We start from the raw sequence: 60,948 nt of genomic DNA, 5'->3' as shown, positions 1-60,948 counted from the left end.
ACCCATACCAACACATGCCATACAGCTTGAAGATTTTTAAATTTTCTTTTTTATTATTATATTTATTATTATTATATTATATTATTATATTATATATTATATTATATTATTATATTATATTATTATTATAAACTTGACACATATAAAGCATGAGCATTTTCATATACAAAGAGGCTTATACATGAAACTCAGGTTATTATGTATAGCTTTTTATTATTATATTACATATAGCTTTTAAAAGTATATATTTATTTTTTAAACTTTCCTTTTTTATTTTTATGAACTTGACAAGTATCAGCAACATAAATATTTTCCTATATAAAGAACAGAGAAAGAGGACTGCGAATGAAACCATGAATCTCTACTGTGTACAACTTGAGGGTTTTTGTACATTTCAAATTTAGTACATTACTTCTAACACTGCCCTGTTCTCAGTCTCTCCTTCTGAACTTCCTTCTGTTCTTCTTTTTTATTTTTAATGATTCACTGACATTCTTTTCTTCTTTTTTTCCTCCATTATCATTCCCTCCCTTCCTTGTAACAAATAACTATAGTTAAGTGTAGCTCAGGTGGGTAGTCGGAGAATGGTTACTTGCTCTATTTCCTCTCAGGGACCTAGGGATACCTTTGAGAGTTTGCTGGTATCTTTTTTTTTCTTTCTTTTTAGAAAAAATAAATTTGTACTGACATGTTTTTTTTTACATCATCAAAATTTCTCCAGCATCTTTCCCTCTCTCCCTCTCCCAAAAAGTCAGCCTGTATAACAAATAATATTTTTTAAGGAAAAAATAAAAAGGACAAGAAGAGAAAAATCTTAGCAAAATTGATCAATACAACAAAAGAGTGTGAAAACGGATACAATGCACCACACCCATGGACCTTTTCACCTCTGGAACAGAGTGGGGTTGGTGACATCTTTTCATGTTTCTTCATTGAAACTATTCCTCTTTATAATTTTGTAACATTCACTTTTGATTGTTTTGTGGTTATTCTTTCCATTTATAATACTGTCATCATTTTATTTTCTTGGCTCTGTTTACTTCATTCCACATAGATAGTGTAAATCTTTCTCTGCTTCTCTGTATTCATCATATTCATTGTTACTTTATTATTTTATTATTTTTAATTTTTGAAGTTTTTGCTTTTGTTTTTGTTTTTTTGGCTAGGCAATGGGGTTAAGTGACTTGCCCAGGGTCACACAGCTAGAAGTCTTATGTGTCTGAGATCGGATTTGAACTCAAGTCCTCTTGACTCCAGGGCCCATGCTCTATCCACTGAGCCACCTAACTGTCCCTATATTCATTGTTTCTTACAACAGAATCTAATTTCATTATAGTCATGTACCACAACTTGCCATGCCATTCAGTACATATATATTAAGTATTGATATTAATTCATTGCCTATGGTACCTTTCAGGATAATGTAGTCTCCCAGTTCATCTCTTCATCAAATCTATTTTTGCTATTGCCTTTTCTGATACCATGATTGCTGCCCTTGCTTATTTTTTTTTTAACTTCAACTGAAGCATCATAGATTTTGCTCTGGCCCCTTATTTTAACTTTATCTGGATTTTTATGTTTCAAGTACGTTTCTTGTAAATAACATATTGTTAGATTTTGCTTTTTCATCTGTTCTGCTGTCCTCTTTCATTTTGCGAGTGAGTTTATCCCATCCACATTCATATTTACAAACGTAGTTATGAGTTATGATTGTTAATTATGTATTTCCTTCCATCCTATTCTGTAACACTCCCCTCCACCTTTATTTCCTGCTTTTGCTTTATAAAGAAGAGAGTGGTGAATGATAACGTGCTTGTACCAGTGCTCTATGCCTGATGTCATCTGTGTCTGCTCCCCTTCCTCATTTTCTTTTCCTCACGTAGACCCCAGTCACAAGTTCTTATCCTTTTTCTCTTTCCTTTTAAACCCTTCTTTGTGATCCACTCTCCAGCTTGTTTTGCTTATGCTGAATCTCTCCCTCTTAATCCTTCTTCCTCCCCTTTCTCTATTCCCCTGTTTTTTCTGTTGAATAAAATTTATTTCAGCACCCAACTTTGTATTTTTACACCCAACTTTTGTTCTAAGAGCCTTCTTCAGTCAGTTCAAATAAAGGTGAAGTTCACGTGCTATAGGGAGCGAAGAGCAGAGAATGCCTGTTCCCCCAGTCCTTCCTCCTTGTTTACATAATCTTCTACTTGAACATGCAGATTAGTTGAGATAATTTTTCCACTCTTCCTTTCCCCCTCCCCCCACTTTTCCCTTAGTGTATTGCTTTTCCTTTCCTTGTCTTTTCTTCTTTAAAATCATCAAAATATAATGGTGGCCCTTCTATCTTATTTAATTCCCTCTATGGCCACATGTTACTAAGATCCTGAGACACTTGTATCATTTCTCCCTATTCAGATGTAAACCCTGCATCTTTCATTAGTCCTTTCTGATTGCTTGCTCATATAGCCTTGTTTAGTTCCTTCAGGTTGCTTACTCACTATCTTTTTATGTTTCTCTTAAATCCTATGTTTAGAGTTCAAAATTTCTATTTCATTATGGTCTTTTCAGGTCCATTTCCCCCCAGTAGGATTATACTTAGTTTTATTTGTTAAATTATTCTTGGTTGTAAGCCAAAGTCTTTTGTTTTAATATTTCTTATCTCATGGAGTCATTATCTTCTATCAGGTATATTTTAATTTTCTTTTTTTTTCTTTTTTTGTGAGGCAATTGGGGCTAAGTGACTTGCCCAGGGTCACACAGCTAGTAAGTGTCATGTGTCTGTGGCCGTATTTTAATTTTCAAAGAGTTTTTTCTCTTTGGATAATGTTTTGTATCTCTTGTTCCAACTTTATTTTTTCCCCATATCTTTCTTTCTTTTTTTGCACTTAATAGTATTTTATTTTTTCCAATTACATGTAAAGATGGCTTTCAATATTCATTTTTGTAAAATTTTGAATTCCAAATTTTTCTCCCTCCTTTCCTTCCTTCCCAAGACAGCAAGCACATAGGTTATACATATACAATCATGTTAAACATATTTCTACATTAGTAATGTTGTGAAAGAAAAATCAGAACAAGAGAAAAACTATGAGAAAGAAAAAATAAACCAAAAATAAAATGAAAAGAATATGCTTTGATTTGTATTCAGACGCCATAGTTCTTCCTCCAGATATAGATAGCATTTTCCATCATCAGTCTTTTGGAATTGTCTTGGATCATTGTATTGCTGAGAAGAACTAAGTCTTTCATAGTTGATCATTGCACAATGTCACTGTTACTGTGTACAATGTTCTCCTGGTTCTGCTCACTTCACTCAGCATCAGTTCATGTGAGTCTTTCTAGGTTTTTCTGAAATCTGCCTGCTTATCATTTCTTATAGCACAACAGTATTCCATTACATTCATATACTGCAACTTGTTCAGCCATTCCCCAATTGAAGGACATTCCCTCAATTTCCAGTTCTTTGCTATCACAAGAAGAGCTGCTATAAACATTTTTGTATACGTAGATCTTTTCCTCTTCTTTATGATCTCTTAGGGATACAGACCTGGTATCCCATCTGCTTTTAAAGTTAAACCCTTTAACTATAACCTAGATCCCAGCTTGCATTCCAATTCCTGTGTGGGGTACCTGGCTTCATACTTTTTCCTTCCTTCTCTAGTATCCATTCTCTACTTTTCCCCCTTCTTACAAATGTGCTCTTTTAAAGGTCACCACTGACTTGCTTCTGGTGAAAACCAATGGCTTAATCTTAATCTTTATGCTCCTTTACCTCTCTGACTCAATATACGTAGGTATACACACATACATATACATATACATGCATACATATGTACATATGTGTGTATTTACCATATCTTATTCTCAGAACCCTTTTCTGAGGTCTCATTCTTACCTGGAGGTTGCCCTGGGTTCTAGAAGGATATGCCAAAGGATTGTAAGGAAGGAAGGAAGGAAGGAAGAAAAAGAAAGTGAAAAAAAATGCTTCAGTTTGCACTCTGATTCCATTAGCTTCCTATCTGGAGGTAGATAACATGCTTCATCATGAGTTCTGTGAAGTTATGTCTGGTTGTTGTGTTGATCAGAGTTACTTTCAAAGTTGATTATTTTTACAATATTGTGGTTAGTGTCCAAGTGGTTCTCCTTTTGGTTTCTGGTCCTTTCTATTCTCTTCCATCTTATGGGTGAGTTCATCTCATACACATTCACAGTTATGGCTGCTGCTGTGTATTTCCCTCCATCTTATCTGTTATCCTTATCTTTCTCTTTTTTTCTCATGCTCCCTCTTCATGATTCTGTTTTGCTTCTGACTATTGTCTCCCTTAATCTACCCCCCCATTTATTCTCCCCTTTTTCCTTAACCCCTTTCCCACATAGTTCCCTGTTAGGTAAGATTTCTCTACCCAACTGTGTGTTTGTATATTCTTCCCTCCATAAACCAGTTCATATGAAAGTAAGGTTCAAATGTCATCTGCTTTCCCCCACAACTGCTCCCTCCTTGTTGTATAAGTTCCTCTTTGATCTCCCCTTTCATGTGAAGTAATTTTCCCACTTCTTCCTCCCCTTCCCCCTGACTCTCAGTGCATTCCTCTTCTCCACTCTTTCCATTTTTCCTTTGAGATCATCCAAACATAACAGAATCACAACCAGGACCTTGGTCTAATTAGACTCCTTTTATGACCCCTGCTGATGATAAGTTCTGAGTACATGTGGTATTATCTCCCCATATAAGAATGTGTACATTTTTACCTTGCGAAATCTCTTGTGATTCTTCGCTCACACTTGGCTTTTTATAACAATAATAGCTAACATTGATGTAATGCTTACAATGTACCAGGCACTGTTCTAAACATTTTACAATTATTATCTCATTTGATCCTTACAACAATCCTGGGAGGCAGGTGCTATTATTATTCCCATTTTACAGATGAGAAAACCTAGGCAAACAGGAGTTAAGTGACTCTCCCAGGATCATGCAGCTAGTAAGTGTCTGGATTTTAAATTGTCTTCCTGACTCTGGGCCTGGCATTCTATCCACTGCACTACTTAGCTGCCTTTTTGTGCTTTTCTTGTCTCTTATGTTAGGGTGTCAGCTTTTCTACTCAGCTTTGGTCTTTTCACCAAGAATGCTTGAAAGTCCTCTATTTTATTAGAGTTTTATTTTCCCCCATAGATTTATAGTTAGTTTTGCTAGGCAGGTTATTCTTGGTTGTAAGCCTACATCTTTTGTCTTTTGAAACATAATATTCTAAAATTTCTGTTCCTTTATAATGGTGGCTGCTAAGTCTTACGTGATACTGACTGTGGCTTCTTAGTACTTGATTTCTCTCTGGCTGATTATAATATTTTTCCTTGACCTAAGAACTTTGGATTTTGGCTATAATATTCCTAGGAATTTTAATTTTAGGGTTTCTTTCAGGAGATGACTGGTGGATTCTTTCCATTTTTACATATATGGACAGTTTCCTTTTTTTATTTCTTGAAATATTATGTCTAGGCTCTTTTTTTTGTTGATGGCTTTCAGGAAGCCCAGTAATTCTTAAATTGTCTCTCCTCAATCTGTCTTTCAGGTCATTTGTTTTTCTTTGAGATACTTTATATTTTCTCCTATTTTTTTTTTGGCCTTTTGACTTTGTTTATGATTTCTCAATATCTCATGGAGTCATTAGCTTCCATTTTGGCCAATTCTAATTTTCAATAAGGTTTTGTACCTCTTTTTCCAAGTTATTAATTCTCTTTCATATCTTTCTTCCCTGGCCCTTACTTTTTTTCCCCCAATTTTCTTCTCCTACTGCTCTTGTTTCTTTTTTTTTTTCTTTTTGGTGAAGCAATTGGGGTTAAGTGACTTGCCTAGGGTCACACAGCTAATAAGTGTCAAGTGTCCGAGACTGGATTTGAATTCAGGTCCTCCTGACTCCAAGGCCAGAGCTCTATCCACTTCGCCACCTAGCTGCCCCTATCATTTAGTTTTTTTTTAAATTTAACTATTGATTTAACTCTTCTAGGAATTTGTGTTGGACTTGTGGCCAAGCTACAATTTTTCTTTGAGGCTTTGCTTATAGACTCTTTGGAATCATTCTCTTCTTCTGTGCTTGTCTGTCACCTTAATGGATTTTTATGGTCAGGTTCTTTTTTTGTTTGCTCATTCTTCCAGTCTACTGGACTTTAGACTTTATATTAGTTTGGGGCTCTGCACACTTTTGGGGAAGGGGAAATGTCTGGCCTGAGCTTCCATCCTTTTACATCCTTCTGCTGCTTTCACAAGCTCCAGCTGGGTGCCTGCAAGCTTTCAGTGCTCCTTAGGATGGGGGGGGGGGGTCTGTTCACTGCCCTCATGGTCTGAACTCTGTAAGTTCCTGACCCAGGTTTTCTTTCTGATTTGAAGCTTCAGTCAACTGCTGCTGCACTTAGCCACTGTTAGCCTCCTTAGAGGTTCTGCAGGTTTAGAATGACTGAGCTCCTAGCTCCACTTTGGTCTGTGCTCTGCTGCAGGGATCAGAGCCACACAGATACTGGTTGCTTCCCAGAACTCATTCCTCAATCAGTACATAGCTACAGCCAATGCTTATGATTATTCTTCTCTGCCCTGCATCTGTGACCCAGAACTGGCTATTGGACAAGTAATGAGCCAGATGGCACCCATTCCTGTATCCAATACTTGTTAAGGGATCCTCTGGGATCTCTTTCTGCCCTGGTGCCTGTCATGGACCTCTCTCCATACCATCCATGCTCTTGACTAGACCCAGTCCCTGGTGCTTGGACATCTAATCTGTCCTGGGCTATGAAAAAAAAAGACTCACTGTGACTTTTTCTTCACTTTTCCTATCAATATTGTCTGGTGCATTTTCTAGATTTTTATCAAGCTGGTGTAGTGGGCAAGCTAGCCTCTAATGCTTTCTCTTAGTCTGCCACCTTGACTCTTCTTCCCATGAATTTTCATTAGCTGTCTTCATGCCCAGAATGCTCTCTCTTTCTGTCTCTGCTTTCTGGCTTCCCTGGCTTCTTTCAAGTCTCGGCCAAAGTCTTACCTTTTGCAATAAGCCTTTCCAAGTCCTTAATGTTGGTGCCTTCCCTCTGAGATTACCTCCAACCGATCCTGTATACACAATTGTACATGGTTGTATGTGTGTCATCTCCCCCTTTAGGTTTTAAAACTAGTTGATGCTTACGAGCTGTGTGACCCTGGGCAAGTCACTTAACCCCAACTGCCTTAAAAAAAATCTACTTGATGGAAGGTGCTGTTTTTACCTTTCTTTATATCCCAGTCAATAAACATTTATTTAGCCCCTACTATGTACTAAGTGCTGGGCATACAAAAAGATAGCCTCTGCTTTCAAAGAACTCACACATTGCACAAACAAGCTATATAAAGGATATATAGGAAATTATAGAAGGAAAGTACTAGAATTAAAATGAGTTGGGAAAGGTTTCCTGCAGAAGATGGGATTTTAGGAAGTAAGGGAAGCCAGGCATAGGGGACAGCCAGGGAAAATGACTGGAACTGAGAGACAGAGGGCCTTGTTGGAGGAACAGTAGGGAAGCAAGTGAATTGGACTGAACAGGACATGGAGGGAAGTAAGGTGTAAGAAGGCTGGAAAGGCAGAGGAGTGGATTGGTTATGAATGACTTTGAATGCCAGAGGATTTTGTATTTGATCCTGGGGGCAACAGGAAACAACTGGAGTTTGCTAAGTAGGGTAATATGGTCCAACTTGCACTTCAGGAAAATCACTTTGTTGGCTGAATAGGGGAAGGTAATGGGGAGGTTGGGGGCAGGGGAGGTTTTAGAGGGAAAGATGAGTTCAGTTTTAGACCCTGATTTTAAGATTTTTACTGGATATCCAGTTTGAGATGTCTGAAAGGCAGTTGGAGATATGAAACTAGAGGTGAGCCAGACGTTAGGGCAGGATAAGTAGATTTGAGAATCATCAGTATAGAGATAATAATTAAATCCATGAGAGCTGATGAGATCACCAAGTGTAGTAGGAGAGGGAGAAAAAGAAGAGGGCCTAGGAACAGAACCATGTATGATACCTACAGTCAGGGCATGACTTAGATGTGGATCCAGCAAAGGAGACCGAGAAAGAATGGTCTGATAGATAAAAACTTAGAGAGAAGAGAATATCAAGGAGAAGGTGATCAGCAGTACCAAAGGCTGCAGAGAGGTCAAGAAGGATGAGGATTGAGAAAAGGCCATTGGATTGCTAAAATCAAGATTTCATTGGTAACTTCAGAGAAAGCAGTTTCAGTGGAATGATGAGGTCAGAAGCCAGATTGTAAGGGGTTAAGGAGTAAAAGGAGAGAAGAGAAGGTACATATTGTGCCAGATTGGCTCATTCCAGAAGTTTGGCCATGAAGGGCAAAAGAGATATAGCAAAATAGTTAGCGGGGATGGAAGGACCATGTGAGAATTTTTGAGGATAGAGATCTGGATATGTTTCTAGGTAATAGGAAAGGAGAATGGGATTGAACATAAGTGACACAATGGGGAATACTGAGGAGGCAATCTGTTGGAGAAGATGAAATGGAATAGGATCAATGGTATAGGTGGAGGGGTGGGGCCTTAGTAAGGAATAAGCCCACCTCTTTGTGTGAGACAGGGATGAAGAAAAAGAAAGTGGCAGAAGGCATCTGAGTGACATGAGAAGAGGAAGAGGGGAGAAGAGGGAGTTTACTGAAAATGGCCTCAATTTTTTCTGTAAAATCTGAGGTTAGGTTATCAACTGAGAGTGTGGGGGAAGAGGAAATGAGAGGTTTGAGGAGGAAAGAAAAAATTTGGAAGAGCTGCTGTGGATAGTAAGTTGACAAGGAAGGTGTAGAAGGATTGTCCAGCAAGATGAGCATACAGTTGAGGTTGTGTAACATAAATCTGCAGTGGACCCAGTCAGAACACTTGTGTGATTTTCTCTACCTCCAGGAGCAAAGGTGGCAGATGGTGGGAGTCATCCAAGGCTGAGGCTTGGCAGAGTACAAATGGCATTACTAGAAGGGGGCCAAGGACGATGTAGAATTAAACTGATTCACGGTGTCAAGATGGAGAAAATAGAATGAATGGCTAGAAAGGGGAGATGGCACAGGAGATAAGTGTGGGGGGGTCCCCAGTGCTTGTTAACTTGGATGAAAGATTTTTTGACCATTATTTTGTATTGTGTGATTTATTTATTTTGTGTTGTTGTTTTTTGTGAGGTGGGTTTGTTCGTTGTTGTTGTTTTGTTTGTTTTTGTAGAATAGGTTTTTTGGTAGCCGGGCTGTTTCCTTGGCCAGAAGTCTAGGATATTATTCCTACCAGTCACAATCCGCAAAATTAGAGGGGATATTTGTGATCCACTGAAGTAGCTAAGTCCCTTCCTGCAAAAAATACCCTGCCTGGTCCTCTTTGAATCTCTTCCTGTTTCTTTTTGTGGTTTGCCTTCTTCCTCTTGTTCCTTAACTGAGGTGCTTTCCAAGACTCAGACTCTGACCCTCTCATTCAGAGAGCTCCTGAATTCTCACAGTTTTAACTCTCTCCTAGGCTGACAACTTCTAAACCACCTGTTCTCTCCTCCAGGTTCTATTCCTTCATATCTATCTTCCAGATGGAATTTCCGTATGAAGGTCTTGCTGGCACTTGAAGCTCAACCTATCTGAAACTAAAGTCAGCCCATGAAAACTTTTTTAATAAGGTATAAAGGTTGGGGATCTGCCACGGAGGAAGTGTCTACACCAATAAAACCACAGCTCTTTTGAAGTTGTTTTAAGATTGACAAAGAATTTTCTTCAAAAATCTTGGGAGGTAAGTAGTATTATTATCCCTATTTTACAGATTAGCAAACTGAGGCTGGGAAGGGTTAAGTAATTTGCCCTGGATCATACCAGTGCCAGGGCCGGAATTCTTATCCAATTATTTTTCTGACTCCAAGTACAGTGTTATTTCCATTCTAATATGTCACTGATTGTGCCTTATTTTATCTTTGTATTTGTAATGCCTAGCACAGAACCATAAAGAATCACAGAATTTTAGAATCAGAAGGAACCTCAGTAGCTATCAAGCTGGATCCATTCCTGAAAGGACCCCCAGTAATGACATACTCAAATGGTTATCCAGCCTCTGCTTGAAGACTTCCAGAGAAGCCCATTACACTTTTGGACAGCTCTAATTATCAGGAAGCTTTTCCTAAATTGTAAGCCAAAGCCTCTTTGTAACCTCTACCTGTTCTGGTTCTTCCTTCTTAGCACACTGTAGGCCATCTAATCCTTCTTCAGAATGACAAGGCTTCAAGTCGTTGAACACACAGATATCATGTCTCCCTTTCCTCACCCCACTCCCAGTCTTCTCTACTCCAAGCTAAACATCTCCAATTCCTTCAATTGATCCACCTAATAACATGGTCTCAAGGTACTTAATAAATTGTTAAATTGAATATTCCTCCTCCAACTTGCCTCCCTTTCACTCTCCCTGTGTGTCAATGACATAACCATTGTCCCAGCCTTTCAGCACCAACACCTTGGAGTGATTCTTTATTCATTCCTTTCCTGTATGCCTCATCATTTAGCAAATCCTATCTATTTTTTTCCTTCAGAGCAATCCAACTTTATTTCTTATTGCTGCCCAATATCCCCACTCAGGTCAGGCTGATCTTCCTGCTGCCTTCCAAAGATGACAAGCTCGCTCCTGCCCCAGTGCCCTGATCTCCTTCCTTAGAAATGCCTCTATGCTATGGTTGGTTCCCTGGTAGTCTCTCCAGTTTCCCACTTAGTCTCTCCTTCCCCCAGTAAATGGCATAAAACTGAAGATTTGATTAAAGGAAACATCTTATACATCCAGTCGACCTTCCCTAAGCTGCTGGTCTACACTGCCTCTTCCCTCTGCCTTTTCACATCCTTTAACACCTACATTTTAAAAAAGTTTTCCCTTCCTGCTTCACCAAGTTCCTTGTCCTTGAAACTCCTACACCATTTTTATGCATTTGTTCTCCCTCCCCATTGAGGGTGGAGACCATGTCTTATATAAACTTCTTTAGAGCAGGGACTACACCTTATATTTTTTTTTCTGTGCCCCTCTATCTATGCTGGACATTATCACGTACTACTTACTGGGGAGACTGTAAGAGAAGATCATGTTCAGTTCAGCCTTGGACTAGATGAGCTTTGAGTTCTCTTCAACTCAGTCTGTGATCTTTGACTCTTACAATTGTATACTTTTAGTCATCTATATAGGAGTCTTAGAAGTAGCATGATATAGTAGAGAGCAGGCCTCCAAGCTGGGAAGACCTGGGTTCACACCCTCTGCCACATACTGGCTTTATGACCCTGGACAAGTTATTTAACTTGTTAGTACCCCTGGGCCAACTCTAAAACTACAAGTCACAGTGACATTTGCTTTGGAAAAGGAAATTCCTTAATAGAGCTCCTTACCTTACAATGATGAAATCACAGTTCTGATTTAAAAAAAAAAAGAAAGCATGTGCCTTATTCTATTAAGTTATAAAGAGCCATGGGATGAGGAACCGTGTTTAGCACACTGTAGACATTTAATAAATAAATGTTCGATGAATTAAATTACTTTTGAGTAGGAGGCATTCTATCTACTTCATTGATTGTCTTGGCTCAGATCTCAGTGGGGTCCCAAGTCTCCTCTCTCCCAAGCTCCATCTTTCCTTTTGACTTTCCATAGGTTCATCCCTGTACCAGTTAAAGGCAAAGATGGAGAGCAACAGAAACAGTCTAAGATGTAGACTAAGGGTGCCATTAAATATATGAGGCCAGTTCTAGGATCATTATTCTTTTAATATATTATTCTGGAACAAAATGAATAATAATTTTAAAAAAGCTCCTGGTAGTTCTTGTTTTCTCTTTATAATTTAAATAAATACCACCCCCACCCCCACCCCCCTTACAATTTCCCTCCATTCCCACCATTCTTCCCTCCCTGGTCCCAGCCCTTAACCTTGGAGATTTCAGAGCAGGCCACTTTCAATACCAAATTTCACATTTTCCTAGCCTGTCTCCCACCCCCTATTCCTGACTCTACCTCAAGCCAGAAATACTCACAGCTATGGGAGAGATTTGAGTGGTGAGATATTTAGGGACTTGGGAGAAAGAAAGCATCTTTGATTCCCTTAGTACCTCATTTCCCCATCCCCTTCTCAACAGAGGGACAGGAAGGGTGTAAATTTCCCCCTCTAGATTAAAAAATAAATAAATAAAATAAATAGCCCCCCCTCCCTTTCCCCACTTCTCTATAAAGTAGTTCCTTTCTCTTCCCCTCTGGAACTTATATGCCCCACCTCCCTCTTTCTTTACCAGCCCTTTCCCTCCCTCCCAGTTTTAACCATCTAACCTTGTTGGGTGAGGAATCCATAGCTCTGACAAGAGGGGAACAGCTAAAGGCCCCCACTTCCAGCCCCAGTATTGCCTTCCTTCCCCAAAGTCCAGCAAAGGGGCAGAAGGTGGGCATTGTTGGAGGGAGCTGCCACTCCCTAACCCTCTTCCATTCCACCTAGCCTCCAGGGTCTTGGTGGTTGAGGGGGAGGTTGAATTGTTCTTACTGTCTTTCAGTTCTTACTGACTCTCTCTTTCAGGGGAGACCAAGCTTCTCTCTCCCAAGGCAGGATCCTAAAGGGAGATGACCACTTGGCCTCCTTTAAATGGTGGTATCCTAGGGGGAGGCTGGGCATTGGTTTACCCCTTGGTCCTCCTCTGGATCTGCCCCCCAATCCTGCCCCTTTCAGATAGCTGTATCCCACAAGACTGTTTGCTGCCGGCGGCATGGAGGGGTGCCAGTTTTTCGGGGTTCTGGCCCCCGTCTCCAACTGGGAAGGATGGGCATGCTCTCCTGCTTGCAGAGCCCCCGGTCCGGCCGGTGCCTCGCCTTAATCTCCTTGCAGACGCAGCGTTTTCTCTCGATCACCTCCAGCAACTTGCCATCCCTCTCTGGGGCTGGCTGTGGGGGAAGAGGCAGCAGCAGTGCAGGATGGGTCTGTGGCACCCCACCCCCACCCCCATCACCAAGTATGGGTTGGGGGGGGCAGGGGGGAGGAAAAAACAAAAAGGGCTTGTCAAGGATCACAGAATTGCTGGCACCAAAAAAAAAAGATACCTGTTTTTTCAACTCTTTTCTTTAATCTCCACCCAAACACATGTCCACATACACACACCCTGGGCCTCAGAGATCATACAGATCAACGACCATATTTCACAAATGAGGAAGCTGAGGTGTATATAGCAAATTTACAACTCCTTTCCAATCCTTTAGAAAAGCTGTTATTACTGCAATTTGGAATTATGCTGAGAGGGACTAAAATGTCTTTGACCCAGAGACCCCAAAGAAGCCAATGATAAAGAAAGGTCCCAGATACACTAAAGAATTTATAGCAGCACTTTTTATAGTGACAAAGAACTAGAAACAAAATGGATGCATGTTTTTCTAGGACTATGGTCGGATCCATTCTGAAACTGTAGAATCCAGAACTGGCTGCAAGGATTCTAGTTCAGATATTAAGGCTGCTCTCCTACTTCTATTTGCGGTCTTACTTTGGGCCACTAGCTTCCCCTCCTTGGCTCTCAGTTTCCTCATTTACAAAGTGAGGGGTTGAATTAGATGATCATTAAGGTCCCTGACAGCTCTGAGCTCCTGGATTATGTTCCTCTTCTTCTCTAAAGCCTTGTATTCTTACTTTTTTCCCTGTCTCTAAATCCTCTCCCCAGCCATACCCTCCTATCTGCCTTCAACACCTGCCACCGCGGCTCCTGTTTTCTATTCCGACAAGACTGCTCAACTCTGCCAGCCATGCCCTGGACTCGAGCATTGTTGTTCAGTTATTTCAGTTGTGTTGACTCTTCCTGACCCCATTTGGGGTTTTCTTGGCAAAGATACTGCACTGGTTTGCTAGTTCCTGCTCCAGCTCATTTTACAGATGAGGAACTTAGGCAAACAGGGTTAAGTGACTTGCCCAAGATCACACAGCAGCTAGGTGTCGGAGGCTGAATTTGAATTCAGGTCTTCCTGACTCCAGGTTCACTACTCCACCCACTGCCCTTTCTATATCTCTAGCCTTCACACCCAGTTGCCTGTACCCATATTTTTTCCCCCCTAAATAAAAAGACCACCAAACCGTGTCCTCACCTGGCTGAGGATTTCCCTGGGCTGGCTGCAGGGTCGTGGGGTATGGGCAGCAGCATGTCGAACTCCAGAGGTAGAGGCTGAGCGCCCTAGGCGGTAACCTCCAGTGAAGTCTTTGGGAGGAGAAAGAGAAATAAGGGAGGAAATAGACTCCTCTAGGGCATCCTTTTATCCTTTAGCCCTTTCTATCTTCCCATTCTTTTCCCCCATACTGCTCTCTGGATCATCAAGGGTGTGGGGGATGGAAACTGGGGGGTGAGGCACAGAATAAAAATGAAAGGCTTGCAAATGTGGGCAACTATGTTTCCAGAAATAATCATTAGTGCCATTCCATTGAGCTGGATGGTTCTGCCTCTAATCCCCTCCCCTGCGGCCCCCCCCCCCCCCCCCCCGCCTTGCCAGGGCGAGCCCCTCCCCCAGTCAGTGAGTAAGCAGCTGTTTTAGAGGGTGGAGGGTACATGTGTGACTGGGAAAAAAGTAAGGGAATCTCACCTCCATTGCGGTGGCAGGCAGGGAAAGTTTGGCAGGGCATGGTTAGTCCTGTTCGGCTTCCTCCTCCTCCTCCAGCCTGGTCCCCGCTGTGATGGGCCCTGGCCAGCAGGCCCTCTGCCCCTTGGCTTCGCACAGGGATGCCTGATGGGAGGAGTCCCTTCTCCTCCTTCTCCGCCTTGCCTGGAACTTCTCTACTACCATTCCAGGCCCGGACACCTTCCACAGCCTCTGCTGGGGGAAATTAGGAGATATCAGCTCCCCTGCACACATATCCCGGGGCCCATGGAGATAAAGCCCAGGATAGAGTGGGAGTGTGAAGGGAAGGGTTACGTCTGGGAAAGGAAAAGCAGGAATTATTTCTCTTTTCCCTTTCCTTCCCTTTCCACATCTCTTCTTTTATTCAGAATCACACAAGAATTGTTCCTTTTATTTGCAGTTTTTAAGCCCGCCTCTTCATGTGTCAGAAAGGCCTCCCAGGACCCTCTGGGAAGGAAACAGGATGCCTTCCTTCCAACCCCCAGCGTCCTTAACTTCCCCACCCACATTAAGCTAAATATCCTATTTCTCAACCTCCTCTGTGTCGTCTTTTGCCCCTCTCAGATAAGCTCTCTGGGTCAAAGGACTAAGGACTGGGGGTACTATGAGCACAGGAAGGGGTGGGTAAATCCTAGGTCAGGGGGTGCAGGAGCAAGCTTGAATCCAAGTTCCCAGAAGTAGGCCTGGTGGAGGATTGGGTTGCTAGGTAACAGCAGGGGCCTACCTCTCCTCTCCCTCCTGTCTGGGCAGGTTGTCATGGTAACAGCTGGGAGGCAGCTGTGTTTGGCTCAGAATCCACGCGCACACACAGGGTCCCTTCCCCCTTACATCTCCCAGAAGGCAAGTGGAGTGTCTGGGGTTGGAGGGGGGGGGAGGTTGCCCCAAAATGACAACATTAAGCTCACTCTAGCTCTAAATTCTCCCTTTGGTTCTCCTGGCTCCCTCGACCCCCATCCCCTCCTCTCTGATCCAGTGACCTTCTCTGTCCTTAGTTCAATGCTCTGATGCTTGGGATAGCTGTTCCACTCTGGGTATTTCCCTCTTGAATTCAGAGGGAGTGGAGAGTAGCTTCCAACTGACCCTCCTCAAACTCAACCCCTCTATATCCACCTCCCAACCTGGGAACCTCCCTTCCCTCCCTCCTCCCCGCCTCCCAACTCACTCTCCAAGTCTTTTGCTTTCCTCCCTCTGTACAGGACTTTTCTTTGCAGGGCCCAGCCCGCCCCAAATGTCGTTCCCACCTCCTCCTCCTCCTCCTGCTCTTCCTCCTCTGGTGTCCCTGAACTGGCAATGACATGGGCACAGGAGATGCTAGCAAATGCACCCCCACTGGTACCCTGGTCCTGCAGCTGGATCTTGACCATGGGGGCGGGAGCCCCAACCCCACAGCCCTTGGATAGCAAACCCCCTGCCTTTAGGCTCTCATAGGCTGGGGGTCTCTTGAACCCAGCTGTGGCTGGATAAGTCCAAAGGGGGCAAAGGGGGCTGGCTGTAGGGTCAGGAAGGTTGTGAGGAGAAGCCAGGCAGCTCCGGTGGTGAAGTACTCCAGGCCCAGTGGTGGGGGCAGCTTTCCCAGGAGGTACTGGCCTGGAACTAGCACAGAGCATCCCATGAAGGACTGAGATTTCCTTCTCTGTCTTCGGCTCCCCACCCCCCAGAGATGGGCCAGTTGGTAGGACAGAGTGCGTGGTCACCTTGACTGCTGAGTATACCATGGTATAAGACACAGCTTTGTCCTTGGGGGGTCCTGGGAGCAACATGGCTGGGGCAACGGAAGATGCTGGTGCTCCTGCTGCCTTGGTACAGATCATACTATGGGAATTGGGAATCTCCCTCTCCTTCTCCCCTCGAGGCTGACCAGAGCCCTGAGGGGGCAGTGGTGTTGAATGGCTCCGTGCCCGACCGGAGGGCCCTAGTAGCAGCAAATTGGCAGCAGGAGGCGGAGGTGGGGGTGTCTCTTGATCCCGTCCAGGCACTTGGAGAGCTGGGACCGTGACAGCCGGCTCCTTGGTGTGACAGAGGACTGGCAACCTAGAGACCCCGTCCCCAGGGGTCCGGGTAGCAGGCTTGGTTTGGGGAAAGGCAAGAAGTGGGGGGCGGTGCTGGAGAAGGTTGGGAAAAGGTGGTGGGATTTCGCAAGGGGAAGTCTTAGTAGGAGCCCCATTCTGCCTGCTCTGGAGGGCAGAGGCTGGACGTCGGTGCGAGTGATGAGAATGAGGGTGATGCAAAGGAGAGACAGTAGCTGGTGGGGGCACTCCATTGGCCCTGCCTTCTGCTACTTCTTCAGGGAGTGGGTATTTCATTTCTTCGTATATGGCCTCACTCTCCTCAGAGTCCGAGTCTGGGCCAGCTGGGGGGCCTGTTCCCCCTCCTCCAACAGAGGTACCCGCCGGGCCTCCACTACTTCTTCCACCACTCCCTCCGCTACCCTGGAAGACGTCTCCCACCATTTCGATGTAGACAGGTTCTTCATCCTGTGAGCTCAAATCATGTTCACCTACCCCCCTCCCCCCTCGGCTATATCGCTGCAGGGGCAGGGCCCCAACCCGAGAAGTGGGAGCCATTGAGCAGGACTCATCAAAGGAGACGGACAGCTGGGTGTTGGGACTGCGCTTTGGCTTCTGAGGAGGGATTTTCCGGCTAGACTCACGGCCTTCAGGAGCTGGCTTCTGAGAACCTGAGGAAGTCCCAGAAAGAAAAGGCAGAGGCTGAAATAAGACTGGCATAGAAGAATCATTAAGACATTCTGAAGGCATCTCCTTTCAAGGGCATATTGCCCCTTTCTCTCCCTCCCGTCTCCCCTAACCCAAAGCTCTAGTCAATCAGTTTTCTGTCAGTCAAACTTGTATCTTGTTTATGAACACCAGAAAGCCTGCAGTTTTAGATCCACTCCCACAATTCATCCCCCAACCCTTAAAATTGACTTCTAGGATAGATTCTCCTGTCCATAGAAATAGCTCATATCCACTCAATAAAAAGAGCTATGTCCTTGGAGTCAGAGGATATACATTCAAATCCAACCTCTAATACTTATTGTTTGTATGACTTTGGGCAAGTGACTTAAGTACCCTGGACCTCAGTTTCCTCATCTGTAAAGTCAGGACATTGTACCAGATAGCCTCTGAGGTTCCTATAATCTAAGACCCTACAACCACCGAGAACGGAGTCTCTTGTTCATTTTAAAAATGAAACCTTCTACTTTCCCCTGGTGCCAAAACAGATCCTCCCAAATCCAAAATGGACCCTTTTTTTTTTCCTGCCAGAAATCCCTGCTGGATTAAGAAGGGAGTATCATGAGTGGAAAGAGGGTCTTACCTGCTTTCTTGCTGGGAGGTGCTTCAGCCCCACTTGCAGCCATGCTGAGTTTGGTGCTGGGGTGTCTCCGGGGTTTCACAGGTGGCCTCCGGGCTCCAACATCTCCCCCAACTGCACTGCTCCCTTCCCCACCAGCAGTACCCCCACTACTCTCCATGCTTCCCACCGAATGGCAGGAGAGGGAGCGGGGAGCCATGGCACTACGGCAAGGGTGAGGGGCATGCTCCTGGGAAGCAGGCATGGTCATGAAGCCCATCCTGAGAGAGCGTCGAAGTGAAGAGACGTCTCGCGCACGAACCCCGGGCCCGGGCCCTGAAGGAACTGCGGGTCCCACTTCCTTACTTGCACTGAGGGAAGGGATGGGTAAAAGAAAGAGAAGGCAGGAGAGAAGCAGAGAAAAATGAGAGGGGCAAAGGCAGTCATCAGGTCAGGCGGGGCTTCCCCTAAAGCTACCTCTTCACCTCCTGGTGTGTTATGATATGGTGTGGGTGTGGGTGTGCTGCAGGCAGAAGGTGAGGAATGAGGATTAATACAGAGATCCATGGAAAAGGACACTAAAAATAAAGCACAAAGCGCTAAAGGTCAGAAGGAGAGGCTTCAAGGCCTCTGTCTTGAGGATTAAAAAGGAAGACAAAAGAATAGGATAAAGGGATGAGGGTTTGAGGGGTACAAGGTACAAGGACAATCATCCCCTAGGTCTGCTTGGGCCCCCATATTTCAAACAGCATCTGCATGAAATGCTTCCTGCATATTTGGAGAACTGCAAAAAATCTGATGTCAAGCGCATTCCTCGTAGAGAAAAGCATGAGTGACACACACAGATGCAGGCTCAGCCCCTAAGGTTTCATATCTGTCCCCTGGCCTCACTTCATGCTTGAAACATGCACACATTCCTGATGGCTTACTTTTCCACTGTTTCCCATCTACTTCAGCCATCTTTAGCCTGCCTTCCTTGCCCCCATCCCTTATGATTTTCCTTCCTCTAGTTCGCCTTTCCTTCCTCTTTCTGTCATTCTTTTGCCTTACTCCCTTTCCTGATTCCACAATTTATCCCCCACCCTTCACTCTCATTCACAGCTCTGTGCTTCTGTGTGAAAGAATGGGGGGAGGGGAGGGGGGGGACTGTAGGGGGTGTGTGTGGAAACCGGAGGGCTGTTGTGGGGTGGGATCTCTGATTAGGGCCCTGTCTACTAACCCTTCATTAAGGGGAGATCTCTGCAGTGATAGCTCTGATTAATCTAATTAACAACATTAATTAAATCCCACAGTAAGGAGGGAAAGGAGGGGTAATGGGGAGGTAGATCTGACTCAGGCTTCTCCAGACAGTGTAGCCACGAGGGGGAAAGTGAAGGGAGTCAAGGGGTGGGGAGATGAGGAATGAAAGCTCTGGTGAGGAGAATGGGGGAAGGAGAGAGAGAGAGAGAGAGAGAGAGAGAGAGAGAGAGAGAGAGAGCAAGAAACCTACAGTGGGAGGCCCAGAATAGGATGAGAACAGATCTTAGTGCAGTCTGAAGGGACCTAACATAGTCTTTCAAGAAATTTTGCCTCTAAAAAACAAAATCTTGTCTCTTATTTAATACCTGTGTGAACTTGGACAAATATCTTAACCTCTCTAGTCTTTAGTCTCCCCATTTATCAAAGAAGGGAATTGGACTGCATGGGTTTTAGGATCCTTACAGCTCTATATCTATGAGCCAACTCATAATGAAACATTCCACTCATCTTCAAATAAGAGAGGCCATGGACTCAGAGTGCAGATCGAGGCATATTTTTTTTTCTTTCTTTGGACATGGCTAATGTGAGAATTTGTTTTGCTCGACTATACATGTTTGCAATGGTTTTATTTGTCTTGCTTTCTCGGGGCAGGGGAGAAGGGGGTGGGAGGGAGAGAATTCAGAACAGAAAATAAAATTGAATTTACAAATTTTTAAATAAATCTATGCTTCTAAGTTAGATTTCACTGGCCTTGATGCAACTATGTCCTCTCATCTTCCATTTCTTCTACCTTGTACCTCTTCCCTCAACTTTTCCCAGATCAAGAAGGTGGGAAAGGAGGGAACCAAAAGACTCCCTCTTTCATATGACCCCCTCTCAGGACCCTGTGAGATAAGAGAGCTGTTTGTGCCAGCACCTTCATTGTTGGACTTGTACTATCTGAGGTCAGGTGACAAAGAACAGAAAGGGCAAAGGGAAGTAGGGTGGGGGTGGGAAAAGAGAAAGGAATTTATGCGAAAGGTATTTGGGGACGGTAGAAGGGGGTTAATAGGGGATGGTATTTGGGGATGGTAGAAGGGGGTTAGCAGGGGATAGTATTTGGGGATGGTATTTGGGGATGGTAGAAGGGGGTTAATAGGGGATGGTATTTGGGGATGGTAGAAGGGGGTTAGCAGGGGATGGTATTTGGGGATGGTATTTGGGGATGGTAGAAGGGGGTTAGTAGGGGATGGTATTTAGGGATAGTAGAAGGGGGTTAGTAGGGAATGGTATCTGGGGATGGTAGACGAAGGGGTGAACAAAAGAAACAGTCTTACATTTGGGGTAAGGGAAAATTAAATCACAGAGGTAAAGGATGAAGGAGTACTTTAGACAGAAAAATAGGATACTGAGGACCAGAGAAAAAGCTTAGAATATAAACACACAGAGAGCTGGGATTATGCTTATTATGTGATCCTCTTTATACAGGCCTTTAAAACAGTTATTGTTCATAATTAAATGAGAGAGAAAAGTGAGGTAGAGGGGAGTTAACAACAACCAAGTTGACACTAAGTAAGAAAAGGAAATGAGTTAAGGAGGAGAGAGAATTAGAATGTTTTATGGTCTTACCTCCTTTTGGCCTCCTCCTCCTTGTGCTGTCTCCACTCCAGCTTGGTTTTTCGGTAGAGCAGGTTCATGTCGTAGGGCAAGAAGGAGAAGATGTGGGGCTCTGCTCAGCACCACCAGGCCTGGGGGGGCCCCCTCCCTGGGTCCTGGATCAACTTGGTTGGGGAAAAAAATAATAGTAGTAGTAGTGGTGGGGGTGGTTGTAGGAGTAGTAGTAGTAATAGGGACCTAACAGAAGAAATTTAAACCATGTGGGAATAGGACTAACATGTCATCTCTGTCACCCTCCTGTCTGCTCTTGGAAGATGCTTTCATTGAGCCTAGGAAGATGAATTTATATCCCAATATTCTTATTCAATTTCAAAAAGCAGTCACTTTATCAATCTGGATAATAGTCCACAGAACATGAGATATATAAGAATAATAACAGGATAGCAACTTGTCCTTGTTCCAGTTCTATCTGAACCCATCAAAAAAGATGAGAGTAAGTTAATGCAATAATAACTGACATATGGTATTTTAAGATGTGCAAATCACTTTACATATATAATAATACTAGCTTACATTATATAGCACTTAAAGGACGGCAAGTGAATTACATTTTTTAATCTCATTTTATCCTCACGACATCCCTGTGAGGTAAGTGCTATTACTACCCCCATTTTATACATGAGGAAGTTGAGGCAAACAGAGGTTAAGATACTTAAGGGTCATAGCTAAGATGAAAAAGAAATTTAAAAAAATACATGAGAAAATGCCAGGAATAAAAAGGATAGAAGACATGACTTGGCCCACAAAAAGAAAAGACAGACAGAAAAACAAAAACAGATTAACAGAGGCATACAGATAGATACTGAGAAATACCTCAGATCCCCAAGTGTGCAGAAACACATACTGACAAAATACAGGCATATTCTATACAGACTTATATATACAACATAAACACAATATAATATAAACACAATACAATATAAACATATAACACAGGCCTAGATAATATAGAATACACTACAGAGCCTGACACACTGATGAACATGGATACATGGACAGATACACAGGTAAACAGATCTAGAGACAGATGCACCCACAGACATAAACACCCACAGACACACCCACAGACTACAGACACACACAAACACACAGACATCCACATTAATCAGATACCCAGAATTAGACAGGCTGAAACGGAAGAGTTAATGCTCAGTGCCTTATTGGTGTAGGTTTACAACCATTTTTTTTTTTGTGAGGGGTGGTAGAGGCTCAGTCAAGTTCCTAGCATCTGGGAGGAGGGAAGGGGGACTGAGTCAGGGAACAATCACTCTTCTTAAACCAAGATTGTAGTCCAGCACCTGACTAATGGACCGCCCCCACCCCCACCCCCAAACACACACACACACACACACACACACACACACACACACACACACACACACACATACACACACACACATTCCCCTTCCTTCCAGCGTTTAGGCTAGGGCTTGGCCCTGCTCCGTCTCCTTGTCTGTTCCCTGTATCACCTCCTTGGCATCAAGTCCCCTGACTCCCCAAGCCCTGGCTCCAATCTCCTTCCAACCTCTTAGACGTGTGGATGCGGACAAGCCCTTCTCTATCAGTTCCAAGTGTTGGCTCACCCCCGAAGCATCACTGGGAAGGGGTGGGGGTCGAGGTGGGGGGGGGGAGGGAGTCTTCAGGTTTAGTCCCTGGCTCCAGATACCTCCCAGCCAGTGCCCACCTTCATCTAGCCTAACACTTTCCCCATTCTCCCAAACACCCACATCCCTCACCATCTCCATTCTCCTTGCTCACCCTGGGGCCTCTTCCCCCTGCATCCCTACATCTCCCCGGATCCTCTGGACTTGGCCTGTCTCATCTCCCTAGCCCCGCGGTTCCCGTGTCCTCCTCCACCTCTCCCCTTGCCCGGATCCCTTGCACCTCTCAGCTCCCCTTCCTCCATCCAACACCCTCCTTCCCAACCAAGTCCCCCCAGTTTCCCCATTTCCCCCGTACCTGGCCTGCCAGGCGCCGGCCCCCCCATGCCGGGCGGAGCCCGGAGCAGGAGGAGGAGGAGGGAGGAAGGGAGAGAGAGACAGAGAGATCAGGGGGGAGCGGAGCTCGGGCCTGCCGCAGAGACAGCCCCGCCTCCAGGTCCGCCCCCCAGACCCGCCCCTGGCCCTCAAACCCACCCCTCCACGCGGGTCAGGGAAGCAGGGAGAGAGCTAGAGAGCTAAAGACACCCACGGCGCCCGGGGAGACTGAGGCATGGAGGCACTGGCCGAGAATAAAAGGGAAAAGGATGAAAGATGCAGAGAAGACGGTGAGGAGGGGAGCCCTCGGACTGCGAGAGGGTGGGAGCCCCGCAGCTGCAGCCGCTGCCGCCGCCGCCGCCGGGGGCTGGTGCACTGCCACCTCTACTCCATGGGCTCAGCCTTGACCCTGCTCCTCCGCCGACCCGGGAACCTTAGTTTCTGGTCCTAAACCGCGACCACCTTCTGCTGCGGCTCGGGCGCCCCAGTGCGCCTTGCCCGAGGGGGCCCCCTTGTGGCCGCGCGAGGCTCCGCAGCCACCCGCCCATTCCTCTTCACTCCTTGTCTATTTCACAGCACAATCCAGCCCCGGGAGCTGCCAGAAACCGGAGTGTGTTGGCATTAGCAGGGAGGATAGAAGCTTACTTAGGGGATCTCTGGCCCCACTTGACTCCTCTGTAAAGGAAGGGGTTTGGCCAAGGTGTTTTTAAGGCTCTTTCCGGCTCTAACATTCTGCGGTTTTGAGTTGGGGATCTTGAAAGTTTCAGGGCGCCTGCCCCCCAAGGCAGAACAGCTGGGGGTGGGGCGGTGTAGTTAGATTGAGGGACCAGTAGGGGTAAGCAGGGTTATTTTCAGAGAGACAAAAGAGACCGGCAGCAAGACAGACAGATGGCAATGCAAGTAGACAAAGACACCTCTCCAGCAGGAGGGGCTGTTCACCTTCTTGGTCTAAAGATGAGGGAGCTAGGAAGAGCCGAGTTCATCCTTAGCCCATCGACTTTTCTTTCATCCTGTACCTGGCTTCCTAAAAACCTGGACCTTGCTTCTCTGTAAGTGTTCAAAGTAACCCTCCTCTGTACCCCTGAATAGCTAGGCCACCCTCCTCTTAACCCTTGACTTTCACTTAGCCTCTAATTGTAGGAATTGTGGAAGGATTGCTTTGGGGTCAAGTAAATGGTCCCTGCTAATTTTAATTACCACTAACAGCAGCATGACTGGCTTAACACATAGTCGGTGTCTGTCTCTATAAAGTAAATTCCAGCAGACCTATTTACCTCCCCAGTCCCTACCCTCACCCAACTTCTAGGAATCTGAGATCCCACAATTGGGGATTTATTCTTTTGGCTTTAGGTTTTATCTTCTGTTAAAATACCCTTAGGACAATGAAGTTCCTAGAGAGGAGATAAAACCTATCTCTTCTCTCACAGGTAGAGAGGTGAGGTACTACCAGGACAGAATATTGTATATATTCTCAGATAAAGTCTCTGTATCATTGTTTTCCTTCATTGTTTTTCTTTGTCACAAGGAAGTAGGTTTAGTGGGGTTGGGGAGGGGGGGGATAACTGTGATGTAAAGACATAAATCATCAATAAAATGTTTTTAAAATAATCATAAAATATCCCTGGAAGAGGTACTGTTATTATAATAGAATATAAGCTTTTTTGAGGACAGGATCTGTTATGTTTTTGGTCTTTGTTTCCTCAATGCCTAGAAGTAGGCACTTTAATAAATGTTGAATTGGATAAGTTTGTAAAACTGAAAGACAGTGATGGGGAGTAGGGCAAGAATCCCAGGATTCCAAGCGATATTTTTCTTATTTTGCTATTGTTTCTAGGACCAGTTAAAATCGTAATTATCCAAAAGCATTTCCTGAAAAAAATTGACTTTATTTGAATTTATGCCTTTATGAAAGCAGAGTGCTTAAATACTGTGACTGCATGCAGGGAATACTGTAGGTGTGGTGGGAAGAGTACTGTGCCAAAAAGAGGAGTGACTGACACTATGGGAGGTGTATAACAGTTGTAGGATATGTAGGGTAGGTTCTGTGGGGGCCTTGCTTCCAGGGCCTTACGGGTGAAGAGAAGAAGACAAGCCAGAGTCCGGATTTCTTTTAGCAGACAAAAACATATAAATGTGTGTGTGTATAAACTATCAATATATTACATATCATTTGTTCAGTTACTCTCATTCTTTGTAACCCTATTTGGGGTTTTCCTGGCAAAGATATTGGAATGTTTGCCATTTCGTTCTTCAGCTTATTTTACAGATCAGTGATTTGCCCAGGGTCATGCAATTAGTTAAGTGTCTGAGGCCAGATTTGAACTCAGAAAGATGAGTTCCTGACTTCAGGCCCAGAACTCTATCTACTGTGCTACCTAGCTGCCCTAGTAGTGATAGTAGTTGTGATACAATATTTTATATATGTGTATATATATATATATATATATATATATATATATATATATATATATATATGGAATATTGTATGTGATTATATATAGAAATTATATATTTCTAACATATATGCATATATACACACACACAATATTAGAAATGCTGTCAAGAATTTAAAGGGGAAAGTTCACAGGGTCATAACTATTAAACTGAAAGGAATCTTAGAGGTCATTGAGACCAACCCCGCTCATTTTACAGTAGAAGAAACTAAGGCCCAGAGAGGTGAAGTGATTTGCCCAAGGTTATATGACTAATAAGTATGTGAGGTAGGATTTGAAACCAGCTCTTTCTTGATAGGATTTGCCTAGGAAGGACTAGAAGTCACTCCAAAGATCAGTCGATTGACTGATAAATCAACACTTATTGAGTGCTTACTCTGTGCCAAGCACTATGCTAAGCCCTGGGGATACAAAAAGAGGCAAAAGATAGTCCCTAACTTCAAGGAGCTCACAGTCTAATGGGGGAGAAAAACATCCCCCTAAAAAAGAAGGGATAGTAACTTCCCTTGAACAAGAAAGTGAAAGAATACTTAAAACTACCATCCTCTGGATATTTTGAGGGGGAGAGGGGGGAGGGGAGGGCCGGGAGTACAGTATGGAAATTACAAAGTATGCTTTGGGACATTTTTGCTGTCCGAAAGTGGGACAGTCTGTTTTACTAGTTGTGTGACCGTGGCCAAGTGGCTTAATCTTCTTGAGCCCCAGTTTCCTTATCTGTAAAATGGGATTAATAATACCTGTACTACTTACCTCACAGAGTTGTCAAGAGAATACCTTTGCAAACCTTGAAGTCATATATAAAAGCTAACAATGATTATGGAGTATCTTTAAATGGCAATGCATTTGCTAGAATGGAAGTTCTCAATGAGGCATGGGTGGGAGTCCTTGACCTCTGAGGTCCTTTCTGATTCTGAGAATTCAGGAATCTGTGAAATCCCTTTATGCTAAATGGGCCGTCTTTGAATTTGTTTGGGAGGGGTAGAATGGTAGGGTCATGAAATGAGAGAATAAGAATCTGGACTCTTTCTAAGAGAAGCTGTGTGCGTATCTCTGTGTACAGTTATGTTCCTGCAGATACATGTGTGTATGTATACATATATACATACATGTGTATACATATGTATGTATGTATAAGTACCTGTGAGGGCATCTGTGCGAATATCTTTGTTTACCCATTCATATTTCTATAAATGTGCTCAGAGTCCAAAAAATATATGTATACACACATCCATACATATATATGTGTGTATATAAATGTCCTTCTCTATATCAGTTCACGTATATGGACGTTCATGTGTGTTCCCATGTAACTGCAAGGGAATCGATCTTTCTTCAAACCCAATCCTTACTCCCTGAAGTTCCGGGAAGAGCCTATTTAACAAGGCAAATGTGGGGTTTAAGAGGACCCTAGTGTTTGGGGTCCCCTGTATCAGCAGCAGTAGTTCTGGAGTAGGGCCAGCTGGCAGAGAGCCCCTAGAGGAGGGCGGGCAGGCGGGAGAGAGAGTGAGAGAGAGGAAGAAGGGAAGGAGGAGGAGTAGAACAGCAGTCAGCAGGGCTGAGGAGGCAGGACTTCCTGGTGTGGGGGTTGTCAACAGCTCAGAGAGAGAGAAAGAGAGAGAGAGAGAAAGAGAGACAGACAGACAGATAGAGACAGAGAGGAGCTAGGGAAATTGAGAAAAAGAGACAAGAGTCGAAGACAGAAGAGCTGGAGACAGACACATGCTTGCAGAGAGAGAGAGAGAGAGGAGAGAAAGAGAGATCGCTCCGCTGTCAGAAGGGAAAAGATTCCAGAGAGACTAGCCTTCGGCTTCTCTCCGACCAGCTGTGCTTTCAGACCTAAAGGCCCTTCACCACCATAAAGGCCATATTCCTCTGGGACTGAGAGCAGTGTTTATTATTTTTTGGAAAACAAAGTTGCTGTGGAGATGACTTGTGGGTCAAGGAGAGGCCTCTACGGACTGTGTTGCCTCTGACCACCACCCACCTCCTCCCTTTTCTTCGAGCTTAGGCTGGGAGGCCCCACTCTCCTGCTCTCCTGTGGACAGTCTGTTGGGGCATCTTATGCTGCCAGGATCCCCAGGTCAGGTCTCTTGGTGTTCTGGGGGAGATGTAGAGGTGGGGTTGTAGGGTTGTGTGTATGCCCAACAGGGGTAGTTGGGGGTAAGGAGAAGAGTTTAAGTTTCAGCCCCCCATAGATTCTGAAATGGGTGGTAGTAGAACTCAAGGGAAGCTCTCCTGTCCCCTCCACCCCAAGGTAGGCTAGGGTGTGAAAGCCCATGCCAGGCCAGGACTGTGAAGTGGTGAGCTCACCTCCCTTTCCTGTAGACCCAGATTCCTTGCTGCATCTCACACTTGGGACTCAGCTTGTCTCTTTCTGCAGAGTATCTATGTGTACCAATAATAACCAAAGTAATCTGTTTTTCTGTCTTTACTTCCTTCAGCTCTTTGTCTCTACCGTATTCTGTTTCCCATTCTGTCTTTTTTTTTTCTACCTCTTGTGGTTCCTCTATCTGTCTCTGGTGGTTTCCCTCTTTTCTCCCCCACCCTGATCTCCACTGCTCTCCCCACAGAGGAAGCACCCAAAGTGTCTTACTCCCCCAACACCCACTCCCTTCCCCAGTGACTCTAATTTTTTTCCTCCTAGTTTGCAAATTCGGCTCTGGAGTCCAACAGCGGCAGAAGCAGCAACAGCCACAGCAGCAGCACTGGCAGCAGCAGCAGAAGGAAAGCCTGCCCGTACTCCAGCTCCCACAACTTCTCTCCCTGTTATTCCTCAGTTTCAGAGGCAGCCCCAGTTCCTTGAACTCTCCCAGCTATGTTGGACCCTGATGTTGCCAGGGGCCCCGATCCCACAGCTATATGGCCCCCTAGTGCCAGGGGAGCCTGAGCGCTGCCTGGAGAGAAGCCTCTCCTCTACGTGTAGCCCCTGTCCCGTTTCCTAGGGACCATGAGTGGGGGTAAGAAGAAGAGCAGTTTCCAGATCACCAGTGTCACCACAGACTATGAAGGTCCTGGGGGATCTGGGGGTGGTGACTCCCTTACAGCTCTGGTTTCCACCTTACCCACACCTCGTCTTCCCAATGGGGAGCCTAGCTCAGAGCTGGGAGGCAAAGGGACCCCTCGAAATGGCTCCCCACCCCCTGGGGCCCCAGCATCACGTTTCCGGGTAGTGAAGCTTCCCCAGGGACTAGGGGAACCATATCGCCGAGGGCGATGGACATGTGTGGACATTTATGAGAAGGACCTGGAAGCCCCAGGACTCAGCCGGCTCCTGGAGGGAGTTCGGGGAGCCACTGGAGGGACTGGGGGTCGCTCTTTGGACTCTAGGCTAGAGTTGTCCAGTTTGGGCCTGGTTCCCCCAAACCCCCAGCCTCAGGGCCCAACCAACTGGCTTCGCCCACCCCCAACTTCCCCTGGTCTTCAGGCCCGATCTTTCACTGGGGGGCTAGCTCAGCTGGCCGGAGGCAAGGGGAGGGCTGAAACTCCACCTCTTCCAGCTTCCCCACCCCAGCAGCATCCCCCGGAGCCCAGTGATGGGGACAGTACAGGGGTACTGGCACCACATGCCTCAACCCAGCTGCCTACCCTTCGGGTAGAGGCAGAGGTGGGAGCCCCAGCAATGACTCCTCCAATCACCCGAAAGAAGGATGGAGCCCCTTGGCTGAGGAAAGAGGGGGAGGAAAGAGGCCAGGTAAGAGGCAAGGGTGGGAGGAGTGCACAAAAAGGGGGTCTGTCTGCAATATAATTTTCCTCTTTGGACTTGTGTTAGTCTCCTGCCTTGTGCCTCACTTCCATTCTGGGCTCCAGTTTCGCCTCTTTATTCTGTCACTGGTTCTCTCTCTCTGTCTCCTTAGTTTCTCTTCTTTCTTTTTTTGTGCCTCAATCCTCCCATCCTTATATTTCACTTTTTCATCGTGTGACTCCAATCCCTATTACTTCTCTGGGAACCTTAGTTCCCATCCCTTCTCTTGACTTCATTTCTCCCTCTTTTGCTCTCTTCCCCTTCCCTCCCTCTCTTAACTCAGTTTCTTTCTTGTTTTTATTTCAATGTTGTGTGTCTTTTTTTCCTCCCTGTATCTTTCTCTGTTTCTCCATCTGTTCTTCCCTTTCTGAGTTATATAATTTTCTCTGGATAAAAGTTTCAGAAATGGAGTGGATTGGGTGAGAACACTAGTCTCTGTAGGGGAGGGTGCAAGGGATCTGACCACGGAGTTGCCTAAGAGCTCTTTTGAGGGGTACTTGGGGGGAGACATAGCTTCCTTCACTCAACCACCCTGTGATTTCCATGTCCTTCTGGCTTCTTCCTTCCCTAGTAAAGTTAGGCTATTTCTGTTCTCTCAGTTCCAGGACCCTTCCCCCTCTATACCTCAGACCAAGGCTTTCCTCCCATTGGAATCTCTAGAACTGGGAGGGAGGGTATTTGCAGGGGCCTGCAATGCCGCAAGCACAGCTCCCAGATATCCTTTCACCCCTGCCCTAGTCTTCCAAAGATTGTTATAGTTTTGGTGGGGGTGGAGCAAGGGGGAAGAGGGCTAGAGGAACAAGGTGAGAAAAATGAAATTGTGTATGTTTTTTCAGTTTCCAAAAGAGGAACAGATCAGGTCTGGAGGACAAGATGCCTGGGTCCCTGGAGGACCCCGTTGGAGGTCAGGGGCTAGGACACCTGAATCCCTGGTTAGGGAGCAGGGCTGGGTAGGCAGGACAACTCAAGACCTTGGAGAAAGGGAGGTTTGTGGGAAAATGAAGATGAGGCCTTTTCCCCCTTCCAGGCCCCTGAGCACAAACCACTGTATAAAAATAACCTGAGACTGAATGTCTGGGCCCTGCCAGGACTGGCCAGGACTGGCTTACCTTCTTCCCCCCACAACCCCCCACAGCCACACGTACACAGGTCTTTCACCACCACTACCACCCCTTACTTTCTTTCAGTTGGTTCACTCAACTGCCTACTTCTGGGGGTGGAGGCTGTTTCTATCCTTTAATCCCTTCCCCCCAGACTCTCTCTCTTTCCAATGCTCCTAGCCTCTCTCTGCCATTTAAAGCCTGCCTTGCTCGAGTTTTCCACTATATTCAGTCCTTGCTTCTCTTCTCCCCTCCCGTCTCCTTCCATAATTCCCCAGCCTTTATTTATTTAAAAGAACAACCTTCTGGTCACTTTCTTTCAGTAGATATGTCTTTGTATCTTTTTCTCTCTTACCAACCTCTTTTCCCATACTTTCACAGTGGGTATGGGGGGAGAGGGGGAAAGATGGAGAGCAGGCAGAAAGGACTTGGAGGCCCCGTGTCTTTGCCCTGTCCTGGCAGTCCCTGAATTCTCTGTTCTTAAGTTTTCCTAGAAGCAGGGGCCTCCTGGGGCCTCACAGAAGGAGGTTTGTTTCTTGTTGTCCCCCCCACCTCCCCTATTGCATCCACCCTCTCTACAGCTCCACACCCATTCTCCACCTCCTCCCAACCTCCCAGTAACTGGTGAAAAAGAAAGCAGAACACCTGGGTCTTGAGGCAGGAGCAGTGGTTTAGTGGGGATGGGAGCTGTGAGGACACTATCCTGTGGACCAGTAATGGCAACTTGGGGGAGGTGTGGGGGACTGATGTAGGCACCCTCCCCATAACTAATTTTCTGCCTAGATTTCTCTGGCAACTAGTTGATGCTAATTGAGCATATACTGGGGATTCTATCTTTGATGAGGTGGTTGAAGATGATGAAGGTGGTACAGATACAAAAGCCTCTTTTAGCCACTGCCCTACCACCCCCATCCAAAGTGGGGCTATCTGAACTGAGGGCTTTAGGGCCTTGTGACCACAGAACACATCTGATGGGTCACTTAGGCATTACTTGTGGTCACAGGTCACTTAGGTCACAGGGAGAAAAGTGGGCTAGAGCAGAAGAGAGGTAAGGTGGCAGAGCCAAAAGAATAGGTGTGATTTAGGAGTGAGTGTGTGTGTGTGTGTGTGTGTGTGTGTGTGTGTGTGTGTGTGTGTGTATGTGTGTGTGTGTGTCTTTTTCCTCTTTCTAGCTCCCTCTCCGAGGCTCCCGCCCTGGCTCTCCAGCCCTGTCCTTCCTTCAGGATACCAGTTCCAGCCGGAAATCCTTAGACCCTTTTGGAGCCTCTGCTCAGCGCCTGAATCTGGCTCGATCTATGCTGGCCATTGGTAGCCCCCTTGACGGTGATGATGACAGGTAGGAGGGACTTCCTTTTGAACTGGCTTGATGAGAGGCTTTTTTTTTTTAAAAGAAGTGGGACACATGAATTAAACTTTCTATATTTTTTTTTGCTGGGGGGGTGAGGTTGGGGTATGGCGGAAGGAAGAGGGAACACAATTTCCTGTTTTGAAAGGATTGGGGGGAGGGTGGCTTGTGTCTGAAAAATATGAACTGAACAAGCCCACCCTCATCTCACCCTCAGTGAAGTGGGTAGGTGGGCGATTCTGGTTTGGTGGAAGCAGCTTGTTTTTTATTCTGACCTGGAAACCTCGTGTCCAAGTCAGGGAAGAAGCCAGGGAATTACACCAGATTCTCTCTGCCACGAGGCAGAGAAATGGGGCTTCCTGCTTAGCTCCCTGGCCTTAGGGAGTACCTTCTCAGTCCTGCTGCTTAGGGATAGCTTTGATTGTGGTCTCATCCCCTGGCGATAGTGAGTGGATCCCTTCTTCATCATGCCGTGGGGGAAAATTGTTGACATGTAGATGGATGAGCAGGACTTCCTTTAGGGGAGAATGGCCTGTTTAGAGGCAGGAAGGAGGGCAAAACTTCCTGTTTCAGGGGCCAGATTTCAACATTTGAGTGTCAGCAACCCCTAACGGGAGGTAGCAAAATAAAGAGAGACTGACTACCAGGCAGCTTGATTTTTGTCTGTGGATAGATTGGGGCAAGGTAGCAAAAAACAGAGTTGACACTTTCTGTTTCATGTGGTTGATGGAGTGGGTATTCCTGTTTTAGTGCTATTTCAGGGAGAAGGATTTACTTGTCTGGAAGGTGATAAGGAATAGGATTTCCAGAGCCAGTTAGTAGGTGCTAGGAGTGGGGTGTTTTGGTAAGGATTCCTAGGGACCATACCCTCCTCTTTAGGTCTCTTCTTTCCAGCCTTAGGGACAGAGCCCTAGGGAATGAAGATTGTGGAGAGGATAATAGAGTAGGGGAATAGTAGATAAATAAAATAAGCTTGGTCTATGGAAGGGATCTTAGGATGTGGGGACAGAAAGATGTGAGGAAAGAAGAAGGAGAGGAAGGGCCTGCCAGGCAGGGCTGAACAGAGCAGCTGTGAGCTCAGGAATGTATGAGGTGTGAGGCCTGACACCACATGGCAAGTCACTTGCTCCTATCATGGTAACTTGTTGCTTCCCACCCCCTTCCTTTTGGCAGGCTCCCTGGCAAGAACAAGCCTCGCTCCCAAGCTCTCTGCGAGGCTCTGTGTTCCTCTCTGACCTTCAGTTCCTTAGTCTTAGGTCCTCTTTACATTTCTGCCTCTGTCTTTCCATCTGTCTCTCCCCTTTTCAGCTTCTGCAGCCAATAATCTCTCATGGAGTTCCTTTCTCTCAGCTCTTCCCTTCCCACTCCCTCCACCCTAGTCTGACTGGTTGGTTTTCCCAGTCTCAGCTTTATCCAGTTCTGCTCTGGGGCCCTGGCTCTGCCTGGCTTCTTTTGCCCCGCCTTCCTGGGCCAGCTGGTTTTGGTTGAGTCCCCCTGGCTCAGGAATGGGGTGTGTGGGCCTCACCCCACCTCTTTGTGCCTGGGAAGAGCTGGGGGACACATTGCCGAGTCCTTCCTATAAAAGGAAAACTTGGACCAGAGAGCCAGGGTGCTTGGGTAAGGTAATGGTGAGCTGGGTTAGAGAGAGCCTGGGTCCTTTGTGGGGAGTTGGCCTTGACATGGTTAAGGTGGAGACTGAAGGGACTGGATCTCTGATTGGGAAAAGGAATCGGAGCCCAGGAGGCAGGATGCCTAGGCCTGAGAGGGGATGAGGACATAGGAGTCCCAGTTTTCCTTTTCTCTCCAGGGTAGAAGCAAGAACACTCTTTTTTCCCTAGTCAGGGCAAGGAACCAGTTCTTTGCCCTCCCCTTGCCTTGCACCACCCTGAAGGCAGCATAGATCCCGGAGAGCAGAGAGAGGGTTGGATACCAGTTGGCTGGCAAAAGGCCCAGACCCTGGGGGCTGCTCAGAACACTGAATGGGGAGGAGCCCTGCTATCTCTCCTCTCTTTCTGCTTCCGTTTGTCCCTAGTATCTGCTCTCCCTGCCCTGCCTTCCCTTTCCTCACCTCTCCAATCCCTAGATCTCTTATACTTGTCTTTCTAAACCTCTGTGTGGTAAGGCCTTCCTCCCTAGAGCAGAACAACTTCTTTAGCTCTCCTACAGTGAAGGAGACCATGGTGTAGTAGAAAGAGGGCTGGTTCTGAAGTCCAAGGACCTACATTCAAATCCTGACTCTTTCTTATTAGTCATATGATACCTCTCAACCTATCTCCTCTTCTATAAAATGGGAGTTCTGTAAAATAATAGTATCTGCCTTACAGGGTTGTTGTAAAGATTTGCAAACCTTAAAATGTTATGTAAATGTGAGCTATTATTATTGCTACCATTATGACCTTGGCCAAGTCACTTAAATCTCTTTAGGCCTCAAGTCCCCCTCATCTGTAAAATGATAGAATTGTAGTAGATGCTTTCTAAGGGCCTTTCTAGATCTGAATCATTGATCCCAGGACTCTCATATCCTGCCTAACAGGCCTGGGCTGTTTTTACTAGAGCCCCCTTATCATGACTCCCCTTCCCAAGAACCCTGTCTTTGACACTCCCCCCTTCACTCACTCACTCACACACACACACACACACACACACACACACTCTCTCTCTCTCTCTCTCTCTCTTTCTCTCCTCAAGCTGCCTCTTGGGACATAGGCTTTTCTTTTTTTTTCTTTCTTTTTAGATTGGGGTTAAGTGACTTGCCCAAGTAAGTGTTTTGTGTCTGAGGTCAGGTTTGAACTCAGATCCTCCTGACTTCAGGGCTCGTGCTCTGTCCACTGCACCATCTAGCTGCCCCGAATATAGACTTTTAATTGTGGTTCTCAGAGTGTGGTCCATGGATTATTAGTGGGTCTACAGGGATATTGGGCACAAATCTAAGCAAGACTGGATCCCCTGTTCTGTGGTTCCTACCTCTGTCCTTGAATTTGCATCTCTTATCTGCTCCTGTTCCTCTCGTCCTTCTCCCCACCTCTAGCCCCACCTCCCACCACTCTTAGATGAGAGGTCCTGACCATTTCCATACTAGGAAGGCTATTCTCAAGAATGTCTTTTAGGTGAATTACCGGCTGATCTCTTGCTTTATTCATGTTTTATAGTTTGATAAAGCGCTTCAAAAAATATAAAGTAATGCACAAGTACTTTTTATAGCAGGAATTAATAATTTAGAAGCCTCGTTGATGTGTCTTCAAAAACACTGGCCAGCCTGTTTGTTAATTTTCTACATTTTGAGGGGAGGGGTGGTGTTGCCAGCAGGGTTAAGTATTTAGTAAGGGGTTATTTATTTTGCTCCATCTTTGTGTTCTTGCAATTAGAAAGATTTGAAAACCACTTCTGTAGTTTACCCACCTCCAGTCCTTCTCCTCCTCCTTAGTCCTGTTCTTTGAGGCTACCGGGTTCCCTTGGTTACACCCCACCCCCAGCTGGGCATCACCTTCTGCACCCAGAGCCCTGGATAGGAAATGGAAAATACCCAGATCTCTCCAGCTTTCTTCCCAGCCTCAGGGCTTGTCAGAGGTCACCTTGACAGTCCTGGTCCCCCGTGGAGACAAACCTAGTAGCTTACTTGGCAGCGGAGGGACTGAGGGAACAAAAAGCCGTTGCTACAGGCTCCTGGGAGCGCTAGGGGGGGAAGTAGAAGTGAGGTGGGGAGACAGAGGGCAGGCTGGACTCTGTGTCCTGGGAGAGCTAGAGAGCATAAGATGGGGGAGGGGGGTGAAGATGAAAGGGAGGTGGAGCCAGAGGCTGAGGAGCAGCACTCCTGTGTCCTGGAATTGAGTCTAGGGAATGGTGTCTTGGAAAGGGTTTGTGGATGGGGGAGAGGACAGATTTGGGTTGGGGAGGTGACAGAATTTAGGGTAGAATGCCTCAGTCCTAAAAACAGAGAAGAATCTGTGGATGAGTGAGAGGAGAGTTTTAGGGGCTGCCATAGCAAAATAAGTGAGTCCTAGAAGAGGAAACAGAGTCTGGAGACATGATACTTGGGTTCCAAAAGGGTTAGGGTTAAGAAGTCAGGAAGACTTCCCTCAGTTAACTGGGGCCTTAGGGATCCCCAGGTTTCCTCACTGTTTATTGGATCTGCTGGAGGCTGGCCTGACCCCTGGTGGTCACTTGTTAGATAGCAGCCGAGGACCACAGCTCCCTAGGGCATCCTGACCTACTGTACCATCTTCTTCATCTAAAAAGTCCCCTGTTCCTCTCTCAGGACCAGGCATTCATATACCATATTTTTAGCTTCTCTCTTGAGACTCACATCCCCTGTAAAGGCTTTGGTTCTGTTTTTGTTGCCATGGAAATATTCTATGCCCCCTCCACCATGGTTAGGCAGCCCTTACTGGGCCTGAATTGTTGCTCACATAGCTGCCTTTACAGCTATTGAGCACCTAGAGGAAGGTCAGAGGAAGCCCCGGGAGAGGGGGAAGCAATGAAGTATCTGAACCTGAGAGAGAATTCCTCTATCTCTGAGGCTTTTCCCAATTCTCTCTCTGCCCCCTTCCCCAACCTTGGGGAAGATATGAGGGCTATTAAACCATTGAGACAGGACAGGGACAGTTTCGTGGTTAGGGCCATAGGATGTCATGGTGAGGAGGGAATCTAGGCATCTTGTCCCCACAGTCTTCAACCCTTTTCCAGGGATCCAGGCAATAGCCCCTCCCAGAACCTACGCAAGGGGTCTGGCTTTCCTCAGCTCCACCCACCTATCTCCTGGCTTTCTGGGATCACTGCCAGGGTGAGCAGGGGACACTGGTATTGTCCAGCATCTGGGAATTCCCACCCCCAGCTGGGTCTAGCCCTGGGAGATGAGCCCCCGCCCACTGTGGAGCTTTGGGGAAGGGAGGGGAGATCCTCGTGTCTCTAAGGAGCCAATAGCAGCTGGACCTACCCCTGGGGGGGAGGTGTATATCTTTCAGTTCATCCCCAAAGGCACCCGTCTCCTCTCTGCTTGCCTGGCACCAGACAGACCTGGATTTGCCTGGGGGGCTCTTAGGCCCCCCAGGCACTCTGCTAGAGCTCTCCCTTTCCCTCCAGAAGATGGCCCATCCAGGAGTCTCTGTTAAGTCTCTGGTATCATCCTATGAGACTCGAGTAGGGAGGTTGGCCCCCCGCCTGCCCCAGAGAAGGGGCTGTGTTTCATCCCCTTGCTCCCCCCGGGGGGCATCCCCCATCCGGGGTGCCCCTGGACCTCCACCCCATCGGGGCCTAGGGGGACCTGGGCATCGACCATCACCTAGAAAGGGGGTGGATAAAACACTTCTCTCTCTGATTCTCTACTGTCACAGGTACCTGGGGACTGGGTAGGGAGTGGGGAGATTGGGATATGGAAGCAAATTCTTGGGGGAATTGGAAGTTAGTATCCTGAATTCTTGGGTTCTGGGAAGGCCAAAAGGTAAAAACTTAAGTCACTGGGGAACTGGAAACCTGAGAGCTGGGGTGCTTGAATGTTGGGAGAGCAATGGAACTTGGATGGAGAAGCCCAGAGTGGTTTTTTGGTCCTAAGAAAGGGCTGCAGGGTGAGGAGTTGGGGGAGAGGAGGACGATGCATGGAACTAAGGAGGTTGTTTAATTCTTACTAAGTGGGAAAGGGACAAATAAGAGAACAGGTAAATGGGGAACAGGGCTTATGTAGCCCTGGAAATTGAACTAAGATTGGTGGAGAAAGCCAATGGCTAAGGGCCTCGACGCCTGGATTCAGGGTGTTTCATTTCCTGTCTCTAACCTCCCCACCTTACAATCTCTGTGGTCTCTCTCTAGTGGCTCTGGAAGCATGGTTGCCATTGACAACAAGATTGAACAAGCCATGGTAAGGGTGTTGATTTTATTCTGATGAATATCATAGTTCATCTATTCCTTAGCTCCTCATCTCCTGCTCCATTTCTTTCCCCCAGCTCTGTGTTCCTGTTCTTAGTTCAGACCCCATTCCCTGTCCCTAGTCCCTGTACCATTGTCCCTGTTTCCAATCCCAGACTGTCTTGTCGTTTATCCTTTCCTTCCTCTCCTGTTCCCGGCTCCCTATTGCTGTCCTTGATCTTAGATTTCTATCACTGCTTCCATTTCCTGGACCTGATACCTGAGTCCTTGCCTTCCCTCCTTTTTCCTGTGTGTCTCCCTACCCTGGACCAGGGAAAGAGAAAACCAATCCTCCCTGCCCCTTACCTCCACCTATATCAAGTTTGGGGGCCACACAAGTACTGATCCCAGTACCACATAGGTCCAGGCCAATGAGAATCGTGGTAGATAAGGAATTGTACACCTGTACCATGGGATAGGCTGGAGTGGAGGGGGTGGAGCAGGTAGTAAGGAACCACAGTCGGCACTTCCACTGCACCACTCATACAAATCCCAACAACACACACACACAAAACGAATATTTCAGTAACTTAGTCTGACTGTCCTTTTGTGTCTTCCTGTAATGTTTCCTTCATCCCCTGTCCCATCCTCCTCCAATCCTTTTAGGACTTGGTGAAGTCTCACCTCATGTTTGCAGTTCGGGAGGAGGTGGAGGTCCTGAAGGAGCAGATCCGAGAACTTGCTGAAAGAAATGCAGCCCTGGAGCAAGAGAATGAATTGCTCCGGGCTCTGGCCAGCCCCGAACAGCTGGCCCAACTTCCGGTCTCTGGGACCCCTCACCCTGGACCCCTTGCCCCAAATGGGCCCTCCTCATGAGCCTCCCTTCCCTCACAATGTGCCTTTAAGGGCTGTCACTGGGATGGAGACCTCGGTGTCCTAGATTCCCAGGCCTTTTTTTGCCTTCTCTTCCTATGCAGCTTTAATATCATGAGAAGTGGTGATAGAGGGTTCGAGGTTGAGTCCAGATTTGTCTTCCCCCTCCCCACCTTCCACCAGACCTAAGGGACTGAGCCAATTTTCCCCAAAGATGAGGGGCTAGGCCAGAATATACCTAGGCCTGGATGGGGTAGGGTTTCAGGGTTGAGGTGCAAGATGGAGCCCATCTCTGAGACTGGGCTCCCAGCCAACCTTTCTCTTGCCATTCCTCTGGGTGGTAAGTGGCCCCCTCCCTCCCCAGTTCTCTAAGTATCTGGGAGCCCCCCTGATTAGGAGGACCCAGAGGGAGCTGGGTACTTCTAGGCAGAGACCACTTCCCTATCTCCCAAAGTCCCTCCATTGGGTTCAGCCAAGAGAGGGGATATAGGCAATGTCCCAAAGTTTCTGGGATTCAGGTTGTTATTAAAATATTATAATAAAAAATCAGAAGAAACTTGGGTGTGGGGGCTGAATTCTCTTTGCCTGGGCCACGGCTATGGGTTTCAGGTATCCAAACATTCCAGAGACTTGTCTCTTCTGTCCACCTCAGTACTGGTCAGGATTAAAATAGAAACCTATGAAGAAAAATGAGGCATAATTCATTAAGTGTCAAATATGAAGAGAAATTGATACACAGAGACAAACAAGATTCAGTCACAGACAAAATCAGAAACGGGTGCTGGGAAGGGCCAGAGGCGGTAGAGAAGGCTTTCCCTGGCTGGAGGAGTGGCTCATTGGGGTGGGCGGGGTAAGGGGGGGAAGGGAAGGAGACTGGAGAGGAGAAAGCCCACGTGCTATGGGGGTGGTGGAAAACAATGAAGCCTTTGGCGATTATGCCATATCCACCCCCCAGCTTCCCAGCGTGTTCCCTGCCGGGTTGGGGCAGCTATGGGGGTGGGGGGGTGAATGGGCCCCTTGTCTTTGTGCTGGGCCCAGGCCAGGCTCCTGGGGCACACAGAGCCTGTGCCAGGCTTGGCAGAGAACCTCAGCTTCTCCCCCTCCCCTCCCCCAATCCCAGCCTTGTTCAGACCCTTTGATCCCTGTTCCTACTAGTTGCCAGCCTTAGCCACTGTCCTAGAACTGTCCCCTTGAGGAATCGCCCCTGGCCTCTGACGCTGTTGAGAGGGGAGATTCTTTCTGTTTAAGAGGAAAGGGGGGGGTGCTTAGGTTTCCAAGGGTTTTTGGAGACAGCCAAGGACCAGAAAGCCAAACAACAGGATCCTGAGGTGGGAGCAGGGATGAGTCAGGGGCGAGAGAGCAGGTGAATCATCTGAGTTCTGGGAGAGAGGTTGGGGGAAGGGGGACAAAAACTTGAGCCCTAGGAGGCTGAGAGCTAGCAGATCTCATTGGTTTGAGCCTAGATTTGAGTCCTGCAGCGATTTCCCCCAGAACTGGGTTTGAGGAATAGGGTAGAGATTGAAAGGGGTACACAGGGGAAAGTAGATTAGGACATGGGGGACACAGAACTAGGAACTAGAGACAAAGATAAGGGCCCATGATCAAGTGTAATGATTGGGAGTAGAGAAAGGAGGGAGATCTAAGGAATGGGATGTCTGGTATTCAGAGGGAATCCAGGACGAAAAGTGAGGAGTTGAAGCTGGAGGCCGGATAGCTTGGTTCCAGGCAGGTTCTCACAATGGGATTAGAACTCCCCCATCTTGTGGGTTCTAAGGCAGCCCTCCCCCCACCTATCCACTCTGACTCCTCTCCCTGGGGGGGGGGAGAGGAAGGGAAGAAGAGGTGGGAAAAGATTATGCTCTGAATTTCCCTGTTCCTTTTCCTATTGGTGTTCCTCTTCACCTTTCTAACTCTTCTGGTCCCATCTAGGGCAGAGGCCACTGGCGCAGTGCCAGTGTCCTTGCCTCACATCAGCTGTTGGCTCTGTTAAGCCCCCTTCTCCTGGGTCCTGGGCTCAAGAGGGTTGGACATGTGTTTTTCCTGGATAAGTCGTCTTTGGGAGAAGTTGAGGTTCCTGGTGAGTTTTGAGCATCCTTTTTTATTGCCTTGAGAGTCTGGATGCTCCCCTCATTCCGTAATTTCAGGGTTTCTCATTTATCCCTCGGCTCCTTGACTATTAAGATCTCTACCCACCTTCCAGGCTTTGAGAAGAGGGAAGCCTTTGGGGACAAGAACATCGGTGGTGTGTTGGGGATAGGGGACCCGAGGAAATGGGCCTAAAGAAGAGGATGTGAAGCTCCCTCTGTGTCTTTCACTTTCTTTGTTCTCCCTCTAATCTGTGCCCCTCTTCTTAGTTCTTCCCCTGGAAAGATATCCCATTTTCTATCCTGATGACCTCTGGCTCCATAGAAAAAGTGTTAAAAGAGATGGGAGAGTCAAACAGGGTGGTAAAGGAGAATGTGAGGGGCCAGTCAAGCATTCTGCTTCAGAAGTCCCAGACAGCTATACATAATGTCACCAGTTTCATGGAATCCTTCCTGCATTTTGCTAGGAAGTTTGGGATGGGAAAGGTCAGTATCCTTGTCTCCATTCCTTGGGGAAGTGTGGTGTATGGGTACTGTTTTTGGTGTTGATGGGGGAATCCTGTCATGTATGATCCTGGGCAAGTCAGTCTGCCTCAGTTTCCACTGTCCAGGAAGATTATGGCAATCCACTTTTCCCCCAACCCAAATAACATTTTTCTCTTTCTAGTTAGAGAATAGAGGGCCTGGAATCAGGAAGAAATGAGTTCAAAGCCAGCCTCAAATAGCTTACCAGCTATGTGATCCTGGGCAAGTCACTCTATTTGCCTGTTTCCTCATCTGCAAAATGGGGATAATAATAGCACCTGCCTCCCAGGGTTGTTTCAAGGATCATTGTACATAGTAAGCACTGTGTAAATGTTAGCTGTTATCATTGGTTGTTTCTTCCCGGACTGTGCCCCATCCTTTCTCCCCTTCTCTTTCTCCCGTACAGACTGGTTCTTCACAGCCTTCTTCACTGGGGCTTCCACAATGCTTGGATTCAAAAGAGGCGGAGATGCTGAGGGATCTGTATGTGGTGCTTTGGACAGTGAGGGAGCGGATCCGGGAGCTAGTCCGACGGCAGGAGAGACGGAAGCGGCGGCATTCCCGAACCCTTGTCTGTACCTCATCACCTCAAAGCTCTAAACTGGATGCCCGCAGTCCCCTTTAGGGGACCTACACCCTCAGGCAGCCCTTCTCCTTCTGCTCTTGTGCGGACCCCCAACTCCGGCCAGGCCCCTGGGTGAAGGATCAGAGCAGCAGGCCGGGGTTGGGGCGTGAGCAGAGTTCTTTGATTTTTTTTTTTTCCTCTGATGAGGACGTCCAGGACGGGGTCTGGAGTGCCGCAGACCCTTTGGGATGAGGGATGGATAGCACTTCACAATGTTTCTTTAGATTAAGTAGAGTCCTGAATTAAGTGAGAGATTTGTTTCTGAAGTCCTAACCAATGCTGTGTGGAAGGGGGTGGGGCAGGAGCGGGGAGGAGCCTGGAGTTGCAACATCGCTGGGGGGTTGGAGGGGGGCAGGGTCAAGACGAGAACCCACGTATAGAAGGGTGAAGGCGGGGGCCAGTCAGAACGCTGTAGGTTGGTTGCACACTCCCCTAAAGCTGCTCCTCTTCTCCCTAAAGGAGGATTGAGGTGGAAGTGGTGATGCGCACAATGGTCCTCGGGTGGGGCAGAAGGGGAGTGTGAGTAACTGAAGAAGAGGGCTTGCTCTAAGGTGGGGAGCTTTCCCTACCCCAGCCTCACTACCTGTTGCTAACAAAGGGTATCTCAAATCCAACTCTAGCGCCTACTGCTGAGATTTCAGTAAACTACAATCCCCAACCCCCTTTACATCGGTGGGGGAGCAAGCGTGGTACCTCTCTCTCTTCCTCCAACCTCTTTTCCTCCCAACTCACTCTTTTTAGTCATTTGCTGCTGGGGTAGGGAGGGAACTTTTCATCAGCTGGTGTTTTGAATCCTCCTGGGAGCTCTAGAAGCCCCACTACATCTCTCTCTCTCTCTCTCTCTCTCTCTCTCTCTCTCTCTCTCTCTCTCTCTCTCTCTCTCTCTGTCTCTCTCTCTCTGTCTCTCTCTCTGTCTCTCTTCCCCTTCCCCTCCCTCTTCCCTGCTCTCTCTGTCTCTGCCTTTCTCTTCTCTGTTTCTGTCTCCATCTCTCTCTCCCCTCCCCTCCCCCGATACTACCAGTATGTGAAGAAGGGTATACTATGAGCCCTACTGGAGTGAGGGACTGAGAAACTGAGTAGGTTTAGTGGGTACCCCCAGGAAGTCTGTGCATGAGGGACCCCAGGAAGTCTGTGCATGAGGGAGAGAAGTTAGCAGGTGACATTCTGGGACCTGGAACTGGCGTGGACACCATAACAGAGAGGAAAAGAGGAAACTAGACTATTTTTGGAGGGGAGGTGACTGTGGTCCATTCCAGAGGAATCAGTGGTGTGCTTACACGTGTATGCATGTGTGTGTGTAGGCTGAGAATCTAGAGAACTTGGAGTTAGTAACTCCACTGAGAATGAAACCTTGAATTAAAATCAGGGGACTTGGGTAAATTCATAAACTGGATACTACTTACACTACCCCCCACCCCAAAAAAGTAAGTCACTACATCACCATTCATGGGGATACTGTAGCTGGGAGGAGCACAGAGGCTATGAATTGGTATTTGCCCATATTCTGGGTTTGGAAGAGGTGGAGAAATAGGAGCAGGTTAGGGACTAAAAAAAGGAGTGGGGCTCTGCTGAGAAGTACTCTAAGATTAATCGGGAAGGGGCCTTGAGAGTGCCTAAATATAAACCCTAAGAGAATGAAGATCTGTCTGGGCTCTGGAAATAGTTCTGTCACTGTTTTCATCTTGACCAGAAGGCAGGGGCTAAGACTTTCTCAGAATTGCAGAATCTGAAAATATGAAGGAGTCTCAGAAGTCATCTAGTCCAACTCGTACACAAAAGGAACTCCCCTCCCTCAAATAACACACTCAGCAAATGATCAGCCTTTTCTTGAAGACCTCCAAGAAGGGGGAACTCACCCCTTCCAGAGGCAGCACATTCCATCTTTGGACAACTCTGATGATTAGGAGGTTTTCCTTGATGTCTAGCCAAAATTTGCCTCTTTTGCAACTTTTACTCGTTACCTATGGTAATGAGTTTGGCCACTCTGGAGCCAAACAGAACAAGTCTAATCTCTCCTCCACCTGAAGGACCACTTGACCTTCAGATACTTGAATACCACTATCATGCTCCTATTCCCTTCCACACACTCCAGTCTTCTCTAGGGTAAACACTCCAGTTCCTCCAACCAATCTTCTTATGACCCTCTTTACCATCCTGGTTCCCTTCCTCTGGACACTCTCCAGTTTATCAATGTCCTTAAACTATGGTACCCAGAAATAAACATAAGACTCCTGATGAGGTCCAACAAGGGCAGATTGCAGTAGAACTATTACCTCTCTATTCTTGGAAGGTGTGTCTCTCAGTTCAGCCCAAGATCATATTAGCAGTTATTTTTTTTTTGACATCACATGGCTGATTCATATTGAGCTTATAGTCCCCTAAATCCTCAACATCTTTTTCAGAAAAACTGCTGTCTCCTCCTCCATCTTGTAATTGTGACATTGATTTTTGTATTCTCAAGTGCAAGCTTTTCAACTGATCCTTATTGAAATTCATCTTACTACCTCCAGCCTGGTGCTCTAGCCTGTCAAGAGCTTTTTGGAGCCTAACTCTGGCATCCAATGTGTTAGCACTATACTACTACTACCACTACTGATAACAACTATAATAACTAATATTTATATAGCGTCTATTTAGCTATAGCTCTTAGCTGTGTGCCATCTACAAATCTGATGCCTATATCTACTATATCTCTGCATGTATCCAAGTCACTGATAAAACTACTAACCAGCCCAGGGCCAAACACAGATTCCCAGGGTGCTCCAGTGGAGATAGCCTGTCACCTTGACATGGAACCGTTAACTATAACTCTTTGAATCTGGCTGTTCTGAATGCATTATTATCTGAATGTATTATCATCTATGAGCTATCTTCTCCATAAGAATAGTAAGAGAAACTTTATCACAAGTTTTACTGTGCCCTAGGTAGACTATACCCACAGCATTCCTCTCCTGTATAAGTTAAATAATTCTGTCCAAAAAGCAAAATCTGGTTTTTTAGTCATGACCTGTGCTTGATGAAACCATGGTTCTTTGTAATCACCACTTCTCTAGTTAAAATAATGATCTGTTCTAGAATTTTCCCAGGAGTAAGAAGTTCACTGGCTTATAGTTTGCAGACTCTGTTTTCCTCTTTCTCTCCCCAAATCAGAAGAGTTGCCCTTCTCCAATTTTGTGGAATTTCTCTTGTTCTCTGTGATCTCTCAGACAGTGCTGACAGTACCTCAGCAATAACATCTTCCTGTTCTTTAAGGTAACAAGGATATAGTTCACCGGGGTAGGTGAACTTGAGTTCATGAAAGGCGATTTAGGTGTTCTCTTAATATCTCCTTATGTATCTCGGGCATCAACTCCCTGTAATCATTTTTGTTCTGTCATTTTCAGTGCAAAGGTCATTCTATTTTTCAGGGAAAGCAAACAAAACAAGAACTGAGCAGATTTCCCTTCTCTCTGTTGTTAGTTATCATCCCATCCACCCCAAGCAAATGTCCTATCCTTTCTTTGATCCCTCCTTTTCTCTAATTACAGCAATAAACAAGTAAAAACCCTCAATCCACTCATTTTGTTTGTTCTTCACTGCCCTGCCACAGAAAGCTCACTGTTGGAATAATTTCATTATCCTTTAAGATCTCATAGGCCTTGGTATCCCACCTCATCACTACCCTCTGCCACTCTGTTTGGAGGGTGGGGCTAGGAACTCTAATAGCTCAGATGTCTCATTTCTCACCTGGTTTCACTACTTTTGAGACTTCTCTGACTGATTTCTTTGCCATGCCCCTATGGTTGGGTACCTTCTCCCTCCCACCTACTTTTCAGCCGCCTCTTGTGTTTTGTCTTCACCCATTAAATTGTAAGTTCCTTGAGGGCAGGGATAGTCTTTCTTATTTCACATTTGTATCTACGGTGCCTGGCACATAGTAGACTCTTAATAAATATTAATTGATTATTGACTGATTCTTAGCTTCCCTTGCCAGTCTCAATTCATTCTCAGCTTTAGCATTTCTGACACTATTTTATAGGACCATTCATTCGCTGTTCACTAGTCTATAGTCTAACCTCCATCTTCTGTACATTTTTTAAAAAATCTAAGTTAGTTGGTGCATCTACGTCAGTCTTTTCAGGCAAGATCTAGACTATGCTCAGGTTTCCTCTCCTTCTTGGTACAAACTTTAAGAGGGAGTGATTACTTTCTCCCAAGTGTCTCATCCTTTCCAGCCCAGCAACCGGTTCCTCCTTGTTTGGGAGAATTAAATTCAAAACAGAATTTCTCCTAGTTGGTTCCTCTCTCTTTTGAATGATGAAATTATTACTAAGGCAAGTCAAGAAAATATTAGGTGCACTGCTTTTGCCAGAGTGAGAACTCTAGCTGACGTCTGGGTTGTTGAAATTTCTGATCGCTCCTGTATCATGCCTCTCCGTACCAGGCTTCTTGACTGTTTACCAAATTCTTCATCCATTTCCTTTTTCTGTCCAGGTGGTCTGTAGTATACTCCAATGACAAAATCATTTCTTATTTCTCTCTATATTGACTTTCACCCTAATATTCTTTGTCATGCATTCCCCTCCAGTCACATGATTTTACTCCATCTCTACTCCACTTTTGCCTAACTGTTCTTTTGAATACTGTATATCCATCCAGAGCCATGGTCCAGGCACGGGTTTCATTCCACAAAATCTCAGTGATACCTATAAGTCTGGATGTGCCACCTTGCATTAAGATCTCTAATTCTAGTTTGTTATCTAAAATGTGGACATTAGTATAGAGACATTTGAAGTCATGAGTTTTCCTACCAACTCTTTTCTTGGATTTTGTTTCTATGGATCCCAGTTAATGTTTTTCTGACTTCATTGTGGCTATAGTCAAATTTTCCTCAATTTCTCTTAAGTTTTGCCAAATTTCTTCTCCCTAAATTCAACCTCTGACTTCACTAATCCAAGTACTTTCAACTCACCCTTCCTTATGATGATGCCGATGATGTTCAAGTTTGCTCTTCTCCAGTTTCTTCTCCCAGAACCTACACAACCTACATAAACCAGAAGAGAACCCTGAGAGCTGTAGAGCATTCCCCATCTATTGCCTTGAGTAGAAGGAAAGTGTAGGCCCTGGTGAAGTCCTGTAGGTATCAAATCTTTGTGGTTGATAGCATATAAAATCTAGATTGTGATAGAAGTGATCAGTTTGTTTTCCTTAACTTTGGACCCATAAATTGCTGTGATCCATCCCCACAGCCATCTATTCCTCTAACACGTCTGATAACTACCTCCCTACTCTACCTCAATCTCTTCTCTTCTGCCTCTATATTAGTTCACTTAGTGATCTCATCAACTCTATGCAGATGATTATCAAATCTAGCCCTAACCTCTCTCCTGGTCTCCAGTCTTGCAACTTCAACTAACAATTAGATATCTCAATCTGGATATCCCATAGACATCTTAAACTCCACATATGCCAAAGTGAACTCACTCACCTCACTTAGCGATGTATCTCCATTCCATCTCCATTTAACTCCATTAGTAATTTAATCACCATACTCCTAGTCACCTAGGCCCACAACCTAGATGTCATCCTCAACTCCTCACTCTCTCTCACCCCACCCTCCATATCTGATCAGTTACCAACTCCTGCTTTTGTTACCTTTATGATATCTTTCATATATACCCCTTTCTCTGCTCTGACATTGTCACCACCCTGGTGCAGGCCCTCATCATCTTACTTCTGCACTATTGCAATAACTTGACTCGTCTTTTCCCTACTCAGTCCATCCATCATTCAGTCGTCAAAGTGATCTTCCTAAACTTTAGGTGAACTTCTTGCCTCATTTATTAAATTTAAGTGGCTCTATGTTATTGCCAGGCCCAAATATAGAATACTCTTTTTGCCTTTTATAGTTTTTCATAACCTGATCTCTTCCTACTGTCAAGATATTGGGAGACACCTTGTTTTCCAGAGCTGAGGCCCAGCAAGCAAGCTATGCCCTGAGCTTGACATAACAACAATCCTTTTCACCTAGCCTCTAGATGATCTCACCCTCTGGCAAAATCACATAATTACTGAATTGCTTTGACCAGCACTAGGTGTTATCTGAGCTTGACAAGCATCAGACATGCTCTGACAAGTACCCATGTTCTGGTGGTGAAATCCTGCTATGAATCAGACTTGTCTCACTGTTGCTGTTACCCTTCATTATCAGGGCTATAACTCACCACATAGCCACAGGTATAAGTACTGAGATCTGCCTACACTAAAGTGGGTCCCCCCTCACTAGGATTGGGCCTTCAGAACATTTGTCCTCCCTTGCAATCTATTCCCTCACTTTGAAATTAAACTTCTGTTAGATTCCTGACTGTCTTGTATCTAGCCTTCCTGTTCGGCTCTGGCCATACACAGGTTAGAGGCTGGTTTCAGCCAGCTGACACTATCTTTCCAGTATTTGTACACCTTACTCCATGGACTTGTGATCCAGTGAAACTGCCCTTTCTCTTCTTCCTCACACAAGATACTCCATCTCTTCCTCCATAATTTACTCTTGTTTTGCTGCAGTACCTTTTCAGTTTGTCCTGATTAATCAATGAATCTCTATTGTGGATATAAGGTGAAACCAATTGTTATGAGGTAAGTCATTTAATGGGCATGATTGTATTTCATCAAGACGTCTTTTCTTTCGTTGAATTCAATACAATTCAATAGGCTGAAACTCTTCAAGTTTTGAGATTTTGGGTCCAATTAAGACTTTTGTCTTTTCCTTAATTGGCAGGAAGAATTTTCTTTTGTAGAATATTACTGAAAGAGAAGAATCTTTAATTGGGCAAAGAAACTCTAATGGAACCACAAAGGACTTGATGCATTGATGATAATAGTGAGGATCTAGGAAGTCAAATAAATGCCTTGAATGACAGCAGATTTTCTGTCTTTCTGTGGAATCATTTCCATTTATAAGGAAACATGCTCTTCATGTAAATCCCTGGCCTAGCTTTAGAGGAAAGCAAGATACTGCATTTCCAATCAAATATATTGAGACAAATCCAACATTGAGGCATATGAGTCTTATGCTAGATGCATATTGGAAGAACACTGTTGGAAATCTTTCAAGATCTCTATGTAATATACTGGAATCAAGCAATAGCTTTAATGCCTTGCAATATTCATTGACAAAGGGACTTTTGCTATAGTTCTCATGGTTCAGTACATATTGCTTGTGATTTATTTCTATTCAATGGACTATAGTTATTACATAGAAAGCAAGGAGATCTTAACATGGGACTTCAAGATTCTTTACTCAATAGAACCATAACAACCACCCCTTTTATTTTTTTAACTGAAGAACACACTCTTGAAAAGGATAAGCATATTCAGGCTGGAATAAAGTAATGGACATGGAACGCAATGTTTCATTTCAGTTGGAATAAGGATGTAAACCCCATGGTTAAAAGTAGTGCAACAGGAAAGAATATTATGTGGTAAATTTCTGTTTTGTTGGAGTACCTTTTCAAATTGTCCTGATTAAGCAATGAATATCCATTGTGGATATAAGGGGAAACCATTTGTTAAGAAATTCAATGGGCAAGATTCTATTTCATCAAGACTTTTTTTCTTTCATTGAATTAGAGATATTAAAATTGGCCTACACTGTTTTAGTTTTGAGGATTTGGGGTTCAATTCTTTTATAAGGTATAAATTCCTTTACGCTCCAGCTGATATAAAAAAAGGTAGTAATCATGATCTCAATCAAAGTTAAGGCTAAAATAAATTTAAAAGAGATAAAGAGGGAAACTATGCTATGTATCACCAATATTATTCTATATTATTTTAGAAATGCTAGCAATAGCAATAAGAGGAAAAAAAACGGAAGAAATCAATGTGAAATGTGATAATTTACCTCTTTTTGCAGATGATATGATGATATGTTTGGAAAATCCTAAAGATCCAACTAAAAATAGCTAATTAATAATTGAATTAATAATTAACAATGAATATTTTAGCAAAGCAGTAGGAGGTAAAATAAACCCATATAAATCATCAGCACTTTTTATATATCATCAAGAAGCTGATATATTGCAAGAGATGCCCCTTTTAAAATAATTGTAGACACTATAAGGTAACTGAAAGTATACCTGCCAAAAGGGACCCAGGCACTATGTGAACATAATTGTAAAACATATTTATACAAATAAAGTCATATTTAAATAATTGGAGAAATATTAATGGTTCATGGGTAGGCAAAGCCAATATAATAATAATTATAATAATATATATATAACAAAAATAACAATTTTACCTAATTTTGATGCCATCTTAATTAAATTACTAAAACTTATTTTTACTGAGTTAGAAAAAATAATAACAAAATTCATTTGGAACAACAAGGGTTTAAGAATTTTGAACGAAACAAATGAAAAAATGTAAATAAAGGAGGTTTGGCAATACCCGACCTCAAGCTATATATAAGGCAGTAAATATCAAAACTTTCCGTTACTGACTAAGAAATAGAGGAGTAGATCAGTAGAACAGAGTAGGCATACAATACACAGTAGTAAAGGAATATAGTGACTTTGTGTCTGATAAATGTAAAGATTTAAGTTTTGGGAATAAGAATTCATTATTTGGTAAAAATTGTTGGAAAAGCAGTTTGGCAGAAACTGAGCATAAACCAATGTCTTGGGAGGTGTGGAGGCTTTAAATAATAAATGCACTTTTTTTTAATTTAAAATTTAATTTCCCCCAATAACATGTAAAACCATGTTAACATTTGTTTTAAAAAATTTTTGAGTTCTGAATTCTCTCCCTTCCTCCCTCCTCCCCTCATGTAGTAAACAAGTAGTTTTATGTAGGTTATACATGTGCTGTCATGCAAGACATATTTCCATGTTTGTCATGTTATGAAGGAAAACACAGACCAAAAAAGAAAAAAAAACCAAGAAAAATAAAGAAAGTAAAGAAAAGGTATGGTTCAATCTTCATTCAGACTCCTTCAGTTCTTTCTCTGGAGACGTATAGCATTTTTCATCATAAGTCCTTCAGAATTGTCTTGGATCATTGTATTGCTGAGAACAGCTGAATCATTCAGTTGATCATAAAATACCGCTGTTACTGTACATAATGTTTTCCTGGTTCTGCTTATTTCATTTTACATCAGTTCATGTAAATCTTTCCAGGTTTTTCTGAGAGATTTGCTCATCCTTTCTTAGAGTACAATAGTATTCTATGACAATAATATACAACAACTTGTTCAGCCATTCCCCAACTGATGGACATCCTCTGAATGCCTAATTCTTTGCCACTAGACCACTGCAGTAGAACACTGTTCTACCACTAAAAACAAACAAACAAACAAAAAACCATCTGCTATAAATATTTTCGTAAATATAGGTCCTTTTCCTCTTTGTTTTTTATCTCTTTGGGATAGTGGTATTGCTTAGTCAAAAGGTATGCATGTTTTTATAGTACTTTGGGTATAGTTCAAAATTGCTCTACAGAATGATTGAATCAATATACAACTTCACCAACAGTGCATTAGTGTCTTAAATTTCCCACATCCCCTCCAACATTTGTCATATTCCTTTTCTATCATACTAGCCAATCTGAGCTATTTTAATTTGCATTTCTCTAATCAATAGTGATTTAGAGCATTTTTATATGACTATATATAGCTTTGATTACTTTGTCTAAAAATGCCAGTTCTCATCCTTTGACCATTTATCAATTGAGGAATGGCTCTTATTTCTCTAAATTTGACTCAGTTCTCTATATATTTGAGAAATGAGGTCTTTATTACAGAGACTTCCTGTAAAAATTTTTTTTCACAGCTATGATTACTAACTACATATTTCCCTCTATTCTGTTTTACCCCTGTTCATCCTTTTCTCTCTCTCTCCTTGCAATATTTCCTCCTTGACCTGAGAGCACTGGAATTTGGCTATAAAACTCCTGGGAGTTTTCATTTTGGGATCTTTTTCCAGAGGTGATTGGTGGATTCTTTCAATTTCTATTTTATCCTCTGGTTCTAGGATACCAGGGCAGTTTCCCTTCCACTCTGTCTATTCTCAAAAGTGTTTTGCTTCTGATTTTTACCTCCCCCAAACTACCCTTTCTTCTATCAGCTATCATCCCCCCCCTTATATTATTACCTTTCTCCCCTACTTTCCTGTATAGTAAAAAAAGATTTCTGTACCCAACTGAGTATATATGTTATTCCTTCTTTGAGCCAATTCTGATGAGAGTAAGGTTCAAGTGCTCCCCTCATCTCCCCCATCTTCCCCTCCACTGTAAAAGCTTTTTTGTGCTTCTTTTGTCATATAATTTATCCCATTCTACCTCTCCCTTTCTCCTTCTCCCAGTGCATTCCTCTTTCTCACCTCTCAATTTTATTGTGTTAGATAATTATCACATTCAACTCATACCCATGTACTCTGTGTCCACTTCTTCTAACTGCCCTAAAAATGAGAGAGTTTTTAGGAGTTACAAATATCATTTTCTAATGTAGAAATGTAAACAGTTTAACCTTATTGAATCCCTTATAATTTTTCTTTCCTGCTTACCTTTTTATGCTTCTCTTGAGTCTTGTGTTTGAAAGTCAAATTTTTTATTCAGCTCTGGTCTTTTCATCAGGAATGCTTGAAAGTCTTCTGTTTCATTGAATGTCTATTTTTTTCCTCTGATGATACTCAGTTTTGCTAAGTAGGTGATTCTCAGTTGTAATCTTAGCTCTTTTACCTTTAGAAATATCATATTCTAAGCCTTCACATCCTTTAATGTAGAAACTGCTGAATCTTGTGTATCCTGACTGTGACTCCACAATATTTGAATTGTTCCTTTTTTGCTGCTTACAATATTTTCTCCTTGACCTGAGAGCTCTGTAATTTGGGTATAACATTCCTGGGAATTTTCATTTTGTGACCTCTTTCAGGAGGTGATTGGTGAATTTTTTCAATTTCTATTTTACCCTCTGGTTCTAGGATATCAGGGCAGTTTTCCTTGATAATTTCTTGAAAGGTATCTAAGATATTTAAAGATATCATGAATTTCAGGTAATCCAATGATTCTTAAATTATCTCTCCTGGCTCTATTTTCCAGGTCAATTGTTTTTCCAATGAGATATTTCATATTTTTTCTATATTTTCATTCTTTAGATTTTATTATTTCTTGCTGCCTCATAAAATCATCCATTTCCCCAGTTTTTACATTTTAATTTTTTAAAAATTTATTTTTAGTTTTCGACATTCACATCTAATAGATTTTGAATTTTGAATTTTCTCCCCCTCTTCCCAAGATGGCATGCAATCTGATATAGGCTATACATGTACAATCATGTTAAACACATTTCCACATTAATTGTGTTGTAAAGAAGAATTAGAACCAAAGTGAAAAACCAAGAGAAAGAAGAAATGGAAAAAAAGAGAGAGAGAGAGAGAAAAAAAAATAGTATGCTTTGTTCTGCATTCAGACTCCATAGTTCTTTCTCTGGATGTGGATAGTATTTTCCATTGTGAGTCTTTTGGAGTTGTCTTAGATCCTTGCATTGCTGAGAAGAGCTAAGTCTATCAAAGTTGGACATTGCACAATGTTACTGTTGCTGTGTACAATGTTCTCCTAGTTCTGCTCACTTCATTCAGCCTCAGTTCATATAAGTCTTTCCAGGTTTTTCTGAAAGCTGCCTGCTCATTATTTCTTATGGAACAATAGTATTCCATTATATTCATATGCCACAACTTGTTCAGCCATTCCCCAATTGATGGGCATCCCTTCAATTTCCAATTCTTGGCCACCACCCAATTCTAATTTTTAAGGAATTATTTTCTTCAGTGAGCTTTTGTACCCATTTGACCAACTCCATTTTTAAGGAGTTCTTTCATTTGTTGAATTTTTGTGCCTCTTTTTCCATTTGGCCACTTTTGCTTTTCAAGGCATTCTTCTCTTCATTGGATTTTTGTGGCTCTTTTGCCATATGGCCTGTACTGGTTTTTAGTTTGTTTGTTTGTTTGCTTGTTTGTTTGTTTGTTTGTTTGGCTTTTTGGTGAGGCAATTGGGGTTAAATCACATAGCTAGTGTCAAGTGTCTGAGGACAGATTTAAACTCAAGTCCTCCTGACTCCAAGGCCAGAGTTCTATCCACTGCGCCACCTAGCTGACCCAGTTACTGGTTTTTAAGGTGTTATTTTCATCAGTATTTTTTTGTGTGTGCCTTCTTTACCAAGTTGTCGACTTTTTTCATAATTTTCTTGTATCACTCTCATTTCTCTCCCAATTTTTCCTCTACCTCTCTTACTTGATTTTTAAAATCCTTTTTGAGCTCTTCTTCCATGGCTTGAGACCAATTCATATTTTTCTTTGAGACTTTGAATATAGCAGTTTTGACTTTTTTTTCTTTTCTTTTCTTTTCTTTTTTTTCATATGAGGCAATTGGGGTTAAGTGACTTGCCCAGGATCACACAGCTAGTAAGTATCAAGTGTCTGGTCTGAGACTGGATTTGAACTCAGGTCCTCCTGACTCCAGGACTGGTGCTCTATCCACTGCACCACCTAGCTGCCCCAGAAGTTTTGATTTTGTTGTCCTTTTCTGAGTTTGTGTTTTGTATCTTCCCTGTCACCATAATAATTATCTATAGTCAGAATCTTTTCCTTTCCTGCTGCTTGCTCTTTTTTACCTCAGCCTATTTAATGACTTTTAACTCTTTGCTTAAGTGGGGCTCTGCTTCTGGAGTGGAGGGAGCACTGTGCTAAGCTTCATGTTTTTTTGTGCAGCTGTTTTCAGAGATAATTGTGGGGACCTGTAAATTTTCAGTTCTTCCAAGTGGTATGATCTAAGGAGAGGTGTGTTTACTACTCTCCTGGTCTGTGCTCATCTGTGAGTGACACAAGTACTCTTTTTGGCCCTGGAACTGGGACCAGGGTCCCAGTACCCTTGCAGCCACAAGCTCTGGTGTGCTAAGATCCAAGTATAGGCAATGCAACAGAATCCTGCCTCCAGTACCAGCAAAGGGACTCCTGTAATCTCCTGACCAGTTGTCTGATCCCTTACCACATGTGGGCTGAGAGGTCCAGAAACCACACTGATGCCACTGATTCATTTGCTCTCAAGGTTTGGGGTATGGCCTTGGCTGGACTGCTCTGCTCCACTCTCACTCTGGTGCAACAGACCTTTCCTGCCAACCTTCTAAAGTTGTCTTGGGTTGCAAAAATTGTTTCTCTCCATTCTTCTATGGGATCTACCACTCCAGAATTTATTTTGAGGCATTATTTAAAGTTGTTTGAAGGAGTTTTGGGAAAAGTGCAGGTGAGTCCCTGCTTTTTCTCTGCCCTGTACCAAGATAAGTTCCAAATGGATATATGATCTAAATATAAATGGAGATATTGCAAAAAAAAAAAATGAGAACATGGAACATACTACCTGTTAGACTCGCAGATAGAAGAATAATGTATGAATAAACAAGAAAGAGCACTGTGAGCTGTAAAATAAATAATTTTGATTATATTAAATTGAAAAGTTGTTGTACAAATATAACCAATGTAGCCAAGATTAGAAGGAAAGTAGAAAATTGGGGGGAAATTTTCATAGATAGTCTCTTAAATAAAGGTCTCTTTTCTCAAACATATGAAGAACTTTGTCAAATTTATAATGAATCACTCCCCAATTGATAAATGGTCAAAGGATATGAACAGGCAGTTTTTTGATGAAGAAATCAAACAGTTATGTGAAAAAATGCTCAAAATCATTATTGATTAGAAAAATGCAACTTTGAGATATCATCTTACACCTGTCAGTGGTTAAAATGATAGATGCCCTTCAACCGCAGAATAGCTAAACAAGTTGTGGTATATGATTGTGATGGAATACTACTGTGCTATAAGAAATAATGAGCTGGTTGATTTTAGAAAAACATGGAAAGACTTGGATCTATGAAGAAAGATGTGATCCATGTCCACAGAAAGAACTTATAATTAGATGTACAGCATGGATTTACATATATAATATATGTATGTGTGCATGTGTGTGTGTATATATATATATGTATAATATATGAGTATATATATTCGTGTTTAATTATAGCCTTCTCTAGGGCTGAATGGGGGAGGAGGGAGAAAAAAAATAATAAGTGCACAGCAGAGAACAGAAGAAAACATAGAAGAAAGCATAGAAAAGTTGGGTAGCTTTGAAAATTACACTTTTTTTAAAAGAAGGAAACAGTCTGAAATGGAAATGTGCGGTTTTATATTAAATTATCTCTTTATGTTTTGCCGTATACATTTTGCTTGTGCTTCACCTCTGTTTAATGGACTATAGCCATCGCACAGAAAGCAAGGAGATCTTAACATGGGCCTTCAAGATTCTTTACCCAAAATAACCATAACAAATCTGTCTCTTTAAAAAGGTAATTAATTTATTTTTAGTTTTCAACATTCACTTCCATAAGATTTTTAGTTTTAAATTTTCTTCCCCTTCTTCTTCTCCCCCACTCCCCAAGCTGGTGTGCAATCTGATATAGGCTCTACTTATGCATTCATGTTAGGCACATTTTCACACTAGTCATGATGTAAAGAAGAATTAGAACTAATGAGAGGAACCACAAGAAAGAAGAAACAAAACAACAAAAGGAGATCAAATAGTATGCTTCCATTTGCATTCAGACTCTAGTCCTTTCTCTGAATGTGGGTAGCATTTTCCATCGTGAGTCTTTTGGAGTTGTTTTAGAAACTTTCAAGCCTGAGAAGAGCTAAGTCTATCAAAGTTAGTCATCACACAATGTGGCTATTATTATGTACAATGTTCTCCTGGTTCTAAGCTCATTTCACTCAGCATCAGTTCATATAAGTCTTTCCCAGGTTTTTCTGAACTCTGTCTGCTTATCATTTCTTATAGCACAATAGTATTCCATTACATTCATATACCATAATTTATTCAGCCATTCCCCAATTGATTGACATCACCTCAATTTCTAATTCTTGGCCACCACAAAAAGAGCTGCTCTAAACATTTTTGTACATATGGGTCCTTTTCCCATTTTTATGATCTCTTTGGGATATAGACCTAGAAATAGTATTGCTGGGTCAAAGGGTATGCACAGTTTTATAGCTCTTTGGGCATAGTTCCAAACTGATCTCCAGAATGGTTGGATCAGTTCACAACTCCACCAACAATGCATTAGTGTTCCAATTTTCCCACATCTTCTCCGACATTTATCTTTTTCCTGTTTTGTCATGTTAGCCAATCTGGTAGGTGTGATGTGGTACCTCAGAGTTGCTTTGATTTGCATTTCTCTAATCAATAGTAAATCTATTTGTTTTTGTTGAAGAACACATTCTGGAAGAGATAATCACATTCAAGGCTAGAATGAAATTATTGACATAGAACTTCAGGGTTTTATTCAAGTTGAAATCAAGAACTTTAACCACAAGGGCAAGACTAATGCTATGAAGAAAAATGGCATGGGGCAATTCCTGATTTATTGGAGTACTTTTCAATTTGTCCTAAGTAATGAATATCTATTTTTAATGTGAGGGGAAACCATTTATTATGAGATGAGTCATTTATTAGTCAAGATTGAATTTAATCAAGACTCATTTTCTTTCATTGAATTCAATACATTACGATATACCTAAACTGTTCCAGTTTTTAGTATTTGGGTCTCTTTTTTCTCTTTCTCTTAATTGGCAGGAAGGATTTCCATTTGTAGAATATTGACTTAAAAAGAAGAACCTTTTCTTGGGCAAAGAAACCCTAATGGAACCCTAATGACTTGATGCATTGGTGATAATAGTGAGGATGTAGGAAGTCAAATAAATGTCCTGAATGACACCAGATTTTTTGTCTTTCTGTGGAATCATTTCCATATGTACAGAAAAATTCTCTCCTTATAGATCCGCAGCCTAGCTTTAGAGAAAAGCAAGATACTGAACTCCATTAATTTTCACTGAGACCAATGCAACATAGGCACGTTTGAGTCTTAGCCTAGATGTCAAAAAACAGCCTATAAGAACAGTGTTGAATATCTTTCAAGATTTGTGATCTTCTGGATTTAAGAAGATATGTAATCTACTGGAATTAAGCAATGGCTTCAGTGCCTTGGAATATTCCTTGATGAAGGACTTTTTTCTCTAATCCTCATGGTTCTTATAAGAGAAGTCATTTTCATTAAGACTTGTTTTCTTTTATTGAATTCAATACATTGCAAAAGGTTGAGATAGTTTCATTTTTGAGTATTTTGGGTCCAATTAAGACACACACACACACACACACACACACACACACATATATAGGTTCAATTAAGACTCTTTTCCTTAATTGGCAGGAAGGTTCCAGCCCAAGCCTTGCTTGGTCATTGTTTGGGTTCTGACGGCTCAGGGTGAGTCTAAATAGTGATTGTTTCTGCTTTGGCCAGAAACACTGAAGGTCTTCCCTTCCCAGACTGATTTTTATTTAACTAGGTAAAAGAAGCCATACTTTGCCTCATTTCTTACCTAGCTTTAATCACTGAATGGGTGTTACCTCAGACAAACTGAGACTCTAGCTTAAAAAGGCCAAGGTCTCCCACTTCATCCAGGGCCATCTCCAGTCATCCTGATCTATATCTTGCCACTGGACCCAGATGGCTCTGGAGGAGAGAGTAAGGTTGGTGACTTTGCCTCAGTTAAGTCCAATTCACTTACAAGTCATGGCATCACCTTCCTGACATCATGGTCCTCTTCCAGAACAAAAGATAAACAACAAATGATAATTGGCAGAGAGGATTGCCTATTGTATATTTAGTAAAAGGAAAAAACACCCTTTCTTGGACAAATAAACCATAATGGAACTTTAATGAACTTGATGAATTGATGTTAGAAGTGAGGATCTGGAAGTCAAATAAATACCCTGAATGACAACAGATTTGGGGTCTTTTTGTGGAATTTTTTAAATTTACATTAATTTATATTTTCTTTTTAAATCCTTGGCTTACTTTTAGAAGAGGGCAAGGTACCGAACTCTCATTCATTTACTCTGAGGCCAACGTAACATTGGTACATTTGAGTCTTAGCCTAGATGTTAAGATCCCTATGTAGTCTCCTGGATTCAAGCAATGGTTTCAGTGCCTTGGAATATTCCTTGATAAAGGGACTTTTGTTACAACCTTCATGGTTCAGTACACATTGCTTATGATTTACTTCTATTCGATGGGCTGTGGTCATTACATAGAAAGCAAGGACATCTTAACATATGCATTCAAGATTCTTTACCTGATAGAGCAACAACTAATCTATCTGTTTTTACTGAAGAACATATTCGTGAAAAAGATAAACACATTCAAAACTGGAGTAAGGTTATTGACATGGAGCTCAGTGCTAAGAAGAAAAATGGCATGAGGGACTTCCTGTTTTATTGGAGTACCTTTTCAATTTGTTCTGATTAGGAAATGAATAGCCATCATGGATATAAGGGGAAACTATTTCTTATAAGAGAAGTCATTTTCAACCCTGAAAACAAATGACCAAACAGTCACAGAGGTTATGCAACTGCTATTAACTCTAAAAATGCCAAAGAGCTCCCACAGGTTATTATAACCACAGTTAACTCTGAAAAATCAAATAACAAACAAACAAACAAGATAAAATCAAAGAGATAATAGTGATCATAAGCAAAAAACTTTCTTTATTCTGTTGGAAGAGGGAAACTAGACACATGTGCCAGGCCCCCTCTAGTAGGAGACCTGCTTTAGTGTGGGCAAAATCTCAATACATATACTAGTGGCTACACAAGGAACTATGAGTAACAGCAACAATGAGACAAGTTTGATTTATAGCAGGATTTCATGATTGGAACATGAGTACTATAGGTGCTTGTCTTGAGCTCAGAGACCACCTAGTGCTGGTGTGAAACAATTCTGAGATTTTGCTGTAGCCAAGTTCATTTCATAGGCCAAGCTCATGCTACAGCTTGCTTGCTGGGCCTTAGCTCTGGAAAACAGGGTGTCTCCTAACAGTAAAAAAAGAGGAGTAAAAAGAGAGGGGTGGTCTTGGCATGGGGACCCTAACATCATTTATTGGGCAAGATTGTATATCATCAAAACTTGCTTTCTTTGGTTGAATGGAATACATTTTACTAGGCTGAGACTGTTCCAATTTTGAGTATTTTGGGTCCAGTTAAGACTTTTCTCTTTTCCTTAACTGGCTGGAAAGAATTTCCTTTTGTACAACATTTACTGAAAAAGAAGAACCTTTTCTTGTGCAAAGAAATATAGTGATGGAACTTTAATGGACTTGATGAATTGATGATAATAGTGAGGATCTAGTTAGTCTAGTAAGTGCCCTGAATGAGAAGATTTTCTGTCTTTCAGAATCATTTCTATTTATACAGAAATATGAACTCCCTGTAAATGCCTGGTCTAGCTTTAGAGGATAGCAAAATACCGAGCTCCCATTAATTTACCTTGAGGCCAGTGTAACATTGGCCCATTTGAGTCTTAACCTAGATGTCAAATAGCAGCCTATAAGAACAATGTTGGAAATCTTTTAAGAAGATTAGTATGTAATCTACTGGAATCAGCCAATCAGCCAAGGCTTGGATTATTCCTTGACAAAGAGACTTTTGCTCTAATCCTCATAGTTCAGTACGTATTGCTTGTGATTCACCTCTATTTAATGGATTTTCATCATTACATAGGAAGCAAGGAGATCTTAATATGGGCATTCAAGATCCTTTACCACAACAAATTATCTGCTTTTAATGAAGAACACAGTCTTTAAAAGGATAAGCTCATAAAGTAATAAAGTAATTAGTAATAGAATAAATAGAATAAGTAATAGAATAAAGTAATTGACATGGAACTCAACGATTTCATTTCCATTGAAATAATGAACTTCAACCACATGGAAAAGACTAATCCTACAAGAAAGGATTGCATGGGGGCACTGCCTGATTTGTTGGAGTATCTTTTCAATTTCTCCTGATTAAGCAATAAATATCCCTTGTGGATATAAGGGAAAACCATTTCTTGTGAGATAAGTCATTTAATGGTCAAGATTGTATTTCATCAAGACTTGATTTTTTTTAATCAAATTTAATAAGTTACAATAGGCCGCAACTGTTCCAGTTTTGTGTCTTTGGGGCCTAATTAAGACTTTTCTTGTTTCCTCAATTGGCAGTAAGGATTTCCTTTTGTAGAACATTTACTGAAAGGGAAGAACTCTTTTTTGGGCAAAGAAACAGTATGAGAACTTTAATGAACTGAATGCATTGATGATAATAGTGAAGATCTTTGAAATCAAATAAAGGCTCTGAAGGACAGCAGAATTTCTGTATTTTGAGGAATCATTTCCATTCATAGAAGAACATTCTCTCCCTGTAAATCCCTGGCCTAGCTTAAGAGTAAAGCAAGATACTGAACTCCCATTCATTGAGGCCAATGCAACATTGGGGCATTTGAGCCTTATCCTAGATGTCAAAGAGCAACCTATAAGAACAATATAAGACAATTTTCAAGAAGATCCCTATGTAATCTCCTGGGATCAATAAATGTCTTCAGTGCCTTGGAATATTTCTTGACAAAGGGACTTTTGCTCTAATCTTCAAAGATGAGTACATATTGCTTGTAATTCTTCTCTGTTTGATGGACTGT

At 43.7% G+C, this 60,948-nt stretch overlaps 3 protein-coding genes and 2 long non-coding RNA genes across 10 annotated transcripts; 4 read left to right on the top strand and 1 right to left on the bottom strand.

Moving 5' to 3' along the window:
• Positions 1-9,380: 9,380 nt before the first annotated feature.
• Positions 9,381-10,387, top strand: LOC144457642 (uncharacterized). Its single transcript, XR_013487108.1, has 2 exons — positions 9,381-9,759; positions 9,957-10,387. It is a non-coding gene; the product is annotated as an uncharacterized LOC144457642 (long non-coding RNA).
• Positions 10,388-11,466: 1,079 nt separating this feature from the next.
• NYAP1 (neuronal tyrosine phosphorylated phosphoinositide-3-kinase adaptor 1) lies at positions 11,467-23,443 on the bottom strand. 4 transcript variants are annotated; one of them, XM_020979080.2, is made up of 7 exons: positions 23,424-23,443; positions 20,755-20,906; positions 17,932-18,278; positions 15,779-17,293; positions 14,581-14,811; positions 14,092-14,201; positions 11,467-12,945 (listed from the first exon to the last, which is right to left on the bottom strand). In XM_020979080.2, the coding sequence occupies exons 2-7, from the start codon at positions 20,820-20,822 to the stop codon at positions 12,694-12,696; spliced, it is 2,523 nt and encodes an 840-aa protein (XP_020834739.1). In that variant the 5' UTR covers positions 20,823-20,906; positions 23,424-23,443; the 3' UTR covers positions 11,467-12,693. The 4 variants fall into 4 exon arrangements, with proteins under 4 accessions (XP_020834739.1, XP_020834737.1, XP_020834741.1 ...); XM_020979078.2 differs by lacking the exon at positions 23,424-23,443 and adding an exon at positions 22,762-23,417; XM_020979082.2 differs by lacking the exon at positions 23,424-23,443 and having other exon boundaries at positions 14,581-14,808; positions 20,755-22,727.
• On the top strand, positions 14,802-17,610 carry LOC144457643 (uncharacterized). Its single transcript, XR_013487109.1, has 2 exons — positions 14,802-15,456; positions 16,949-17,610. It is a non-coding gene; the product is annotated as an uncharacterized LOC144457643 (long non-coding RNA).
• A 47-nt stretch (positions 23,444-23,490) lies between the features above and the next one.
• TSC22D4 (TSC22 domain family member 4) lies at positions 23,491-38,685 on the top strand. 3 transcript variants are annotated; one of them, XM_078155561.1, is made up of 5 exons: positions 23,491-23,827; positions 27,876-28,922; positions 31,246-31,409; positions 37,221-37,269; positions 37,923-38,685. In XM_078155561.1, the coding sequence occupies exons 2-5, from the start codon at positions 28,179-28,181 to the stop codon at positions 38,130-38,132; spliced, it is 1,167 nt and encodes a 388-aa protein (XP_078011687.1). In that variant the 5' UTR covers positions 23,491-23,827; positions 27,876-28,178; the 3' UTR covers positions 38,133-38,685. The 3 variants fall into 3 exon arrangements, with proteins under 3 accessions (XP_078011687.1, XP_020834745.1, XP_020834744.1); XM_020979086.2 differs by lacking the exon at positions 23,491-23,827 and adding an exon at positions 26,787-27,311 and having other exon boundaries at positions 31,297-31,409; XM_020979085.2 differs by lacking the exon at positions 23,491-23,827 and adding an exon at positions 26,789-27,311.
• A 1,527-nt stretch (positions 38,686-40,212) lies between these two features.
• On the top strand, positions 40,213-41,615 carry SPACDR (sperm acrosome developmental regulator). Its single transcript, XM_020979087.2, has 2 exons — positions 40,213-40,699; positions 41,145-41,615. The coding sequence occupies exons 1-2, from the start codon at positions 40,520-40,522 to the stop codon at positions 41,361-41,363; spliced, it is 399 nt and encodes a 132-aa protein (XP_020834746.2). The 5' UTR covers positions 40,213-40,519; the 3' UTR covers positions 41,364-41,615.
• Positions 41,616-60,948: the final 19,333 nt, after the last annotated feature.

The sequence above is a fragment of the Phascolarctos cinereus genome, unplaced genomic scaffold (genome assembly GCF_003287225.1).
Source record: "Phascolarctos cinereus isolate Bilbo 61053 unplaced genomic scaffold, phaCin_HiC Scaffold_5;HRSCAF=322, whole genome shotgun sequence".
Taxonomy (NCBI): Eukaryota; Metazoa; Chordata; class Mammalia; order Diprotodontia; family Phascolarctidae; genus Phascolarctos; species Phascolarctos cinereus.
Note: the sequence above shows the minus strand (reverse complement) of the source record. Positions and strands in the feature narration are given on the sequence as shown.

Coding starts and splice junctions, on each gene's coding strand:
- NYAP1 (XM_020979080.2), bottom strand. CDS start 20,822: ATGAACCTGCTCTACCGAAAAACCAAGCTGGAGTGGAGACAGCACAAG. Junction 17,294..17,931: donor ACCTCCCAGCAAGAAAGCAG/GTAAGACCCTCT, acceptor GGACTTCCTCAG/GTTCTCAGAAGCCAGCTCCT. Junction 14,202..14,580: donor TGCCTGCCACCGCAATGGAG/GTGAGATTCCCT, acceptor CTCCTCCCAAAG/ACTTCACTGGAGGTTACCGC.
- TSC22D4 (XM_078155561.1), top strand. CDS start 28,179: ATGAGTGGGGGTAAGAAGAAGAGCAGTTTCCAGATCACCAGTGTCACC. Junction 31,410..37,220: donor CTTGACGGTGATGATGACAG/GTAGGAGGGACT, acceptor GTCTCTCTCTAG/TGGCTCTGGAAGCATGGTTG. Junction 37,270..37,922: donor ACAAGATTGAACAAGCCATG/GTAAGGGTGTTG, acceptor CAATCCTTTTAG/GACTTGGTGAAGTCTCACCT.
- SPACDR (XM_020979087.2), top strand. CDS start 40,520: ATGACCTCTGGCTCCATAGAAAAAGTGTTAAAAGAGATGGGAGAGTCA. Junction 40,700..41,144: donor GGAAGTTTGGGATGGGAAAG/GTCAGTATCCTT, acceptor TCTCCCGTACAG/ACTGGTTCTTCACAGCCTTC.